The sequence below is a fragment of the Balaenoptera musculus genome, chromosome 5 (assembly GCF_009873245.2).
Source record: "Balaenoptera musculus isolate JJ_BM4_2016_0621 chromosome 5, mBalMus1.pri.v3, whole genome shotgun sequence".
Classification (NCBI taxonomy): Eukaryota; Metazoa; Chordata; class Mammalia; order Artiodactyla; family Balaenopteridae; genus Balaenoptera; species Balaenoptera musculus.
In genome coordinates, this window is record NC_045789.1 from 55,392,909 (window position 1) to 55,464,997 (window position 72,089).

Below are 72,089 nucleotides of genomic sequence, written 5' to 3' on the forward strand. Positions count from 1 at the left end.
TCTATTCAGGTCTTCTGCTCATTTTTAAAATTGGGTTGTTTCTCTTTTTGATACTGAGTTATATGAGCTCCTTATATATTTTGGATATAAGCCCATTATCAGACATACTATTTGTAAACATTTTTTCCCATTCAGTAGGTTGTCTTTTCATTTTGTTGATGATTTCCTTCCCTGTGCAAAATATTTTAAGTTTAATTAGTTCTCATTTGTTTATTTTTGTTTTCTTTCCCTTGCCTAGGAAGACATATCCAAAAAAATATTGCCACAACTTAGGTCAAAGAACATACTGCCTATGTTATCTTCTAATTTCATTGATTTACATGTAGCTGTCCAGTTTTCCCAACTCCTATTGAAAAGAGTCTCATCCTCATTTTATATTTTTGCCTTCTTTGTTGTAGATTAATTGACCATGGGTTCATGGATTTATTTCTGGTCTCTTTATTCTGTTCCATTGTTCTATATACCTGTTTTTGTACTAATACCACACTGTTTTGATTACTGTAGCTTTGTAGGATAGTCTGAAGTCTGGAAGGATTATGCCTCTAGCTTTGTTCTTTTTCCTCAGGATTGTTTTAGCACTTTGGGTCTCTTGTGGTTCCATATGAATTTTAGGTTTATTTGTTCTAGTTCTGTGAAAAATGTCATGGGTACTTTAATAGGGATTGCATTAACTCTGTACATTGCTTTGGGTGGTATGACCATTTTAACAATTTTAATTCTTCTAGTAAAAGAACATGGGATGTCTTTTAATTTCTTTGTATCATTGTCAACTTCCCTCATCATTGTTTTATATTTTTCAGAGTATAGGTCTTTCACTTCCTTGGTTAAGTTGATTTCTAGGTATTTTATTCTTTTTGATCCTATTTTAAATAAGATTGTTTTGGTTTTTTTACATTTTATTTTTCTGATAGTTCATTATTAGTATATAGAAAGTCAGCAGATTTCTGTATATTAATCTTATATCCTGGAACTTTGCTGAATTCATTCATTAGTTCTAATATTTTTTGTGTAGAGACTTTAGGGTTTTCTATATAAAGCATCATGTCATCTGCAAAGAGTGACAGTTTTACTTCTTCCCTTCCAATCTGGATGCCTTTTATTTCTTTTTCTTGTCTGATTGTTGTGCTAGGAATTCCAATACTATTTTAAATTAAAATGGTGAGAGTCGGCATCCTTGTCTTGTTGCTGATTTTAGATGAAAAGCCAAACTTTTCACCATTGAGTATGATGTTAGCTGTGGGTTTGTGATAAATGGCTGTTGTTTTGTTGAGATATAGTCCTTCTATAACAACTATGATGAGAGTTTTTAACATGAATGGATGTTGAATTTTTTCAAATGCTTTTTATGCATCTGTTGTTAAGATCATGTGACATTTATTCTTCTTTTGATGTAAGTGGTATGTTAAAGTCCCCAACTATTGTATTATTATCAGTTTCTCCATTTATGTCTGTTAATATTTGCTTTATATATTTAGCAAAAACTATTACCTGTATTGGGTGCATATATGTTAACTAGTGTAATATCCTCCACTAAGTTGTTGAATATTTTGGTCATCTTAAAGTTATTTATATCATTCCCCATTTATCCTTCTGTGTCCTGTAATTCCATCCATCACATCCATCTTTATAATGAAAAAAATTTTTGGTCATTTTTGCTAAGTATAATATCTGATTCATCAATGAGTATGCTTCCATTAATTTATCTGTCCTTTGGTTATGTATTACATTTTCTGGTTATTTCTAAGATTCATATTCTTATTTTATTTCATATTATAAATGTATGAAATAAAAATAATACACATATGGCACATATTGTTTATATAATATACAAATAACACATATAAATTATGAAAATATAATATATGTATATAAAATCTCAGTGGAAAGTAAACTACATTTTGCTTTGCTTTGTTTTTATTTTCCTGAAGAATGCACATCTTTCCTTTTGTGTAGAAGTTTGAGGTGAGGGATTTAAGGATTTAATGAAGTCGAAATCACTTTTAGATAATTCAGCTCCCAATTTTTGTACTACCGTTACAAAAAGCTGAGGTTCTTACCCATCTACTTGTTGAGCAAGGAAGGAATTTAGTTTCAGATATCATCATCTGTTCTTGCAGAATCAGAAACAATCACTGTAAGAATGTTCAAAATATCAAGAATTCTCTACTCTTAACAACTCATTTCTGTTTACTCAGTAAAATTCTGGTGTGGGGAAAGGCTGTTTTATAAAACTAAGTAATTTTGTATTTCAGACTATTCTTAATTCTAGTCTGTCCTTTCACTTACAATTTCTAATCAAAGGTTTTCCAATTTCTTCCTGACCCTGTAAAGTCTATGTCAGGCCATCTAACTCCTCTGTTTCAACAGACTCTAGCTATGGATGTTACTTTGGCTTCATGCTCAATTTTGAAGTGCTTCTTCTGTTTGGAATCTGCTTCCTTAGTGGTTTCTTTGTATCTATTGCTTTTCAGACTTTTATTTTCCTGTTTATTGAACAATCCACAACAAGTCATTAGGAAGTACCCTATATTCTCTACCTTCTAAATGTATCCCAGCTGTGTACCATCACATCACTTCATCATCCTAGAAAAGAAACTATACTATTTGTGTAACAACCACAGTAGACTGTAAACAACTATCCCTGTATTCAGCACTATCCCCCGTTTTCTATTTCTCACAAATAAATATAGGATCACATTATTTCTTTATCTAAATGTCCCAGTAGCTTCCATCACATTCAGAAAACAAAAACACCCAAATCCAAAGTTGTTACCATGGTATACCTGAATGATTTAGTGCCTAGCCACCTTTTCAAATTCATGACTAATCTTCACTATCTTTAATCTTTCTCCAAAAATAAAAATAAATTTAAAAGATGTAGAGGGAGTGTCATTTTCTCTGCTCAGGGAATTAATTTATATTTGCATTTCCTTAGGCTTGGAAAGTCCTTCTTTGAAATATTCACATGATTCATCCTTCACTTCATTTATATAATTTTATCAAAATTTATATAGAGTGATCAGGAAGCCTTTTCTGATCACTCTATATAAAATAGCAGGTCATACCCTCTCACCACATCATTAGCTAACAAATCATCCACTTTTAAAAAATTTTCCTTCATTGTGCTTTTTATTATCTAGCTTACATTTTATTTTCAATCTGTTTATTCACTTGTGCTCTTACAACGACACTTTCACACTGTCTTGTAGTACTTCATGTTTTACTTTAAATAGAAATTAAACTCCTTGTATGCTTGGCAGTGTCTCATTTCTTTTGCAATTTCCATGGCATAATCACCTCCATGTTACCAAAACTCCTTATAGGGGTGAATTTTGTCTCCCTTGTTCTTTGCTTAAATTCTGACAATTGAAAAGTATGTTCTACTTACAAACCTTCAATTAATATTTTCTTAATTAATACTTTGAACCTAATAGGAATTCAGTGAGTACTTGCTGAATTAAAGTGCATTGAATTTTTCCAATATTAATCATGCCATCAAGTTTTTATCACACTATATGTTTTCAGACGGTAGTTCTGTTACTTCTGGCCATCTGTATTTTTTTTTTGTAGGAAAGTTTCACAATAGTATTAAGGAACATTGATTCTCGTTCATTAGTATAGCAGTTATTTTCATTCTTAGTTGATAGCCTAAGAAAATGACTTGTGTAATTTAAGCAATTACACAATATAGAATACAGTAGGCACTAGCCACAAGTGGCTATTGAGCACTTAAAATGTGGCTAGTCCTAACTGAGATGTTCAGTAAGTGTGAAATACATACTAAATTTTGAAAGCTTATTAAGAAAATAATGTAAAATACTTCATTCATTTTATATTGATTACATATTGAAAATATAAAATGTTGGATAATTGAGTTAAATAGAACATATGGTTATATTTTATTTTATCTGTTTCTTTTTACTTTTTTAAAAATGTGGCTACTAGAAAGTTTAAAATTATGTACAAGACTCCCATCTGTGGCTTGCATTGTGTTTCTTTCAGATAACATGGGACTAAATAGATATGAAACAGGAGGGCAGGTGGGAGGATTGGTTAACATTTTCGTAAGGAAATTTGCTCACATGCTACTTTTTTCTTAGGATTTCAAACTTCCTATAATACATAATAGGCATATATACTATTTATATGATCATTGGCTCCATTTTTTTTGAACTTTCTGGTATGTCTGCCTGGAATGATTTTACATAGAAATTGTATTCTATCAAGAACTTTGGTGAGAAAATCTATATCCATTATTAGAGACTCCTACCTCAGTCTTTAAACACGAGCCATCAACAAACAAAATTAATGTGCATTGTCAAGTGCTGAAACTAAAACATTGGTTTGTGGCATCAATAATTGTTGAGTAATTTGAAACTTTCTTTCTTCCAGTCAGATTAATAAACTCATGTGGTGGATAGTGTTGCAAGGATGGATAATTATACATGAGATGCAAAACTTCATGGTTGTTTAGATGATAAGTAAAGAAATGATAGATATATTATTATCAAAGATTATGCCATATGTGGACCTATCAAGTGGAGAGGTTTACCTAAAATTACATTCAATGATGCCGCTACTATTTTCATAACATCTTTCAAAGAGGGGAGATATGCTGTAGTTACAGGGTCCAAAGAAAGGCTTTGGAAGTTATGACTTTCTGATGTGGATGTGACCATGTTATTACATAAATACTACTAAGGTGTGGTATCTCTTTCTGTGTGCATAGAAGTCAAATAATTTATGTTAATATTGATGCTAAACTTATGGGATATAAAAATTTCTTCAACATCTGAATTTCATGATTATATATAAGAACAATCAACTTGATGTGGTCATAAAGGGTTTAGAAAGGGCTGAAAATTCTGAGACCTGTTGCCTGTAATATCTTGTTAATCCTAGAAATTTTCTTAACTGATGGCTCTGTAACAGTTTTTGTTAACTTTAATTCTTTCACCATATAATGCTCAAACTTTTGCTAAGAAATCATGTCCTGAGATGGAGTACTGGTCTTTGGTAAAACTAGGTATTTTCCATAGAAGCTTGAGAAGAGGGGGTTAAACTAATTTGCATGAGATCCATTTACCACTTTTACCTGTAGAAAACACCACCCCCAAGTGGGAAAACAAGAAGTCAAGTTATCAAGTTTAATTTCCTCATCAATTGGACCTTGGGATTAATAAACTAGTGATATTATCTAGGAGGAAGAGACTTTATTTTTAAAATGTCCTCAGCAGGATGTCCGTGGCTAGTATTACTTATAGTGCTGCCCCTGACTAAGAATTGCTTATAGAAAATAGAATCCTACAAGGCTTGGCTGTGTGAAGAATGTCACATAAGTTCTACAACTCATTAGTTTATTAAATGGAGCTGTTTCATACTTTCAATGCTCATATTCTGTGAAGAACCCCACAAACATAACATAAAGACCTCACCTATTCTAAGCTGGGAAGTACGTGTCCAATATGGAAAGTAAGGACCTAGAGAGCTCCTTCAATACCATAGATCTCTCTCTACTTCATCTGAAACTTTTGATTGCCTATATTTTTGAATTAATTTTTAGAGTTTGATACTGAGTAAAATGCCTGATCCATGTGAGTTTAATTTGACAGCAAGATCCTGTGTGTTAAGTAAAATTCTTATGAACCTGTTTAGCTAAGAATCATAATAAGGTACATACGTTTGTGAGTGCTTTTAGGCCAGGAGAAAAAAATTTCTCATATATACCATATCGAAGTGCATCGTATGAGAATTCTATGGGAATTTTTTTATGTTGTTGTTGACTAACCATGCCATAAAACAATAATTTTTTTCTAAATGGCAGTATCTTAGTAAATCTCTGAAACATTATAGTCCAAGTATACTGTTGACTTTCCCAAGTGAATGCAAGCAAATCTCTACTATCTAAAACAATGAGCAGAGTTCTATTATAACATAAAATTTACTGTAAAGAAATATGGTGGAGAGAATAATATTTTTGGTGAGTACTACTGAAAATTGTATGAATACTAATATTTAAAATGTCCTTAAATCCTATTCAAATCTGTATCCTCTACTTTTGGCTTTTTTTAAATGACAGAAATATAGGTGTTATAGGGGCATGGTATGAAGGGTGTTGCTAAGCCCTTACTAATTAATATTTCAAGTAATACTTCAATTATTCAGTCTTGGCTTATAGTTTTAGTATGTAATGTAAGCTATTAAAGAAAGACAGTTTTCAATTTGGACTGTAACTGGATCTGTCTCCTTTAGTCATTGTATTATACATTGAATTTTTGTTCCAGAGAGTATTTGGGACTTCTACATCTGTTTTCAGTAGATCCTGATCAAGTTGGGCAGCTTTAACAAGACCAGATCTAATTAAGTTATGCATGGGGGATCAATAAATATTTTCAAAAATAATATATTTTCTAAACAACTTGGTTGGCAATAGCTTTTACATAAAAAGTATCTTCAATTCAGTTTGCAAGTAGTATCATATAAAAAATAATGTTTTTGAGTAAAGGGGCCCAAAGGAAATATATTGGTTGAAACGGAGAGAATGATTGGTATTTGTTAGTATTTACAACTATATTGGTAAAACGATTTTATATATTTTGATGGGTATACAATATAAAATTGTGGGACTTAGACTTTAGACAGTAACACCTAACTCAAACGATATTTATATTTATATCCACCTATGACTATTGTCAACTCCCTTGTACTAGTCCAAAGGTAAAATGGAGAGCTGTGAGGATCCCTAGATGTCCTCAAAACACCATCAGTGTGTTTTATCTATAGCGTTTCTGCTTGAAATACATCCTGTAGGGCTTGATAGTGTTTTTCTCCAATATCCTTTCATTTTCCATTATCTACAAACATATTTGTCAATCTACTAGCTTTAGGACAAAGAAAGGGCTTAACTTTTGTAATTTAGTTCTTTTGAACATGTCCCAGCTGTTGACTTTAAGGTAAGGGAATTCTTTTGGGTTTTGGTATGTCTATTCATTATAGCTCCGTGAATGTAAAGGTCTGCTAAGTCAGATCACCTTGTTTATGTTTAACCAATGACAGATAGAGTTGAGGCTCCCTCACTTTTGCAGCTGGGTTGACATCCAAGCATCACTTAAAGCTATGATGTAATCTGGTTTGAAATTACCTCATAATTTCATTCATAATTTCTTATCATGCTGTTTACAGTTTGAATTTTGTTCAATATCCCATAAGGAAAGACAGCCTTGAATAGGGCTTTTTCTCCTCATTTTTGGCTATTACAAGATGTTTTTATGTATTAGACAGCTTAGTCTATTTACAACTTTTAATTACATGTTTTGTCTATATGTCTCCGTTTGTTTAATCCAGTAAGTAGATCAATTATCAGAGATCTGGCAAACCTGACATTGGTATCCAATATAATTCTGAACGCTTGCCTAAATTTTTTCTATCTTCTTCAATTTTCGAAAGTTCTTGAATGTAGCTCTTCAATAAACCAGAAGTTAGTTTTCACTATAAATTAAGCAACTCACCTCCCAGTAACTTGGGCAGTATTTAGAGTAAATTAAAGACTCTGAATTATAATCATGAAGAAATAATAATTCAAGCGGTTCATTCTCAGTATAATCTGTGGATGGGTTCTTATAATAAAAAATAAAAGGAGTTCCTTGAGCTAAGCAAACCAATGTATACGCTCAAAGACCATAAGGGAAGTAAGGACAACTTTATTGAGGGCTTTTTATTCAATGATTTAGGGAAACCACTCAATTACCTTAATCAAAAATTGTATTTAGGATCTGTTTGCACAGAGCGAGACAAATGACTTGCAGCTCCCATACCTGCTTGTTCTAGGTTGTACTTGGACAGAAATTTATGGCATTTGATCAAGGTCCATTCTCTGTGAACAAAACTCAAGACAGTAGAGCTGCTGGTGGTAAAAGACAAGTTGAAAGTACAGGGAGTCACAGAGCAGTTTCCTGGTTTAAACAGGGTCTGGTCTTAAAATCTGGTTTGAATTGGCCTCTGTAACTTAATGTGTGTAAAATAAGGAGAAGACACAGACTGTCTTTGCTTAACAGAAAGTAAAAAGACAAAAGCACAATGGGCCAAAATCATACAGTATAAAATTTCAAATGAATAAAACAAACCATTAAAGAGTAATATAAGACCACTAAAGAAGCTTATTTAAAACTGAATATGTTAGCTGGCCAGGTGAGAGAGCACCGCACCACTCAAACACAAGTGCAGTGAATTTTCTGAGTGAAGAATGAAAGGACTAGTATAAGGGTGTGATGGGGAAACCTTAAGGACAATTTATTGGTCAAAAAGAAAATGATGTCTCTTTTGGGACTGGTAATTATTCCAGTGTGTGACCATCAATCAGTCTTAAGAACATACATATTTTCAATAAGGTCTGGAAGGAGTTGAATAAAATTTTTTGATCATTGTGTCTGCCTATCATCTATCTATGTATCTATCTATGTATGTATGTATCTATCTGTCACGTATATGGATATATATCTATGTCCATGTATCTGTCATCTATCTCTTTGTCTAAGTATCTATCCATGTATCTATGTTTCTATGTATCTATTTAATGTATGCATCTGCATATCTGTCTGTCATCTATCTAAGTATCTAACAATCTGTGTGTCTGTCTGTCTATCTTATCTGGAAATTAGAAGCATTAAAGATGTAGTGAGAAAGTTCATATGCACATCCCCAAAGCTCAGAAGAAAACTCCCTCTATCAAATTCAGATGCCAGTCCTTTTATCAACAGATATTGATACTCACCACTTATTTGTTGTACACCTAGTATGTATAGGTTGTATTTTGGATACAAAACTATGTAGAACTTTCTTGATCTTCAGACCAGATCTAAGTTGTGAGTTGTATGTAAAAGACATCATGCAGCAACTACTTTTAATAATTAGTCCCCCTTTTTGGATCTGAGGAAAAACCCAGACATTCTTTTTATGTGTCTCTAAAACTCCCTTTTAAATTTGAGAGCCTGGTTCAAATAAAGATGTACCCACTTGGATCCATTGGAAAATAAGCACAGATTCACATAGATTTTAAATTGCTTTCAGGGTCACTTAAGAAGCTTTTGGAATAATTGCATGAAGACTGTAGTTGCATTTGGAGTCTGTCTGGTATACCCATTATATCTCCACTTGAAGTCAGAATCCCACATAGAGTGTTGCAGTTGTATTGGCAGTTAGGAAAAACTCATATTTCTGTTTAACAGCATCATTGTGAATCATGGTAAAGGGTAACATTTATTTCTTATAAAACTTTCCACAGATGCACATCTCCCTAAGCTTTGTGAGTCTGTTTCTAACTCATATGCCAGAAACAGAGCTTGTTATTGTTTACTATGATCTTGTTTTCAATATAAGAACTCAATCTCCCATTGCAAGCTGCCAGAATATTTATTCTGTTTATTATATTTAAGCAAAGTACAAATAAAATGATTCTGGGAGGAAAATGGAACAAACTCTTGAATAAACTAATCCTTATTTACCAAGAAGCTTATAATGAATGTGATATCCAATGGAAATATAACCAAGAATTTTGCCATTTTTGAGGAGGCAGAGGAAAACTTTGTAGCAAAACTTGAATTAAATTTATCTCTGACAGTTAACCCACTGCCTTAATCTTTTCTCTCTATTTTATTTCCTAAATCAGTGAAAGGCTTTTTCAAACATCCTGAAAAAACCATACAGACATGTATGACATTGGGATGTTGAGATCGAAATGGTAATGAACATGAAAGCTCTGCTCATCCTCTGAGTGAAGGCACAACACACTGGGTTTTGGTCTTGTGCCTTGCACTGTTAGAATGTATGAAAAATGCACAGAGTCCAGGAACTGCTGAAAATGGTCTTTAGCATTACTTACAAGAATCGGGAGATCATTATGTAAGGGAGTATGTGGTGTCAATTCTGTAGGTTTTCCATCTAGTAATATCAAATTTAAATAGATATGAGAAAGACAAACAGTTGCAGGTATCTTCTGCTGTCCCAATGAACAGAGATTACTGTAATCTCTCACTACTTTCCTCTGGAGTATCCCAGAGGAGAGAAGCAATGCTTCATAAAAAGCAATATGATGATGGTAAAAATAAAAATGACACAATAGCACCATCATCTCCTTGTGTTTATTCTATGGGGAAATAAAAACCATGTTTACAAAACAATAAGGTTGTTACCTATGGATTTAGAACAGGAGCCATAATATTAGTACTGTCCAATTCCACATCTTCTCTATCTTTGCATACTCTAAGAATCATAGTTCAATTTTTAGCCAGAAACAACTTTATTTTTCTGATTAATCTTGATATTTTTCTCCCCTTTCCCATTAGTGCTATCATACTTACTTTTGTGTGTCACACTTACCTATTTGTTTCCAATCACACACAATAAATTGCTTTACTTTGATTTTATTCCTACTGTATCTCCAATCAAATATCCACTAATCTGTTTTGAGTATATCCATGCCCCCTATTCCCTGAAACATGGCTCTTGGCAAAGGAAAAAAAAAGTAAGAAGAAGAAGGAATAAAAACTCAACAAAGTAAAAGAGCCTAAGCATAAAATCCACAAAAGCTATAGGTATGGTTTTGTGTCACATTTGCATAAAAATATCGGGAAGAACTGGTCTTTGTTAGCATGATCCTTATCACACTATTTTCACATGACCTATGAGTGCCAAACGTCCTGTGAATTAAATAAACGTGAAATAACAACACAACAACACACTTGTAGAATTTAAATTCCTGTTTATTTTCAATGCAAAGCTATTGTCACTCTTGGCTTCATCCCAGGTTTTGATCTAGCAAGCCAAGAATGCAAGGAGACCATCAGCAGCCCCAAACGGGTGGAAGAAAAAGGGCAAGGAGGGTAACTGACCTTTTTTTGCTTTTTGTTTTTTGGCTCTCCAGAGAATAAAGTACACATGGAATTATTGGCTCAGCTTTACAGTTTCAACTAATGATGGAAATAAACCCAGAGAACCCTTAAGGTGATAAGAGAAAGGAGCTACTTTTTTCAGAGTTCTTTGAAATTATTTCTTATAGTGTTAAAAGAGAAAGCTTTAGGAGTATAGTCAGCCACTGCCTGTCCATGGCAGGGAGGTAATCTCAAGTCAGAGTTGCTCTCTTCTTACAGAAATTATCCTTACAGAATACCTATCCCCATCCTCATGCTTTACCTACTTCCTCACAAGGTCAAGAGAGCCTAGGGGGCCTGGTTTACTTTTAACCAGCTCTCTGCAGCTTTGCCCAAACAAGTAGCCCAAGATTCAGACATTTGGTTTATTTCTGAAGCCCAGAATCTGGCAATAATGTACAGTGTAGCTGCTTCTCTTTTTTCTTTGACCGTCTCAAAATGGTTTCTTTTTATTTGCTCTGGTTATGTTTATGACACACTGAAAGTCTCTGAGCAGCACTTCTGATGTGTATGTATGTGTGTTTAAACTACTTAGTTTTCTTTACTTTGCTTTGAAATTGTCACAGGTTAAAAAGAAAAGACTAGGGAGACAAAATGTTAAAAGATAGAAACATCTGATTCCAAGCAAATTCTTCTTGATGTGGCGGGCCCTCCTATATAACCACATTTAAGTTATCCAGAGGCAAGAACTACATGAAGATCTAATACATCCTAAATTAAGGGTAAATGGCCTATCCTGGGCCACTAAAGACTTTTCCATCTTTCTGTCAAGAAGAGGAGTGAGATTTAAATTGGAACCGAGAACTGGGATAGCTTCTAGGATACTCAGTGTCCAGGTCTGCAGTTTTTAAACTTCTCTCTGTCCTCAGCAACTCAGCAGCTGTCAGGGGAACTGTTGAGCTAGGACTGACTTGGAATGATGGTGAGGGTGTTTGGTGGGGAGTGGCACAAGGTCAATGAGCACCGGAGGGCACTGTGAAGTACAACCAGGTTGGCAAGAAATTGATTAGGGGGCTCTTAATATTCAACTTAATCTTCTGAATTCATTGATCCTCAACTTCCTTCTTATCCAATATCACGCTCATCCTCTTTGAACATTAAAAGAGAAAACATATGTAAATGTACCTAGATTGGAATTCTAGCTAGAATCAGAGTTAAAGAAGCAGAGCAAGTTAAGTAGCTGATATTCTCATCAAGCACTCATAAACTTTAGACCTTAGTTATATATTTACTATTTTGATTACATTATCTGTGTCAATCATAGCAGTCGACATCTTCCATTCTTGATTTTATATGTTCATAGATCAAGTTAGAAGGCAATTACCTTGTATCTTCATTTTATGTAAGAGGAAACTAAACTCAAAGGTAGGTGAGTGCCTGGTAGAAGTCTCAGGTAGCTAGTTTATGGGATAGAAGTGATTCACCCTCAGATTTTTAGAACTCTGACGTTTGTGCTCTCACCACACTCATGCTCCATTAATCTAGGGTCCATCTCTAAATCTGAATGGATGGGGAAAGCAAGTAAGGCAGATGTGAGACATCTGTTCCAAGGGAGGAATCCCAGTATTGGAATGTGATTTTCGTGTTATGAATCAATCCCAGATGCGTAGTTCAGTTTGAACAAATATTTGAGAGAAGTCTATGTGTAGAGTCAATCAGCAGCTGCTAGTATTCAGCATATCAATTTTTGTATCAATTATGAGCCTGGGTTTTGTTATAGGAACCAAGCCTCTTCCACTTACTAGTTATCTTATCCTAAATAACTTAATTTAGCAAGAGCAATAAAATCTATAAATTTAAAACAATGATATTACCTACTTTATAGGAGGCTTATAAAAGTTAATAATAAAATATATATCAAATATTTATCATCGTGCCTGATACAGTATAGGGAGACATTAATGAATGCTAGTTGTTGTTATATTATTGTAATTGTTAACATTTTCCTCATGTCACAAATGACTTTTCAAAATAGTTTTGTTAAAGTATTATTGATATACAATAAAACTGGACATATTTAATGTACATAACTTGAGATATGCATATACCTATGAAAGTATCACCACAATCAAGGTAATAAACAAATCCATCACCTCCTAAAGTCCTGCCTTCTCCACTTTGTGTGTGCGCTAAGAATATGTAACATGAGATCTAACCCTCTTAACAAATTTTTAAGTGTACAATACTGAACTGTTAACTATAAGCACGATGTTATGAAACAGATCTCTATCACTTGTGCCACATGCTTAACCTAAATTTTATACCCATTGACCAACAACTCCTCAATTTCCTATACCCCAGCCCCTGGCAACCACCATTCTACTCTCTGTTTCTATGAGTTTGACTACTTAAAATACCTCAAGTAAGTGGACTCGTACAGTATTTGTCCATCTGTGACTGGCTTATATTGTTGAGCATAATGTCCTCCAGGTGAGTCCATGTTGTTGCGTATGGCAGGGAAAAGGACTTGAATAGATATTCCTCCGAAGAAGACATGCAAATTACCAACAGGTACATGAAAAGGTGTTCAACATCACTAATCATCAGGGAAATGTAAATCAAAACCACAATGAGATAATATCTCACACCTGTTAGGATGGCTATACTCAAAAAACAAAAGAGAAACAACTGTTAGCAAGGATGTGGAGAAACTGGCACCCTTGTATGCTCTTGGTGGGAATGTAAAATGGTAAAGCCATTGTGGAAAGCAGTATGTAGATTCCTCAAAAAATTACAAATAGAACTATCATATGATCCAGCAATCCCACTTCTGGGTATATATTCAAAAGAATTGAAACTAGAGTCCCTAAGAGATATGTGCACTCCTATGTTCATTGCAACATTATTTACAATAGCCAAGATATAGAAAAAACTTAGATGTCCATGGACAGATGAATGGATTTTAAAAATGTGATGCATATATACAATGAAATATTCAGTCTTAAAAAAGAAGGAAATTTAAATGACTTTTATGGTATGAGGGTGGAAAGGGAATTGGAGAGGATTTCCATCTCTTCCCTGGATTGTTGGTAAATCCTGTGTTGATTCTGTATAGTGCCCCCGCCTTTGGAAATTTGAAGGTTTGGAGCATCTTCGCTTTTACATCACCAAGATCTGCTTGGGCATCCTAGCCCTCTCTTTCATTTGGGGATTTTGAATGACTTAAACCTTGGAAAGGGGTCAGTAGAGAATTGAATAGGGTTTCAGGCTGAATAAGTGGTCTTTTCCTGTTGCCCCTATTTCTATTCTGAGTTCTTACTGCTTTCATGCTTCTTCCAGCCCAAGATATGGAATCACACTTGAATATGGATTGGAGAATAGAAAGGAGGAGGAAAAACTAGATTATTTCTCCAAATATAACCTGTCTTGCCCCAGATCTGAGCCTTTTGAGACATTAAAGAAAGAACTAGAAATGAGATTGGGAAAGAAGACCCCAGTCTGACAATCTTAGGTTTTAAAAGTTGCTTAGGAATCAATAAAAAAGACTGGTTGTGGTTCCACGCTGAAGGAAGGGGGAAGGGGGAAGGAGGGGCGGGGGAGAGAGAGAGAGAGAGAGAGACAGAGACAGATACACAGAGACAAAGAGAGAAACACACAGAACTATGAGAAGGAAATACTTTGGACTTAATTTTCCAAATGGGAATGGGTGGTGAAATCATCTGGAGAGAGAAAGGCTGAACTATGGTAAACATTTTCATAAAATAGAAAAATCAACACTTAAGATTATATTTTACTATTTTTTTATGCATTACACTAGCACTTCAAATCTTCAGCATATTCTGTAGGATTAAAATAAAGCTATACTCACTGAACAAATCTATATTCCTTTTTTTATGCTGTTTATATAATATTTAAATCAATGATATGGTACAACTTTTTTAATATTTGGGTCTACGAGTGTCAATTAATAAAACAGAATCTTAAATTACAAATTCTGATAACTGAATTTTTGACTAATACCAATAGAATAATTTTATAATCATATCTAAATTTTTGGAATGACCAGCTAATTTAAAAATTATAAATTTCTTTATGTTCCCAATATCTTCAGAAACATGGAGTAAGTAGGGAACACAGCTTGTGACAAAAATCTTTTTTGCAGCATTATCTTTCTTCAAAGATCCATAAGAACATGTGCCTCTCTCTCTCCTTCTCTCTCTCTCTTTCTCTCCTTCTCTCTCTCTCTCTCTCACACACACACACACACACACACACATTCACAGATGATAAACCCATAAAACACCACCAAATCAAAAAAAACAAAATGAAGTGACATTTAGGCTATGAAGTCTTAATTTAGGTACCACAATGATTAGAGTGTTTTAATATCCTAATAACTGATAAATAGACTACATGTCAGACATTTCATTCCTTTTTAATCAAAACTCCTAGTCTGCTAAATTAATCACCCCCTTGGGGTACAGTAGCAGATTTCCAATTTAGTCATAGAACATTAATAATGAAAAGTTCTGGGGGTGCATTTCTTTATTTATGTTCTTCTTCTTTTTAGTTAATTATCAAGGAGTTTAAAGAGACGAAGCAGAAAAGGGGCTGTTACCTTGACAGTTGCAAGCAAAACAGATAAATGCAGAGTGATTCAAGTCATAGATTTGTATATAAAACATACAACAAATATACTCCTTGCCATTTTTCTCCCTCTCATGTAAAATATTTCATCTGGCCCTCACTTATCTGGGACTATACAGGGAAAAGAAGAGGCCCACCAATTCAGAAGTAGGGGGGCACAATTGACCTGTAAGAGCCTTGTCACTTGAATGAGAGCAGAGAAAACTTATGATGTTGATGACTTTGATATCATGTTTATTTGAAATCCCTTTGCCTCTTTCACATAAATTGTATTAAATCAGTGTTACCTATCCTATTTTTTACGTGACTCAAATTGTATCTAAATTACATAAATTACTTTTGTTGTTACTTTTTAAGAAATTGTTGTTATTACCCACCACACTCCAGACTAGCTAATTTTTTCCCCAAATATTGGCTCTTTAAATCAACACAGTTTTACTAAATAGTTTCACATGTTCGGCTCAAGCTACTCAACAGATTAGACTATCTCTTCCTCTTAGAATTCTATGATTTATTTCTATTTTGAATCTGTTATATCCAAAATCAGATGATTGAGGGCCTTCAGAGATAGTTCATAGATCCTTTGATCCAGAACCTTATATGTATCAATATATAACCCAAGCTAGTTTCCTGTACCTTGTGTACTATGATAATTTTTACACAATGTTTGCTATAAAGGCATGAAATATCATATATACATTCTTCTAAACTAACAGGAAAGCTCTAGCATACTTATTCTTATTGAACCCATGCTAGCATAAAAGGTCAGCTGTTTCTTTTCTCAAATGACTTTAATGTCATCAATCACATTGGTTTAAAATAAATACCACTTATCAGCATATCATCTACTGATTTACATTTTCTAAAACTCATCTTTGCACCCTTTTTGAGTTGTTTATTTTCATCTAAAGACAACTTCCATCTTCTGACCTGGCCTCCTTATTCTTTTCTCTACATATGCATGTAATTATTTTAAGCCTGGAGACAGAATCATTTAACAGAATAAGAACTGTCTGATTGCTTCTTCCAAAGAAAAACAACAAATTGTAGCCCTAATAAACTGGTTTTGTTATTGAATCACAGACATTAAATCTAAAAGTAACTGAGTATAAGTAGAGCTCTGAAAACTTTGCACAGACTTATTTAATAAACCAGCTTAAAGATATTGTCAAAGCAGACATTCTTCAATTTGACAATTCTGTGACATAAAGTAGAATCAGGAGGACATCTTGTGTGGGCTTCCCAGGTACAAGAAAAAAATGAGAATTTTTTGTAGCATGTGTTTGTTGTATGACCTAGGGAAATTTCTGTGACTCCTCTAATCCTTGATTTCTCCCATCTGTAAGAAGACATTAGTAATGTCTATATTAGCAGTGGCTTAACTATTAAATTAGGTAAGAATTACTTAAAAGAATAGCCTAATATCTTTCTCTTCCCTTTACTTAATCTAAGCTTGCATTGCTACAATAGTGTCACAGTCAACAAAATATCTCTTTTCTCATTTATTCCTACTTAGATTTGTCCTTCCTCTTCTTCATAACATATCAGAAATTCCCTATAATTGTGAATGGATTGAAATCCTGTGGCAGGTAAATCACAATGTGGCTAAAGCAATTAATAAAAGATACCACTGTTATTTACTCTATCGTCTTATGGTAATTGACTTGAACCATCTACTCCAGACACTTAAACAATTAAAACGAAAAATATATGTTCACTGAGTATACCAAAACAAGGCAAAACAAAATAAACATTAATAAAAGAAGATGTATCAACTTCCTTATATCCAATTTCCCATAATTTTTCCTGGTGCCAGAAAAGGGCATTCTTATGTTCTTAATATTATCCCATTCAGGATGGACATGGCTGAGGGTGGCTGCCATTCTAGTAAATCTATTTGACTGTGATTTCACTGCCCTGGGTCTCTGCCACGTTCACTGTTAAAAGTATCCATCAGGAGGACGTGCGCAGAAAAGGAGAGGCAACACATGGAAAGGAAGGTCTCTGGAGTGTGGAGTTCTGGAGTTTGGAGCCTGCGAGATCTTGGTTCCCAGGCCAGAGGTTCAGCCTGAGCTCCTGTGGTGGGAGTCCAAACCACTGGACTAACAGAGAACCTCAGACCCCAGGGAATATTAATCAGAGTGAGGCCTCCCGAAGGTCCTAAACTCAGCACCAAACCTGGTTCTAGCCAACTGCCTGCAACTCCAGTATTGGATGCCTCAGGCCAAGCAACCAGTAAGACAGGAATACAGCCCCATGCATCAAAAAAAAAAAAAAAAAAAAAAATTAAAGGACAAAAAAGTATGTTACAGACAAAGGAGCAAGGTAAAAACTTAAAAGACAAAATAAATGAAGAAGAAATAGGCAAGCTACCTGAAAAAGAATTCATAGTAATGATAGTAAAGATGATCCAAAATCTTGGAAACAGAATGGAGAAAATACAAGAAACATTTAACAAGGATGTAGAACTAAAGAGCAAACAGACAGTGATGAAAAACACAATAACCAAAATTAAAAATACTCTAGAAGGAATCAATAGCAGGATAACTGAGGCTGAAGAATGGATGAGTGAGCTAGAAGATAAAATGGTGGAACTAACTGCCAAGGAGCAGAATAAAGAAAAAAAATGAAAAGAATTGAGGACAGTCTCAGAGACCTCTGGGACAATATTAAAGACACGAACATTGAAATTATAGGAGTCCCAGAAGAAAAAGAGAAAAAGAAAGTGTCTGAGAAAATATCTGAAGAGATTATAGTCAAAAACTTCCCTAACATGGGAAAAGAAATAGTCAATCAAGTCCAGGAAGCACAGAGATTCCCATACAGGATAAACCCAAAGAGAAAAACGCCCAGACACATATTAATTAAAATAAGAAAAATAAAATACAAAGAAAGAATATTAAAAGCAACAAGGGAAAAGTAACAAATAACATACAAGGGAATCCCCATAAGGTTAACAGCTGATCTTGCAGCAGAAACTCTGCAAACCAGAAGGGAGTGGCAGGACATATTTAAAGTAATGAAAGGGAAAAACTTACAACCAAGATTAAACTACCCAGCAAGGATCTCTATCAAATTTGATGAAGAAATTAAAATCTTTAGAGACAAGCGAAAGTAAAGAGAATTCACACCACAAAACCATCTCTACAACAAATGCTAAAGGAATTTCTCTAGGCAGGAAACAAAAGAGAAGGAAAAGACCTACAAAAACAAAACAATTCAGAAAATGGTAATAGGAACATACATATCAATAACTACCTTAAATGTAAATAGATTAAATGCACCAACCAAAAGACATAGACTGGCTGAATGGACACAACAAAAAGACCTGTATATATGCTGTCTACAAGAGACACACTTCAGACCTAAGTGCACATACAGACTGAAAGTGAGGGGATGGAAAAAGATATTCCATGCAAATGGAAATCAAAAGAAAGCTGTAGTAGCAATTCTCATATCAGACAAAATAGACTTTAAAATAAAGACTATTACAACAGACAAAGAAGGACACTACAGAATGAGCAAGGGATCAATCCAAGAAGAAGATATAACAATTGTAAATATTTATGCACCCAACATAAGAGCACCTCAATACATAAGGCAAATGCTAACAGCCATAAAAGGGGAAATTGACCATAACACAATAATAGTAGGGGACATTAACACCCCAATCTCACCCATGGACAGATGATCCAAATTGAAAATAAATAAGGAAACACAAGCTTTAAATGATACATTAAACAAGATGGACTTAATTGATACTTAGAGGATATTCCACCCAAAAACAAGAGAATACACTTTCTTCTGAACTGCTCATGGAACATTGTCCAGGATAGATTATATCTTGGGTCACAAATCAAGCCTCAGGTAAATTTAAGAAAACTGAAATCGTATCAAGTATCTTTTCTGACCACAACACTATGAGACTAGATATCAATTACAGGAAAAAATCTGTAAAAAAATACAAACATATGGAGGCTAAACAATACACTACTAAATAACCAAGAAATCACTGAAGAAATCAAAGAGGAAATCAAAAAATACCTAGAAACAAATGACAATGAAAACATGATGACCCAAAATATGGGATGCAGCAAAAGCAGTTCTAAGAGGGAAGTATATAGCAATAAATTCCTACCTCAAGAAACAAGAAACATCTCAAATAAACAACCTAACTTACACCTAAAGCAATTAGAGAAAGAAGAACAAAAAAACCCTAAAGTTAGCAGAAGGAAAGAAATCATAAGGATCAGATCAGAAACGAATGAAAAAGAAATGAAGGAAACAATAGCAAAGATCAATAAAATGAAAAGCTGGTTCTTTGAGAAGATAAACAAAATTCATAAACTATTAGACTCATAAGGAAAAAAGGGAGAAGACTCAAATCAACAGAATTAGAAATGAAACATAAGTAACAACTGACACTGAAGAACTACAAAGGATCATGAGAGATTACTACAAGCAACTATATGCCAATAGAATGAATAACCTGGAAGAAATGGACAAATTCTTAGAAAAGTACAACCTTCCAAGACTGAACCAGGAAGAAATAGAAAATATAAACAGACCAATCACAAGCACTGAAATTGAAACTGTGATTAAAAATCTTCCAACAAACAAAAGCCCAGAACCAGATGGCTTCACAGGAGAATTCTATCAAACATTAAGAGAAGAGTTCACACCTATCCTTTTCAAATTCTTACAAAATATAGCAGAGGTTGGAAAACTCTCAAACTCATTCTACAAGTCTACCATCATCCTGATACCAAAACCAGAAAAAGATGTCACGAAAAAAGAAAACTACAGGCCAATATCACTGATAAACATAGATGCAAAACTCCTCAACAAAATTCTAGTAAACAGAATCCAACAGCACATTAAAAGGATCATAAACCATGATCAAGTGGGGTTTATCCAACAAATGCAAGGTTTCTTCAATATATGCAAATCAAGCAATGTGATACACCATATCAACCAATTGAAGGATAAAAACCATCTGATCATCTCAATAGATGCAGAAAAATTTTTTGACAAAATTCAACACCCATTTACGATAAAAAGTCTCCAGGAAGTAGGCATAGAGGGAACTTTCCTCAACATAATAAAGGCCATATATGACAAACCCACAGCGAACATCATTCTCAATAGTGAAAATCCGAAACCATTTCCTCTAAGATCAGGAACAAGACAAGGTTGCCCATTCTCACCACTATTATTCAACATAGTTTTGGAAGTTTTAGCCACAACAATCAGAGAAGAAAAAGAAATAAAAGGAATACAAATCACAAAAGAAGAATAAAACTGTCACTGTTTGCAGATGACATGATGGTATATATAGAGAATCCTAAAGATGCTACCAGAAAACTACTAGAGCTAATCAATGAATTTGGTAGAGAAGCATGATTCAAAATTAATGTACAGGCATCTCTTGCATTCCTATACACTAATGATGAAAAATCTGAAAGAGAAATTAAGGAAACACTCCCATTTACCATTGCAACAAATAGAATAAAATACCTAGGAATCAACCTACCTAAGGAGACAAAAGACCTCTATGCAGAAAACTATAAGACACTGATGAAAGAAATTAAATATGATACCAGCAGATGGAGAGATATACCATGTTCCTGGATTGGAAGAATCAACATTGTGAAAATGACCATACTATGCAAAGCAATCTACAGATCCAGTGCAACCCCTATCAAATTACCAATACATTTTTCACAGAACTAGAATAAAAAATTTCACAATTTGTATGGAAACACAAAAGATGCTGAATAGCCAAAGCAATCTTGAGAAAGGAAAATGGAGCTGGAGGAATCAGGCTCCCTGACTTCAGACTATACTACAAAGCTATGGTAAACAAGACAGTATGGTACTGGCACAAAAACAGAAATATAGAGCAATGCAACAGGATAGAAAGCCCAGAGATAAACCCACACACATATGGTCACCTTATCTTTGATAAAGGAAGCAAGCATATACAATGGAGAAAAGATAGCCTCTTCAATAAGTGGTGCTGGGAAAACTGGACAGCTGAATGCCAAACAGTGAAACTAGAACACTCCCTAACACCATACACAAAAATAAGCTCCAAATGGATTAAAGACCTAATATAAGGCCAGACACTATAAAACTCTTAGAGAAAAACATAGGCAGAACACTCTATGACGTAAATCACAGCGACGTCCTTTTTGACCTACCTCCTAACGAAATGGAAATAAAAACAAAAATAAACAAGTGGGACCTAATGAAACTTAAAAGCTTTTGCTGGTAGGAGAATTTCAGGCTCATGACGGCTTAGTTATATCACTTCAGAATCTGGAGGTGGTTGTACAGTAGTTCAAGAGTCAGGATGCTAAGTTGGCTTGTCTTTCCATTCAGGGACCCTAGATGGCTGCAGCAGCTTCTAACACGATATCCTCGCAAGGTGAAGTCCTAAGCAGTAAAGAAGGATGTCTGGGGTTAGAAGAGGTTTCTCTTTACATGTTTTTTATCAGGGAGAAAAATCTTGCCAAGAAACCCCAAGCATGTTTGTCACAGGGACAGTTTGGACCTCAGGATTATCTTTCCAAAGGGAGGATACGCCAACCTCAGCAGTCTCACACCTGGATTAAGTCTCAGCCCTTTAATTGTGATTCTCCTCCCTGTTCCTTTCTGTCAGAACAAGAGCTTTTACCCTCTGGTCCATTTCCACCGTGGCTGTTTTAACAGAAACATTTGTTACATAATCAGTGGTTTATTTAGTCCTAAGACCCATTGAAAGAAGCAGAGAATTTCATAATTATTAGCTCAACTACTTTATCTTGCATTAAAAAAAAAACAAAACAAGGATTTATAATGCTTAAGAATATAAAAGTGTTCATGGCCCAGTAATGTTGAAAAATAAAAAAGTTAACAAATTTATGTATAGTCTATAAAAAACTATAGTATCAAAACTAGAATATTTAGCATACTTTTTTCTTCTAAGGAACATGACAATAATTCTATAAACATTCATGACATTCTAATTCTAGATTACCTACATCTCCCATTTCTTAAATCCCTAGGTGTCTGTGAATATGTGATCACAGTAAGTATTAGGTTATCCACAATTAGAATCCCCAGTAGAATGAGTTTCCCCTAGTTTCCCTGTGGTAGACTATTACGGATGTTCTTTTTTTGCTAATGTATTAGGAAGAGAAGAAAAATATGACAGCATTTTAAAAATTCTCATAATATGGTTATACACCCCCAAAATTAAAAATATATATGTTAAATTATAAACTATTAGAAGGAATAAGATATATTTTGGTTGAATGGCTATATACAAGGAAAAATATAAATATCAAAACTCAGGTTTTGATAAAGGAAAAAAATCCATTTTCAAAGGCATCAACAACTAAATACTAGAAAATAATTTTGTAAGATATGAGCAGAATTTCTTTCTGGAAAACTATAAACCTTTACTCAGTGACAAAGAAATATATATATATTTTTTTAACATCTTTATTGGAGTATAATTGCTTTACAATGTTGTGTTAATTTCTGCTGTATAACAAAGTGAATCGGCTATACGTATACATATATCCCCATATCCCCTCCCTCTTGCATCTTCCTCCCACCTTCCCCATCCCACCCCTCTAGGTGGTCACAAAGCACCAAGCTGATCTCCCTGTGCTATGTGGCTGCTTCCCACTAGCTATCTATTTTACATTTGGTAGTGTATGTATGTCAATGCCACTCTCTCACTTTGTCCCAGCTTCCCCTTCCCCCATCCCTCCATGTCCTCAAGTCCATTTTCTACATCTGCATCTTTATTCCTGTGCTGCCCCTAGGTTCATCAGAACTATCTTTGTTTTAGATTCCATATATATGTGTTAGCATATGGTATTTGTTTTTCTCTTTCTGACTTACTTCACTCTGTGTGACAGACTCTAGGTCCATCCACTTCACTATAAATAACTCAATTTCATTTCTTTTTATGTCTGAGTAATATTCCATTGTATATATGTGCCACATCTTCTTTATCCATTCATTTGTTGATGGACACTTAGGTTGCTTCCATGTCCTGGCTATTGTAAATAGTGCTGAAATGAACATTGTGGTACATGACTCTTTTTGAATTATGGTAGAAATATATTTTTTAAAAAGGAAAAAAAGGCAGTAGACTGTTACTACATTTGAAGGTTCAATGTTGCAAATATGTATTTAATTCATAAAAGAATAAAATATTTGAAGAAAGTTTTTCTACCTATTTCATTTCAAACTTCAGAGAAGTTTCAAGCATACTACATAGCACTTTTACAAGCCCTTTGTTTTTTCTTTACAGATTCAACCATTTAAAATAATTTGCCCCATTTGATTTATTCTCTCTCTGTTTATTTTAAAGAACTGTTAACCATTTGAGAGTAAGTTGCAAACATCATGCCTTTTATCTTAAATACTTCAGTTTGTATTTCCTAAGGACAGTGACATTCTTTGACAGTATAACAAAATCGTAAAATCGGGAAATTCAGCATTGCATTTCCTTGCCAGGTTACTTTAGTCTCCTTTGTTGTTTTTGGGGGTTTGTTTTTTTGGTTTTTTTGTCTTTCATGGTTTTGATCTTCAGAGTACAGGGCTGTTAGTTTGTAGAATTCCTCTCAATGTTTTCTCAGATTCAGGTTTTCCACTTGGGTCACAAATTGCATGCAAGTGATGCTGTGAACTTACCAATGCACAGTAGAGGGAGATACATACTGTAAGTTTGTCCTCTTGTTGGTGATGTTGTTGATCCCTGGTTTAAGACTGTGCCTTCAGGTTTCTCATGGTAAAGTTACTACTTTCCCCTTTACAATTAGTGAGTAATTGGTGGGGAAATATTTTGAGGTTCTGTAAACATCCTGTTCCTCATCAAACTTTCACTTACTATTTTTAGCATCTGTTCATGATTCCTGATTGAATCATTTATAATTCTGATGGTTGCCAAATGTGATTAATTAATTACATCCTGTTTTTATTTGTTGGAAGTCTACTGTAAAGAAATGCCTTTTCCTTTTGCTACATTAACATATTAATTAATTTTATGTTTATATTATTATGCACTAATAGAATAATGTTTTTTTCTATGGGTTATAATGCAATACTATGATTATTTATTCTGATGTTTAAATCAGTTTGGTAAGTAGGAGCCTCTTCAACATGTTCCCGTATGTCTTTCAACATTTCCTTGTATTGCCCAGCCCTGGAATCATTTCTCTTCAGAGCTTTTGTTCCTTTTAATTCAGACTGATGTTTAACATGGACACCAGGCACAAGGGGTGCTCATTGCTACTGAGATATCATTGTTCTTATGTCCTTTCAGAGGAGAAAAAGAAACCAAAAACTAGGAAATATGTGTGTGGGGTATGTGTGTTTGTTTGTACGTTTATATGTATTCATATCGCTTTTTGAGTTTATACTGATACATCCAATTCCAATCCAAAACCATAAGGTTTATTCTCGGCCTCCTCCCTTTTATTTGTAACACTCTTCTCCCAAAATGAGAAACTTGGCTCCTATTATATTATCTTCAACATAATTACTTACTACATTTTTTTCTAGGATACATAGAATGTGAGATCAGAATCCTGAATTCAAATCATTGCAGAAAATATACTGCTAAACCTAGTAACTAAAGTTTCATCACTGTAAGCTCTTTTTGTCATTAGTCTCAGAGGATGTTATAAAAATCCCATGTTTAAAAGTTAACCTGGATTAGTCCTTTTTTTCCTCTCCCCCCCCTTCCCTCTCTCCTCTTTCTTCTCCTATTTCAGTGTGATTGTTACACATTTGAAGTAGCTTTATGCTTATCTGTCTGTCTCCCATTTTAAGTTTTCTATTCTCTCAACTTCTGTTACCATCCTAGTCTGTGCTATCATTCTATCTCCCCTGAGTAATGAAATAATTCTTGACTGATCTTTATCTTTCCAAAAAGCAGCCAAAGTGCTTTCAGTAGTACTTTCAAATAGCCCTGACTATGTCATTCTTTGGCTCTCAATCCTCCACCAATGGCTTCCTATTTCACTCAGAATAAATAAAGCAAAAAGTTTACAATAATGTGCAAGTCTCTATGTAAGCTACCTTCTCTTCCAATGTCTCTCTAACGTTATTTGCATACCCACACTGATCTATGTCACAAAGCACCGAGCTGATCTCCCTGTGCTATGTGGCTGCTTCCCACTAGCTATCTATTTTACATTTGGTAGTGTATATATGTCCATGACACTCTCTTACCCTGTCACATCTCACCCCACCCCCTCCCCCATATCCTCAAGTCCACTCTCCAGTAGGTCTGTGTCTTTCTTCCCGTCTTGCCACTAGGTTCTTCATGGCTTTTTTTTTTTTTCCTTAGATTCCGTATATATGTGTTAGCATACTGTATTTGTTTTTCTCTTTCTGACTTACTTCACTCTGTATGACAGACTCTAACTCCATCCACCTCATTACAAATACCTCCATTTCATTTCTTTTTATGGCTGAGTAATATTCCATTGTATATATGTGCCACATCTTCTTTATCCATTCATCTGTCGATGGACATTTAGGTTGCTTCCATGTCCTGGCTATTGTAAATAGAGCTGCAATGAACATTTTGGTACATGACTCTTTTTGAACTATGGTTTTCTCAGGGTTATTGTTTTTTCTCAAATATTCTAGGCACTCTCCTGCCGGTTTCCCTTTTTTTCCTGGTGTTTGAAAGGCCCTTTTCCCTAATCGTGGAATGGCTTTCTTCCTTGATTCCTTACTTCCTTGGGAACTGTTCTCAAGTCTTCTTAGTGCGATTTTCCTTGACCAACTTATTTATAATAAAAACCTTCACTCTACTCTTTCGATTCCTCTCTCCACTTTATTCTTCTCCATAGCACTTACTACAAACATGTTGCATACTTTCCTAATTTATTCCCTGTATTGTCTGAATTAGAAAGTAAATTCCAGTAAAGCAGAGGTCTTTGTGTTTTGCTCACTCTGTATCCCCAGTGAGTACTGTGAATGATATAATACATTTTAATAAATAGTTGTCTAATTAATGAATGAATCTTCTTACCATAACGCTCTTTTATAACTTTCAAAAGGAGTCAAGATAAAAGTTGCTTAAAATATTTAATGGAAATGAGTTTTAACTTACATTATTTTCAGAGTACTTTTCCTGGATAGGTTGTTTTCTCACTCTGTGTGTGTGTGTGTGTGTGTGTGCATATGCATTGGGTTAAGGACATTGGAGCTTAATTGTATAAGTGGTGGTATCTGTATAGTTACAAAAAATCTTGCTTACAATAGGAGGTTATATAATTCTTCATTTTCACAAATTCTCCAACAAATCTAATTTCTCAGTTTCTCTGATAAACTGCAAGTTTTGGCTCTGCTATGGACTTTCCATTCTCTGGAGTTACAAAACATTTTGGAGAAAATAGCAAGCAGTGAATGCAAAGGAGGGCTTGTATTCTCTGCACAGAGTGGGCAGAGATTTCTCATTTCATACATCATTACAACTTTCTCCAATGATTGGGCACCAATTTCATCTCACTCCATCACAAAAAGCTACCTGCTCACAAATTCAACTCCCAGGCCAAGCTGAAACAATCTCCACCACACACTATCTGTAAAACCTTGTAATTTCAATTGTTCATGCTAAAATGTTATGTTATGCATTTCAGTGCAATCTCATCATACTAGCACATTGCAATAGGCTAATGAACTGTAACAAAACTCAGTTTCAAAAGTGTCAAACATAATGAAAAAAGGAAAAAAAAATAACAGAAACACATGCGTCCTCAATTGGATTTATAAATTCTTTGTATTTAGACTTATATAGGTTTCACACACTATTACTGATTTGTTTTAAATGGCGTTAGTATTTTAGCATTATTCAGCTAGTCTATCTAAATCAACATACTGAACTGGCATCAAGAGGTACTGACTCAACTGAATATTCATTCTCAAGTTTGCCACTCTCAATTAGGTAACATTTCCCCTTTATTATAGATCACTATTTTAGGGAGGAATCCAAGGTACCTTGTCTTCATTCATCCATTCCTTTTTGTTTGTTTTTTTCCCTGGTTTTATTTTGAGCATCTACTGTGTACAAGGTTCCAGGGAAACCATGGTGATCATAGCAGAAATGATGTCCATTCTCACAGAGCATACAACCTAGTGGAGAAGACAGAAATTAATAAAAATAATCCCTCAAATATATATATTTACAAGCTGAGGTAAAGACTAGGAAAGAAAAGTTTAGAGATCTGTATAATATTACAAACCAAAGTTCTAGGAGTTAGAAGGAAAGGCTTCCCTGAAAAGGTAATTGACCCAAGAGCAAAGAATGGATGAGGGTGGAGTGGATGTGAGCATATACTCTAGAAGTAGGCTTGTTATGTGTAAAACTCTAGAGAAAAAAATTGTTTGATCAACTGGAAAAGGGCAGTATGACCCTGATATCAGGTAAGATTGGCAATGGCATAACATGAGACTGGAGATGTTGGCACAGCCAAGTTCTGTTGGATTTGGGACTTTAAGAATCAAGGACTCAGACTTCCCTGGTGGCTCAGTGGTTGAGAATCCTCCTGCCAATGCAGGGGACAAGGGTTCGAGCCCTGGTCCGGGAAGATCCCACATGCTGCGGAGCAGCTATGCCCCTGCACCACAACTACTGAGCCTGTGCTCTAGAGCCCGTGAGCCACAACTACCAAAGCCCACGCGCCTAGAGCCCATGCTCCACAACAAGAGAAGCCACCGCAATGAGAAGCCCGCGCACTGCAACAAAGAGTAACCCCCGCTCGCCGCAACTAGAGAGAAGCCCGTGTGCAGCAATGAAGACCCAATGCAGCCAAAAACAAATAAATAAATAAATAAATATATTTTTTTAAAAAAAGAACCAAGGACTCTATTGAGGAATTTCTAAAATGAAAATGAGTTTATCAGATATTCATTTTAGCATGTTCCTTCTAGCAAAAGTGAAGAGAATGGATTTGAAAAGGCCATAGGTGGAAACTGAGAAAAGTAGGAGATGGAGCAATGGACATGAGGCAGTCTTGATGCCAGTAGAATTGGAGTGATGTATGCAGATTAAAGAGATATTTGGGAGAAAAAATAAAGGAGATATAATAATTGATTGGGTATAAAAAGTGAAGGGAATGAATGTGTCAAAGATGATAGCTAGATTAATTAGATATATATTCAATAAAGATTTGTTGGGTACCTATTAAATCCAAATGCCATTCAAGGGCCAGAGCAATAGCAGTGAAAACAAAACAAAACAAAACAAATTCCTGCCTTCATAGAATTTATATGCTAGTTGGAGGAGGCAGATAATAACTTAATTAGTAAAAAAATATAGATTTGTTCATATGGTGAAAAATGGAGAAAAATAAAATCAAGAAAATGTACGGGGAGGTGGAGTTAATGGTTAAATGAGTGGAGAATCATAATTTCAAATAAGAGAAACCCACATGGAAACGCATACTGAGAAGGTGAAATTTGAGCAAAGATTGGAAGGATAGAAATCTGAAAATAATACCAAGAAAGTGACATTTGTGGAAATATCTGAAGGGGAGATAAAGAAGGAAGGCTTAAGCATAGCCAGAACAAGAATATTCATGTCAAGTTCCTTTTGTAGAAATTTTCAAGATATTTTAAAAATCTTCCTCAAATAACATTCACAATTTTGCTGTCTTCTCATACATCCATCAGCTTCAACCTGTGCTCCCTTTTCCCCTTCTTTTCTTCCTTTTTCCTCAAACATTTATCATCTTTGAATAAACTGTATAATCTGTTACTCTCAACTAGAAGATAAGTTCCTTAGTGATATTTTTCTCTGTTTTTCCTAGAACATTGCCTGTCATAGAGCATGTATTCTATACATATTTGTTAAATGAATAAATGAATGTCCATCTTCAGAAGTATCTCCTTTATATGCATACACTAGATATATTCAATTTTCTTATTATAATTCAGTGTCAAAGAGTTGAGTATGCTAAATCAATTTTCTATCCTTAGTTTCTTCCTTTACACAATAGAAGACTGCAGAAATCTTAGATCCTGAGTTAACTAATAAATAATCTTACTGCTCTACTCTATGAATATATGCATAGATCATGTATATACACAATTCTGTACTTTTTCTCTTAATTTTACCTGTACAATACAAGTTTAAGGTAAATTTTATACCACATATGCTATACAGAAAATGAGTAGATAATCTTAAGATAATTATTTTGCTTCACTTCTCAATATAATAACAAAGCAAGCAAGAAAGCAGATATTGCTTTTGAGCTGAAATGTGATAGGTGAATAAATTAACTAAAAAATGCCAAAGGATTGAAATATGTTGAAAAATACTTAGTCTACCTTGCTAAAGGGAAAGATAATGAATGACTATGCCTTTTACATCTATATTTTTATAGTACTTTCTGTAAAACAAATGATGCATTACTGATACAGCTATTGCCAAAATGATATTAGAGCAGTGCCATTTTGCCAATTTTTCTTCCTAACTAATGAAATCTTATTTTCTACAAGAAGTCATTTGTAAAATATAGGAAGTGTTTTAAGATACTTCTTACTGAATAAAAGTTTCTCTTTTGGACTTAAATATATGCACTTGGTACATTGTGTTTAGACATAAATATCAGAACACTAAGACTAGCAATATTATCTATCTACACACACACACACACACACACACACATCAGTGATAGTGTGACAATACTATAGAGCTACCTTTCTCTCAGTTTGATTTTATTATAGAGCCCATGTGCACTAAACTGTCTCATCATGCTTTATCATGAGTGAAATTAACATAAATTAATACTAAATTATATGCCTTTGGTGCTCTTACTTAGGGGGCCTATGACATTAATAGGCATCACTAAGACAGAATGTTTATACCAAATCAAGGCACCAGGTGGAGGTCAGGAAATGTATTGTGTGTTAGAAATAAAAATGCATTGCTCTCGTCTGATGAAAGCAGAAAATTGACAGATTTTTGCTCTTTAACATGGAAATTTTCCTGTATTCATGTTTGCCCTTTCATACCTAATGCCTACTTTGTTGATTAGATCAATTATTTTAATATTTTTCAGAAACATAAAATTAAAAACAAAATTTAAAAATTCCAGAACCTACTATTTTCTCTGAAAGGTATACTTTAATTAGCTTCAACCTTAAAAAATGAAAAATTCAATATACTAGGTATATGATTTAGAAGATTTATTAAATAACACCATGCAGACCTAAAGCCAAACTTTAACACTTATTTGTATATATTTAACATATTTTAGTTAGTACCATTTTAGTTCAAAGAGAAATCTACAATGGATGTAATGATTCTTGACATTTAAAGTGTCTGGTCCATTGTTCTGCTCATACTTTATGAAAGACTTTCTACAAATGTGTCAATATAGTTTTTATTGAAGGAAATTAATGAATTAGGTCAATATTACAAAAATGGAGAAAAATAAAAATTAGCAGTTACTGTGAATTTTTTTATTCAAGTATAGTTGACTCACAATATTGTATTAGTTTCAGGTGTACAACATACTTATTCATATTTTTATAGATTATATTTTATATAAAGTCATTATAAAATATTGGATATATACCCTGTGCTGTACATTACATCCTTGTAACTTATTTATTTTATACCTAGTAATTTGTACCTCTTTATTCCCTTCATTTCTTTTGCCCCTCTACTCACTCATTTCCCTCTAGTAACCACTAGTTTGTTCTCTGTATCTCTGAGTCCATTTCTTTTTTGTTGTATTCATTCATTTTCTTTATTTTTTAGATTCCACATGTAAGTGAAAACATACAGTATATGTCTTTTTCTATCTGACTTATTTCACTGAGTGTTATACTGTCTGGGTTCATCCATGTTGTCACAAATGCCAAATTTTAATTCTTTTTTTTATGGCTGAGTACCATTCCCCAGTGTGTGTTTGCATGTGTGTGTACATACATACACATATCATTGTGTATATATACACATCACAATGTGTGTGTTTATACACACACACACACACACACACATACACAGTGGAATGCTACTCACCCAGAAAAATATATACATATGCCACATTTTCTTTATCCATTCATCTGTTGATGGACACTTAGGTTACTTCCATATCTTGGCAATTGTAAAAAATATTGCTGTGAACACTGGGGTGTATGTATCTTTTCAAATTAGTGATTTCATTTTCTTCAGGTAAATACCCAGGAGTGGAATTGCTGGATCATGATAGTTCTATTTTTAATTTCTTGAGGAACCTCCATACTGTTTTCCAGGATAGTTGTACCAATTTATATCCCCACCAACAGTGTACTAGAGTTTCACTGTGAGCTTTTTTGATTTGCATATTCCTGCCTTTCAAATCTATGATTTTTTCCTAACATTTATTTATTCATTTTCTATCTACTTCACTCTTCTTTTTTTCTGATATTAAACATAGCTTTAGAATAGGATCTTTATGCTTATTAAATTTTGTCTTATTTTGATATTTTATTCAATAATCTACAAATTTTCCCATTTTTGTCTTCAAAGTCTTCTATTAAATTTTTCATTTTCCATACATTTATAATTTTAGAAATGTTTTCTTCATTCTCTCAATTCAATTTTCCTATAATACCCTAGGTTGATTTATTGAAGCAATATTTCTTATATTCTCCAAAGTTGCTAGTTAGATTATTTTAAGATGCCCTTGTGATCCTTGAATTATCTCTTTCCTCTGGTGTAATTTGTCTATTTTTAATGTGATGCTTCCCTCCTATGCAGTTGTTTTCCCTAAATATAACTTAACCACTGGGTTTTTATTTTTTATTAATATTTGTGTACAGTATGGTTTGTATAAGGATTTACTTTTTATATGTGTTTTCTTGAACTAATTATGAGCTTTAAATATATTAGCATGCCCACTGACACTTTTCATTTTAGAATTAGTGGTCAAAATATTAGCAGACAAACTGAGGGAAGTTAAGGGCCCTATTCTGGTGTGCCAATCCTGACACCCAAACTTCAGTAACTCACTGGCAAATTACACATATTTCTTATGGATTCAGTGGTTATGATGGTAAATATCTCCACTGACAAGTGTTCTCTATATGAGTGTGGGTATGAATGAGTAGCCATTGATGATCATTAAATTAAAAACCTAGAGCATTTCTTTATATTCCAATCTGAGTTTGGATATTCCACTCTGAGTTTGGAGTTTGGTAGAAAACTCCAAATTTTATTACAGCCTTGCCTGTACCTGTTTTGCCTATGTCTTTCTCTACTTCATCAATCACTTGCATTCCATATGCTCTTGGTATTCCAACATTTTGTCAAAGGTTCTAATGGGTGCACTGCTTGTTTTCTTATGGTTTTACTCTATTTAGTACTTATTTGTTTTTCATTTATATGAAATTGGGAGGGCAGGGAGATAGGTTATGTATACTTAATCCACAGTCTTGTTCCAGAAACCATATACTTTCCACTTCCTAATATTTTTACTCTTCATTTTATTTCAGTCTTTTCACAGTGTAAGCAAATGGTTGGCTTTCCATAGTTAGCTCTTTCCCATCTTAAGAGATTACTTGGACTAATCTCCTAAAATAATTAAGTCAAATTTCTTCATCACGGACAGTATGGCTCAGTATAAGTATGTGGGCAATGAAGTAGAACTGGCTAAATTCCTATCATAGCTCTACCACTTCTGTTACCTTGAGCAACTTTGTTAACCTCTTTGTGTATCAGTTACCTAAAGCATATAATAGACATAAAATTGTACCTGCTCCTTAGAAGATACATCATTGAGAAGTTTGAATGAGTTAATATATGCAAGACACTTAGAGTAGTTCCAGGTAAGAATTTTTTTTCCAGTTAAGAATATTAGACTACCATTATTAATTTTTATCTTTCATATCAGAGCTCTCTTTTCCTCCATCTAAATCCTAGCTTTGCTTTCACTTCATAAGTCCTATTTTCACTTAATTCTATTCAGCAACAATATTCTTTTCAGTCTTGGCTAATAGTAGACATAAAAATTAGTGAAAAACAAATTAAATTTAAAAAAGAAAACAAATGGCAAGCAGACTTCAATATTATTTATTTTAATCCTGTCCTCTATACTTTTTTATGAAAGTTATTTTTATTGAATAGCTAAATGCTGTTCTTTAGTAAATCTATCAAATTTTCACTCACCTCAAACTCATTAAAGAGATTGCCATTATTTATTTCAGGAGAGTTCAAACGTATTCAAAAAAATTGAGCTCTTTTAGTCAAATATTTACATAGAAGTGTCTTTTAACTATATAATTCTTATGGAAGAGAGGAAACCCTTTTATCAAAATAATGACTTTAAAAAATAGAAAAGTTTGATTACAGATTTTATATGAAGAATGAAGGACAGTGAAATGAAAATGGCTATCAATAGTTTGCTTACATCAACTTTGTTTTTGATATGATGAAATTTATCTTGAGTTTTGAAAGAACAATTTATTTTGATACTTTTCTTTAGTCTTAGGCACAACAATGATATGGACTAGATGCTCAAGTATATATATACAGCTTTATTTTGAAATTGTGTGTCTCACAAGAAGAATATATGTGTTAAAAGTGCCATTGCACTTACTGGTAGAAACAAATTTTTAATTTTAAATACATAATATGTTAAATATACTATATTTTGTATAATTTTGTATATGTTACATATAACATATATTTATATGTTAAATATACAATATTTATGTATATATACTTTTCTATATACTATATAAATATATATGATTATATAATTATATGGGAAGGAAGGAGGGAAGGAGAGAGAAAAAGAGAGAGAGAAATTTACCAGTTATTCAAGGGAACAAAAGTGCTTATAGGAGCTAAATTATAAAATATTTCAGTTGTAAGTCATTGAATAGTTGATATTTATCACAAGGGAAATGTCTTCCTTGAAATAAGTGAAAAAATGGCCTTCTTTGGCCATTTATCTGTATCAACTTTCTGTCAAAAATAATTACGTCTTTGAAGATTCTAAGCTCAGTAGCCATAAAGTAAGAAATTCTACTGATTTTTATGATACTATCTAGTAGAAATGGACAGGAAAATAGAGAATTATCCATATTTCTTCAGAAATAAAATATAGCAAATAAATCTCTCTTAATAAGTCCAGAGTGAAAAGACTCAAAATCAAAGTTAAAGAAAACAAGACTTTTATCTTTTCTCTGCATGTTCTGTTTCAAATTCAAAGATTCGAGTAACATAAATTCTGAAAATTAAACATATCCTGAAATGGGACTTTCAAATTAAAGAGAACAATAAAAATTATCTGATACATGAAGTGCGGTAATATAATAGAAACAGTTCCTCTTAGAGTGAATTATTTTGTTAATACTTAATTGTACACATAATGAAGGATCTTTACATATCATAGAATGGACAATGGTAGGGAATGATACAATTTATGATAATATAGACATGGTCTCTCCTGAATTTCCTTATAGTGTCAACTCTTTCTAATGGAACAAATGAATTAATCAAACATAACTCATTAAAAAAGCATTTGACCATTATAAAGTTGTAATTTTTATATTTTCTTTTACCTTTTTCTTTTAAATATGCAAAAAGTTATTATGGTGATTACTTGAGTATAATTTCTCAAACTGCATTATAACACACCTAAAAAGAATGAAATTAAACTTGGCATATTTGAAAAATGACCAAATATTCCAAAGAAAACATAATAATAAGAGTAATTTTGTAGCAATCAAAGAGCTAGTTATCTCATATTTTAGGAGATGTATGAAAATATTTGTTTTCTATACAGTCTAAAGTATTCAGGCAATAACTACTTGTTAAAATAAGTAATTTTTAAAAATACTGTTTTGCACCAGACGGGAGCATATTTCTGGACTTTGGAGTCCATTTAAACTAATTGACCTAGAGTTAAGTTTTGAAGATTACTGGCACAATAGTGACTCAAAATACTGAAGTTCTAATCCCACGACAAAGCCACAATTGAGAAATTATAGATAGCTAATGAACTTCAAGAAGTTATGCGAAGAAAATTTTTGTAATTATTTATAGGATGGATAAAGCAAAGCGAACAATAATTTCTTTCAATTTTTGTTTTGTCAGGATTTATTTCAGTGAGGTGATTGGGGGATAAGAAAAAGGCATGGCTGTGCTGATTTCTACTTCTTTGAGTTTGGTCTCCTTAACAGAGGAATTTTTAAAAATTATGATTGGATTACACTATAGGGAAAGGATCTAAAAATAAAAGCCAAATCTCAATAATCTTTGTTTTGTATAATCATTCTGACATTTAAATTGTTTTCATACTAACATATTCATAAGAGCACTTACCCATTTATACATATTATGATGATTCACATTGTCCTAAATATATACTAGTGTCCTGTGCCTCTTATAGTTCATCTAGCAAATTAAACAAAAACAACAAAACAATCTGTTACAATCTTTTTTGGATGAATTTGCCAATTGTGTCTAGAAATGTTCTGTTATTTTCATTATAAATAGGCAAAAAGTCCAGAAACTGTGAGAACAACATACTAATAGTAAATAGTTATTTATTGCAAAGTCCCTTTCATGTAAAGTGCTTTGTTTCTTTTTGTTTGGTTTTGCTTCTTAGTAGAGAAGAAGCATCAGGGCTAGTTCTTGAATACATATTTCTATTCAAAGGAATAGGTCAAATAATGGTTATGTCTTTTTACATATAAACTGTGGATTTACTTATTCTGTGGTTATATCAATAGGGCAACAAAACAGTTCAGTTAGAAATTGTATTATAATGTTTTATCCCTACCTTTTACGCAAATTATTGTGATTTTTTTTTGCTAATTTTATGTCATAGTTTAAGATCATTAAACAAGTCTCTTCTAATGTGACTTGTCTACCACAAATAATCTGGGGGGAAAAAAACCCTTTTGAATGAGATAATGTGCATTATTCCATTTTATTATATATTAATATGTTTCAATAAAAATATGGGAATCAATCCTTACAACAATCGTTTTAACAATTACTTCTTTTACAAGTCTTGTTTATTTAAATATATTTCCTTAGATCAAGTCTTGTTGAACAGTTGTAGAAGCTGACATATTAAGTCTAGGAATTTAATTCAATCTCCCTACCTCAAAGGCAAAACACCTATGTCAGCCCACTTCTTTTTTCTTTTTTTTATTTTTTGTTGGAGTATAGTTGATTTACAATGTTGTGTTAGTTTTAGGTATACAGCAAAGTGAATCAGTTATACATATACATATATCCCTTCTTTTTTAGATTCTTTTCCCATATAGGTTATTACAGAGTGTTGAGTAGAGTTCCCTGTGCTATACAGTAGGTCCTTATTAGTTATCTATTTTATACATAGTAGTGTGTACATGTTAACCCCAATCTCATAATTCATCCCTCCCCCGACCCCTTCACCTTTGGTAACCATAAATTTGTTTTCTACCTCTGTGACTCTATTTCTGTTTTACTTCCTTTCAGTATACGCTAGTCACTCTGGTATATATCATATTCTGTGTTTTCAGGTTCATCTCCATTTTTAGTGTGGCAGGAAAATTACTTTTTCTTTACTTTCTTGGGAAAGCTATCTTTGTCAAGAGCAAAATAGAAGTTATAATTCTAAAGTAGGACTTGTAAGTGATTTCTTTTGCAAATGTTCATTCATTTATAATGTTTGTGTTTTTATGACCACTCCAATTTCTAGGGTGGGAGACTCCTAAGCTTCACGACTTTTTCCTACATTTATTCTTTCTTTTTCTCTGCCTAGTGCCAGATAATTCCTTCCATTCCTGCACATCATTCATTTTGTTATGTCTTTCTTAACTTGTAGACTGTAAATTACTCAAAGGTAGTATTAGTTATTATACTATTCAGTCTAGTTGAGCAACCTTTATTATAGTTGTTGGTTTTATACATTGCAATAGTCTAAATATCTTTCTTTAATGAAATTATATAAACACTGGTGTTAATTTAACTAAGGGGAAGGAAAGTAAAATTATTCTCGTAGTTTTACTTTATGGATTCAATTCTTAGCATTGGTATATTTGATATCTGTTTTTTCTTTCCTCTTTCTGCATATGTGAGTGTGTGTGTTTTTGCCTGTCCAGAATAAAGCAAACAGATAAAGCATTTTTTTTATAATTTATGGCTTAATTATGTCATAATGCATTTTATTTGTCTTTTTTGGAAAATGTATATAAAACAAAAATTCTAATTCACTGAATATTTGGCTGGTTTCAAAAAAGTAGAAATCCAATTCCATTTAAATGAATTTCCATACCTTCTGAAATTCGGATTAGTCAAGTAATGTTTCTGGTTTTCATGTGACACACATTGTAGTGACTTTTTCTAATGATTATTAAGATTTATTTATTAGATGAATATCCTGTTATAATATTTCTTTATTATAATAACTCTCCTAGTTGATTATTATTTAAAAGCTATGAAAAAATGGTACCACATATGTTGAAATATATTTACTCTCACAGATCTAGATATTAAAAATCTCATGCTACTCCTCTTGAAATAAAAATGTGATTTGATATACAAATCTCATTAGTGTAGACATAAAGTTTCCAGTAGACATTGCAGAATCACTGCTAAACAACTTGAATTTAGGTTGCATATAGTCTTAATGGTTTCCAGATTAAGAACATCTGAAAGATAAAATATCGTCGTACCTTGATGACATATTCATCATGAGCTTATCAATTGAAAAGTAAACCTTTTGAAATTAATGTATTACATTTAGTAAATAATTATTCTCCCATCCACGAACTCTTGTCAACTCCTAATGCGCATGAGAGAGGCCTCATAACTAAATAATAAAATCTACGGTATTAGAGTAAGTCAATTTGTGGTCACATTTCTGGGAACAGAACTCTCATTGACTTCAAGGGCAGAAAATTTAGTTGTTATGCAACTGTCATAGTAAAAGGTTATCTGTACAAGTAGCATTTAAGAAGTAGCTATCATCCCAAATTTCAAAAACTAAATTCTATCCTTGAATGGACATATGCAAACTCTATCGATTTTAGGCTATCAACTGACTGGGTTTTTTTAAAGAAGATTTGACATTTCTGTCGTTACCAGCTAGAAAATAGAATGTTTGAATGAAATAAGCAGAATAAGCTTAATTGCCTATGTGAGTATTATAAACGTCCATTAGTTTTCTTTTCTCTACATTTTAGTAACTTAGGAATAGAGGTCTTTGTTATAAACAAACACGACATTGAGATACACATATTTAAGTCTGAAAAGCAATTCTCATTATATAGGTATGAAATGTTATATCTCCTTTGGGGCCTTTTCAAAGATTATCCAAATTTTATTTGGTAACAGATAATTATTTTAAACTCAATTTTGTGGTAATATACCTAGATAACTCACTTTGAAAGAGAAATGCCAAGATACAGAATTTCTGACTTTGTGTTAATAATAGTTTCTACATTTTAATTTTTCTTATTTGAATTGATAAGAGCAAGTGTTTCCAAACAATTGGACTCCTTCCAAAGTCAACTGATGTTTTTAAAATTTTTACTTGAACTTTTAGGTCAAACATATCTTCTTCTTTACCTGTTATGTTCATGATGTGAATTATATTACACTGGATAAAGTCATGAACGACCAGTATAGCATAGTGGATGACTTAAGCCCATAGTCTAAAATCTCTAACAAAAAGACAGGAAATACGATAAATCAAGTGCTATTCAGGATACCACTTCCACTACTAACCTGTGGACAGATTGCAGTCTTAAACTTCTCTCTCCTACCCCCATGATAACAGGTATAGGCCTAAACAGTAGCTTTGAGAAAGCTATAAATATAAGAAATGGACCTTGATGTTTTTTCTCATATGTGTTTAATAATAAAATTCCCTTTGCCAATTTTGATATTATTGTTCCACCTGCATCAATAGATACTGTGTCTTTTTTTTTTTTTTTTTTTTTTTTTTTTTTACTGATAAGTTCAACTATAGAAATAGTGTGATGATAGACTCCCAGGAAGTAAACATTGAGCTTTGGAATTTCACAATTAAAGAGAGCTGATGGGAAATGGAGAAGTCACCATCAAAATACGAAGGTGCATAATATTTACAGGAAGTATCCCATTCTGTCTCCCTTAATGTACGCAATTTGTAGAAAGCCCTATGGCTTACATCAGCAGAAAAATGGTCACTACGCCTAGGATAAGACTTAACTGAATACATAAATATCATATCTACTGAATTCAACCTGGTTAAAAAGATTAATTTAAAAATCTGAGAATTGAATGTTCCTGATTTTAGCCAGAAATATTGATTTACACAGAGTAAATACTTAAATAGCTAGTCCATTGTTAAATAGCTTCGTGGATTACTATATGATCCAAGTGATAAAAATAACTTTCAGTTGTCTTAGGCTTAAATGATTTCTTATTTAGATCAATCTACTCTAAATATGTAAAGCCTTACATTTCCATTCAATAATAATGAAAGCATCAAGTACATATGCAAATGTACACCGATATGTGAGACACAGTTCATAGATGCACCTTTCTCAAACATATAGCCCTTTTCTTCGGTGAATGTTTAGCACTTTTCATAAGTCCACTTTGTGTACAGCTAAGTGGTAGTAAAACGTGCAGGAGCAGGAGGCTTGACACTTTCTATCTCTGAATACAATGGCTCTTTCCTCACAAATTAATTTTAATATCTATGGATAGTTTGTCATGAATTGAAAAGTTTTGCATGAATACACACAATTAGATTTATATGCAAATCTTGGACTTCTTCTGGAATACTAAGAGGTGTCCTTTGAGATACGGGAAAAGAGAAGAATAAGAAATGAAACAGCAAAAATTCACGTTATTATTTAACTGGGAAGTGGCTGTGATTATTATTATTTTTTTTTTTTTGCTTTTTCTGCCTTTAGCAGAATATATATGAATTAGCATTCATTTTTTAAAACTTGATGTGATAGATATGAAGTGGGAAAAAATTCCCCAGGAAAACAAGAAAAATGCATTTCAGAGGATGCTTCCAAAAGCTGGTTAAAGTTTAGGAATCCTAGTTTAAATACTGAAGATTGTGTTGTTGTTTTCTTCCCTCCCTGCTTCTTTCCAGAAACTCTCTCCTGCCATTGTAGGAAAAAGCTTAAGAAAATTTGTGTAAACTAATGACTCTCTCTATAATTTTCTGTAGTGGGTATGTTTGAAAATAAAGAGAATAAATTGTTAAAGTCCCCTTCTCTACCCCTGTTCTGGTGGAACTACTATTCTTGTCACAAAATACCCTTAGACTATGATAGATCCTAGAAAGGCAGTATTTTCTGCAGCATTGGACAATCTTAAGCCTCTGCAGTACATTTGTGTATGTGTTCATGTGTGTTGAGGAGAAATGAAAGGGAAGGGAAAGGAGCATTTCTTTGAAGCCTTTGTGTTCTGTGTTATGAGGGTTAACTATGAGCAGTTAAAGAGAGAACTTCAAGGGCATTGCTTTTACTTATTTATTAAATTAGGTTCAAGCTTCTGTATTTTTGTAAATGTATTCATGTGGTAATAAGAATCATATAGTACACAGAAATGCTGGACTTTATAAATAAATTCAATAACATTTTAAGGAGGGGGAAAAAAGCAAATCTAGTGCATGATAATCTGTTGAAAGAAAAGAAAAAATATGCTCTATATTATCTTCAGTCATAGGAAAGGGAAGATAAATTAGCCACACATACAGATCAGTAGAATGTCCATGAACAGTACTGCTAAATCTTCTATAAATGACTAACTGGAGGATCTGAAACACAATTAATTGCTTATTGTAGATATTTCCTCATAGGAGTAATAGATGCCTGATCATCTGAGATTACATCTTCTTCATGCATACAAAGTACATGAGGCAATGAGGCTGCAAAGGCTCCCAACATCATCAGTCACACTCAAAGCAGATGGAAGCAGCAAAGGGAAAGGGGATCAAAATTAAAAAGTAAACTCTCAGAATATGATTTTATAAGTGTACCTGCAATTATTAGATAATGAGCAGTAAGTTACCATAGAAATGGAAAAGAGAACCTCCTAAGATAATGTAAAAAGCTAAATCTTTTAAATATTCTTTTTTTTTTTTTTTTTTTACAGCTAAGTGAAATGTTTGGTATCTCCTTTATAGCAATGATATCATCTCCCACTTCTAATAACTGCATTTCTCCATTCTTCTATGTTATTATCTCCTTTTCTAAATGTAGAGTCTGGCTTTACCTGATGAAAATCAGCCTAAAAGTTGATGATACAAAATTATTTTTCCAGTTTTAGTTTTAGCATCTACCATGAAACTGAATCAAGTTTCTGAATTGAGGATTCCAGAAAATTAGACCTTTTCAATGAGAACAGTGCTAGAAAACCAGATATTATTTGTTTTGTTTCTTTTATTCAATAAACATTTTTACAGACCCAAACATGCAGGGCAGTTTATGTGTTATGAAAATACAAAAATGAATTTGTCGAGATGATTATGCCCTTAAGGTACTCCCACTTCAGTAGGGAAGACAGAACAATTCATAAAACTTATTAAAAAGTGTTGATTCTAATAAGTGAGCCTCAAGATTTAGAGATTTATCATGATTATTAATGATTTTTCTATCTAATTTTTGATAAAAATAGTGTGGGTCAAAAATGGCAGACGAAAACCAATTAGGAGGTCTGAACTAAAAATGCCTATATCTGTAAAATGAATTTATATAAAGGCAGGAAATGTCAATATTTTAAAGAGACACATCTTCTTTCATTAGAGATCTGGGAAGAATAATAGATGCAAGAAAATTCAATTCTCTCATTCTGAAGAAAGGAAAATTGATAACCAGAGTATGTAATTAATACATTCATGAATGAATAACTAAGCCAGGACTAGAAATTAAAGATCATAGACTCTAGTCCAGTGTTCCATGCATTATGGAAATGTTACAATCTTGACTTACCAAAAACTATACTTTCTACTTGAGTATATAAGACAAATATGTGAAAAGTGGAGAACATTAAAGAACAAGTTATAATTATATTTTAAAGAGTATTTATAACTCTATTATAAAGAGACCACAGTATTTTAAAATTGTGCTTTCTGGAAGCTAAAGTGGTTTGTATATCTATATATACATTTATGTATATATTTATTTTATATTTACTCCATGGTAATAAAGAAAAACAGATGCGAAAAATAATAAAAATTGAGAAGAGAGGGTAAGGAAAATAATTATAAAATATGTTCTAAAAAGAGTGAATTAGGTTACCTGGATTAGAGGAGAGGTATTAAAGAGATTTTGTAAATCAGGAAACTATATTAATCAGTAACCCTATTTTATGACAGTATTTTCTAATTTATAGTTAGTTATTCACATTAATACTGTCTATGATTTTGACATATCCTTATATTACCTGTGTTATATATTTATTTATATATTTTTATCAGCTGACTTAAACATATTGCATACTGCACCTTTAACACTTGCCATAAATATGTCGCTTTTAAAGAAAATAAACTAGTTAAATTAAAATGAATATTAAAATAAATACAATGCAAGTAATATGTTCATTATTCCAACACCAGTAATCTCTGTTTATATGTATCTGTCATTAGAAAGCACAAAACTTGTTAATGTACCTTTGATAGGCTTGGGTACTAATCTAAATCTAAATGAAATTTTGTGTCTCTCTTAAAAATAAGAAACAATGTGAAGAAAATTCTAAAATATCTATGTTTCCAAATATATGAAGTAGTTTGTCTGAAGAGTGTTCTCTAAAATATAGGAAAAGGGGTCTTTCTCTAAACTACCACTACCTGGTTTGTGAAAATACTTACATAAATCTTTTCTAATAACTTTTAAGTGCTTCTTTGCCGTGCTTTCAATATTTTCAGAAATCATTAGAGAGGAATACATAAGTTGTTCAGACAAGAAACATTTTTAATTGTCACTCAGTTAGGGAGAATAAATAAATGTGTTTCTCCTAGACTCTAGTTATATTATTGGTCATATATGTAATTAGGTCATTTAATGAGAGTTTACTGTGTACCAAAAACATTTAAAGTTTCTAACAATCCTACAAATTTGATAGTATCCACTTGAAAGCTGAGGAAATTGAGGTTCAAAAGGTGAAATAAAAAGTTCAGCGTTCAAGGTATTTTCCCTTGAACGCTGAACTTTGGGGCCTCAATAGGAGCTGGTCCAGAACCAGAGCTTGAAGCCCAGCTTCTGAGATCACAGAGCATTTGATCTGGGCTCCCTGCACAGAGTGGTTGCAGATCTTTGTTCTAGCATGAATGTGAAGTTGAAGGTCCTACCTGAAACATGCTGGCTTCACATTGAAGGGGAAAGTGCTATGGTAGAACCATGCAATGGCTTTAAAGTTTCTACTAGAAAGTAGCACACATCACCTCCACTCACATTTCATTGCCCAAAACAAGTCGGGTACCTTATGTTGGTAGATTAGAAAGCCTAATTTTCCTATACAAAAGGAACTGATAGAAGGGGGCCAGTCAGAATGGGACAAAGGAAGAGGCAGTAAATGTTTTGAACAAGAAATGCATATATACACTTCTGGCTTCTACCAAGGACAAAAAGCAAAGTTGAAAACTGTACAGTAAAAGTGCTTTATTTTCATTAAGCAACTTAATCTTTAGGAAATGAATATTATATATATATCTTTAAATAGACATTTACTTATGTACATAGTAAAAGCATCATTGGCTGGAAATATTGGGTTGGCCAAAAAGTGCCTTCAGCTTTTAAGTAAAAATAAAAGACATATTTTTCATTTTCACCAAGAACTTTATTGAACCATGTATTCACCCTTTTGTTCCACTACCTTCTGCCATTTTTCAGGCAACTTCATAATTCCATCTTCCCAAAACTTTTTATCTTTTTGAGCAAAGAACTGTTCCGGGTGCCTTTTACAGTCTTCCAGGGAATTGAAATTTTTTCCATTAAGAGAATTTTGTAAAGACCTAAATAAATGGAAATCCCAAGGTACAATGTCTGGCAAACACAGTGGATGAATCAGAACTTCCAAGCCAAGCTGTAACAGTTTTTGCCTGGTCATCAAAGAAACATGTGGTCTTGTGTTATCCTGATGGAAGACTATGCATTTTCTGTTGACTAATTCTGGATGCTTTTCGTCGAGTGCTGCTTTCAGTTGGTCTAACTGGGAGCAGTACTTACTGGAATTAATCGTTTGGTTTTCTGGAAGGAGCTTATAATAGAGGACTCCCTTCCAATCCCACCAAATACACATCATCACATTCTTTGTATGAAGACCAGCCTTTGATGTGGTTGATGGTTGTTCATTTCACTTGTCCAACAATCTCTTCTGTTCCACATTATTGTACAGTATCCACTTTTCATCACTCATCACAATTTGTTTAAAAAATGGAATGTTTTCTTTACATTTAAGTGGAGGATCACATGTGGAAATACAGTCAAGAAGGTTTTTTCACTTATGTGGAACCCAAACATCAAAGTGATTAATATAATCAAGCTGGAGCAAATGACTTTCAACGCTTGATTTGGATATTTTGAATATGTCAGCTATCTCCCGCATGGTATAATGTTGATTGTTCTATATTAATGTCTCAATTTGATCGCTATCAACTTAAACTGGTCTAGCCAACCGTGGAGCATCATACAGCGAGAAATCTCTAGCACGAAACTTCGCAAACCACTTTTGACACGTTTGATCTGTTGCAGCACCTTCTTCATACACTGCACAATTTTTTTTGCATTTCAGTTGTGTTTTTACCTTTCTTGAAATAATAAAGCGTAATATACTGAAATGTTGCTTTTCCTTCCATCTTCAATATTAAAATGGCTACACAAAAATTCACCAATTTTGGTAAGTCTTTTTTTAAATGGACGATGATATGACAGCTGTAACATACAATCTGACAAAATTGTTTCGAATGAAGTTCAAGACAACTAAGTGTTACTAGAGCCATCTTATGGAAAAAACAAACAAACCTTTTGGCCAACCCAATATTTATTTATGAAATAATCAGTTTTCATGTGATGATAGTGGAAAAGTTTTGTGGAAAAAACAATGTGGTGTTTCTACTTGCAATCCATTCTGAAAATAATAGTTAAAAGTTGAAATCAGCCAGAAGTAGAGCCACTGTAGCAGGATTACGTATCAATACAACTTTTGAAGATACTCCCAGCTTGAATATGAGAGATTTAACCAGAATACATTTTAATAATAATTTTAGTTTGTAAATTAGCATCTGAATGAATGTATTAATCTTGTTCCCTCAGTACACACATTTTTAAAAAGCATCATATTTTCTTTGCATTTGTTAAATCACTCTGTATACAGTGTATCAATTTATCTTCTTAAGTAAAGAGTGCTTTCTTCTTTTTCTGTTGTATTTTAATTTTACTTTTGAAATAGCCTTAACTGATTTATGGAGCTTTTATGCTATTTAATAAGGGTAATTAGTGTTTTTCCTTAGAGTTAAAATTAGAATATTTGAGAAACCAAGTCACTATCCACACAAAACTTAACTCAAAATGGGTTAAAGGCTTGAATGTAAGATCTGAAACCATAAAATTTCGAGAAGAAAATATAGGCAGTGAGCTCCCTGACATTAGTCTTAGTGATTTTTTTGTGGTTCTGACTCCAAAGGCAAGAGAAACAAAAACAAAACAAATGGGACTACATCAAACTAAAAAGCTTCTGCACAGTGAAGAAAACCATCATCAAAACAAAAAGGCAACCTACTAAAAGAGATAAGATATTTGCAAATCATATATCTGGTAAGGGGTTAATATCCAAAATATATAAGGAATTCAACAACAAAAACTAAACAACCTGATTAAAAAATTGGCAGAGAATCTAAATAAACATTTTTCCAAAGAAGACATACAGATGACCAACAGGCGCATGAAAAGGTGTTCAACATCACTAATTATTAGGAAAAGGCAAACAAAACCACAATGATATATCACCTCACACCTGTCAGAATGGCAATTATTAAAAAGACAAAAAAATAACAAATGTTGGAGAAGATATGGAGAAAAGGGAACCATTGTACACTGTACATTGGAACTGTAAATTGATACAGCCACTATGAAAAACAATATGAAGATTCATCAAGCAATTAAGAATATAACTTACCATATGATCCAGCTATTTTACCTCTGGGTATATATAGAAAAAACATGAAAACACTAATACAAAAAATATATGCACCCCTATGTTCACTCTAGCATTATTTACAATATCCAAGATATAAAAACAAAGTAAGTATCCAGACATAGATGAATGGATAAAGAAGATGTGACATATATATATATACAATGAAATATTACTCAGCCAAGAAAAAGAATGAAATACTGCCATTTGCAGCAACATGGATGGACCTTGAGGTTATTATGCTAGGTGAAATAAGTCAGATGTAGAAAGACAAATACCACATAATTTTTCATATATGGAATCAAAAAAAAAAAGTCATAGATACAGAGAACAGAGGGGAAGGGGGTTCAGAGGTGGGTCAAATAGGTGAAAGGGCTTAACTATATGGTGATGGATGACAACTAGACTTGTGGTGATCACTTTATAATATATATAGATGTTGAATTATAATGCTGTACACCCTCAATTTATAATAAAAATATTCTGAGGTATCTAGTCTGGATGAAGGGCTAAATCATCACAGCATTATCAGATAGAAGTAAATCAATAAATAGGTAAATATGTAGGAAGAGGGATATTGTTTGTGGGCTTTTCAACATCCTTACGAAGACCATTACTTCATATATTTTGTATGTTTGCTTGGGGGGAAAAGTCAGGGCCTATGCCTTATCTCTTGTTTTCACTATTATATGCCCAGTTCCTGGAACAGTGCATGGGACAGAATAAATGCTTTATATGCTTGCGTTATGCTTGAATGTATGAATAAATATAATGTAAAAGTTAAAAGAGGAATATTTGATTCTCATGTAAAGACAGGATAGTCAATTATCTTTATTTTAAAAACATAAAAGGTAAAATCTTTTGATATTAAAAATACATACACATTCTTCAATTAGTCTCAGTACGTACAATGAATCCTTTTTACTTGTTTTAGGAAATGTTTTCTCCTCTAACGTCAATAAATACTATAATTCAGAGGGAAAATTATACCATTTTTGATATAATTTCACAGGAGCTTTCAACATTCCATTTCTGTGGGTAAATTTAGGGAATTGTCACATTTTAGAATTTCTGGTCAAAGACTTTGTCTAGGTATTCTTGCCAATTATATAACTTAATTTAAAATATGATAAATGAGTTGATAAACATTAATGTTGGAGCAATTGAAGTATAGACTAGGGATGATTAACCAAATGAAATGGAACAGAGGAGGGATAAACATCAGATGTGTAAGAACAGAAGATTCCAGAATTAAGAAATAAGGTGTTAGGTGTCAGAAATGGGGTTTTCAGCAAAGGAAACTGCCCGTGCAATGGTGTGGTGAACAAGCTGGCTCACTTCTGGTGGTGCACAGGGTCTAAAAGAGGCTGAGGTGATGAGGGGCCAATCCAGCAGGAACTTTGTCACAAGCCTCGGGAATTGGGATATTATTTTGAGGCTGAAAGCAAGCCATTGAAGAGTTTTGAGTATGGGGTTACTTTTTGGAAATATCATTCTGGCAGTAACCTTGAAAATGCTACAAGGAATAGGGAAACTGGTTAGGAGATTCTTGTACTAATCTGGGCACGAGATCTGAATAGCCAAACCTAAGGCATTGATAGTGGAGAGAGGGTGTGAGAGAACAACAAAAGTTAATAAAAACTCATGTGTAGCTCAAAAAGTTACTTAGGAGACCATACTTATGCAAGAGAGGACTTCCATATCATGGAACAAGGAGCATAAAGAATATGACCATAATTATAAGAAGTCATGAAATAATTGAAACATGAAAGGAATAGCCTTGCTAGTAAAAGCCATTTCAAGTGATCTTCAAGAGGAAATGGTTTTCAAATGATCATTTGATATATTAAAAGCAAAGCAGTCAATATAACAGTAAATGAATTTTACAAAATATCTTTTGACAAAGATTAAATCTATTCACTCATGGAAATTCTTTCATGTTTATTCCAGTGATGTGCCAACTTTTTGGATTATGTGCTCTGTTAGTGAAAAGACTTTAAGTATTCTATCCTAATATATGTTTATTAACTTCAATAAACTATATACACATACAACCAAACTAAGAGAATGTTTATATCATAAAATACATTAAACATAGTAAGTTAATGAGGTGAGACATATGTATATAAAATATTTAATTATAGTCTTATTAATAGTACAAAACATTTGGTTTCACTAAAATTAATGCTGATATTTCTGTTGTGAGCAGATGATTATTTCATGATTTTTGAAAATGTGGGTTTACCAATTTAGGCATCTTTTGCAAAGTCCAGTGTTTTTCTTTTGTTTTTAAATAGTAGTTTTATGGGCTATCATAGGTTGAGAAAGAGAAAAATACTGTACAAAAATCCACATGTGAAAAATGGGAAAAAGACATTATTAAATGCACTTATCAAACCATTATGATGATTTTTCAATTTACTTTTCCAATTATATACAGATTTTTGCTGAAATACAGATAGAAAATTTGTATTTTCCATGTTCCTAGAAAGTTCTTCCAAACTAAGATACTGCATTATTTTTATATTTTTACCAAATAAATTAAAAACAACTGAAAATTTTAATTTAGAAGCCTTTTAGTGTTTTGAAATTACCACATATAGATGGCACATAATCATTTTTGGCAACTAAAACACATAAAGATGAAAAAATTTGCAAGCACCTCTCTTAAACTAGTCTCTCCATAGGAAAACTTTCCTTTGAACAGCAGTTACTTTCTCCATTAATATTAAAATGCCACCTTTATATTGAAATGACAGATTATGTGTCTTTATTATTTTTGATTATAACTGCTTGGTAGCAAACTACTGACTTACTACAGAAAAGGTCAGCAAATTTGAAACATTTACTTATCTCTGTAAAGTGAAAAAAAATGAGTGGGAGAATGAGTGCTCCCACTCATTCTCACACAGGAAGTTGTGTGACTCCTTCTTAAACTCAATCCATTACATTACAAATGACTAGAATCTACTATTAAAAGTATTTTTCCAAAAAAAAAAAATACCTTTATTAGGGGCATTTTATAGCATATAAAGTACAATATATTGTAAAGTTCTGCTATTGAAAGACTAATGAGTCCATCATTATCAACTCTTTATAATTATACCCCCTTCCTTTAGGAATCCTTCCACATAAGTGACAAGTGACTTGACAGATATGTGGACCTGGTGAGGGCATGGGCATCAGTGTCACTCCATCCATTGACTGTTAGTAAAGAACAATTGCTTCTTGTTTTTGGTCAAATATAAGTAAGCATTACATTGTTTCTTTTTCTTGTTTAATCATATTTCTATACAAGAAGATTTCAAATCAAGGATCAGAAAACATCAATTCACTAACTAAAAGCCCTCATAATTCTGCTAGTGACATGGGTGATATAGAAATATATCTGGCTCTATCAGAAACTACAGTCACATGTGGGGTTCCTAAACTTTTGCGTGTGTGCCATGTATCTCTTTGGCCATCGGGTAAAGATTATGTACCCATTCCTTTTTTTGTTTTTAATTGAAGTATAGTTGAATTACAATGTTGTATTAATTACTGCCGTACAGCAAACCGACTCAGTTATATATATATATATATATATATATATATATATATATACACACACACACACACACACATACACACATATATGTATATATATATTCTTTTTCATATTCTTTTCCATTATGGTTTATCACAGGATATTGAATATAGTTCCCTGTGCTGTACAGTAGAGGACCTTGTTGTTTATGCATTCTATATATACCAGTGTGCATCTACTAACCCCAAACTCCCAGTCCATCCCTCCCCCATCTCCCCTCCACCTTGGCAACCACCAATGTATTCTCTATGCCCACGAATCTGTTTCTGTTTCATAGATAGGTTCATTTGTGTCATATTTTAGATTCCACATATAAGTGATATCATATGGTATTTGTCTTTCTCTTTCTGACTTACTTCATTTAGTATGATAATCTCTAGTTCCATCCATGTTGCTGCAAATGACATTATTTCATTCTTTTTTATGGCTGAGTAGTCTTCCATTGTATATATGTACCACATCTTCTTTATCCATTCATCTGTCGTTGGACATTTAAGTAGTTTCCATGTCTTGGTTATTGTGAATAGTGCTGCTATGAACATAGGGGTACATGTATCTTTTTGAGTTAGAGCTTTGTCTGGATATATGCCCAGGAGTGTGATTGCTGGATCATATGGCAATTCTGTTTTTAGTTTTCTGAAGAACTTCCATACTGTTTTCCACCGTGGCTGTACCAACTTACATTCCCACCAACAGTGTAGGAGGGTCCCCTTTTCTCCACACCCTCTCTAGCATTTGTTATTTGTAGACTTTTTAATGATGGGCATTCTGACCAGTGTGAGGTTATATACCATTCTTTAAATAATGTTTCTAATTGTAAATAACGAAATGCATGCAATTATAAAAGAAATTAGTTATACTGAAATTTAGCTATAAAAAAATTAAAATCAAAATAGAGATAGACTAATATACCTACTTCTTTATTAATGTATTAAATAACAAGATCTAGTTGTGGTTTCAATAAATACTGAAATTTTATAATGCTAAATGCAAATACATTTTAAGGATTTGCATAAGCTGTACTATTACATGAATATATCTGTAATTTATATTGATTGCCAATTCACAGATATTAATACTACCATAGTTTATTATCTATATGTAATTTTCAGTTAAAGGTTAGTGAGAACATAGATGTAGCTAATATTTTCCCACCCTGATTCATGGACTGCCTGCTTTGTATTCATAGATTCCAGGTTAAACCCCTCTAACAGAAAATTGGTAAGGTGAGAATATCAAAGAAATAACATTCTGGGTTTAGTGACAACTAGCTTTGTCACAAAAATTAGGTAGAAGAGAATAAGGACTGTAAATAGGGAAAGTATTTCATTTTTACAAAATAAGTAGGCATTGTACCAACTTCACTCAATTTTAATAGCTTTAGCTCAAATTGTAAGTGGATATATGGATAGACAGACATGGAAAGACATTTTTAAACATCAACTATTTTCCCTTTCTCTTGGTTCTTACTCTTTTTTCTCCCATAGCGATCCACCTTTAAGTCAAGGAATAAGAATTTCTGTACAAATTGTCTTCAGAAAAAAATGTAAGAGGTTTATAAATAGCTAAGCATTTAGAGAATCAAAGGCAATTCAGGATATAACCAAAAGTTATGGGAGAAATGGTATTTTAAGAATGAGAGACCATCCTATTCCAAAGTAACAAATAATCCCCTGTTTTGAAATAGGTGATGGGATGAAAGAAAAATATGACTGCAGAAAGTGATTTGAGTCTGTTGCTTCTTAGACAAGTGTCTTAGACAAGGTTCTTCTAAACGTACTTTTGTGCATGTGATTCAAGGAAACAGAGCTTTAGAAAGCCTTGAATATTCTCATGTCCCAGTATGTCCTGAAATTAAGTCTTAATGGGTAGCAAATAAATACCTAGGAGATTACCTGACAAGAAAGACTTGTTCAAAGCATGGCAGTGGCAATCTGTGGGGGACAGATAAAACTATGAATGTCTCAATGGATAGCCAAGGACAAGTTGGGTCCCACATCCCCCTCTGCAAAACAAACATATCTGGATCCTGCTCTGTATCACTGCCACTGTTCCCCACAGAGTTATAAACTTAAAAGAGTATCTCAAAAGGAAGCAAAGCCAAATCCTCCAATGTAGAAACCTCTGGAAGTTTGGAGGATGTGACCTATCTCTCCCCACTAAGAGAAATTCTGAATCTTGTCCCACTGCACCTGAACATGTCCTAAGACAGGGGTCTCCAGAGTTGGCTGCAGCCACCGATGCCTGCTCCTACCTGGGAATGTGAGCCGATCAGTGTCCAGGAAGCTGATTATTCCTTCTTATTGTCTAACTGGTGTGAGTAGAAGAGAGTGAGACAGAAGAAAGTTTAGGGAGAAAAGTTGAATGCCTTTTCTCATCCTGAGGTACATAAGGAATAAGGTCTAGAATTCACATTTCCGTTTATAATTTTTAGAATCTATGAATTAATACATTGATGTTATCTGTGTGTAACTTTGCAGAATATAGCAGGTTTCGATTTCTGAGGCTCCAACCCTTCTTAGGTTATCACCATTTGATAAAAGAAAATCTTTAAAGTAATAAGCACTTGAAAGTACTAAATTTAAAAAAATGCATAATAATTTTTTCTTTGAAGCCTTCTATTGTGATTACAGATTTGGCAGAAATACTTCATGGAATAGAGGGGGAGAATACACTTAAAATCTTATTTGGTGAAATAATCAGAAAGAAAAGAATATGAAAGAATAAATGAAAAGCTACTTAGTGGAGGCCTTACCACCTGTTTTACTTTTATCCTATATACATATTTTTTTTGTTTGTTTTTCGTTTTGTAAGAGAATTTTCCTTGTTGAAAGTATGTTGCTCTATTCTTTGGACTCCTAAACCATTGCTGAGGTCAGAAGACAACACATTTGCAGTTCCTGGCACCCCAATCCCCTGCTGTCAGGATTGTAAATGATGCTACTTTTCAACAAAGCAGTGATCCAGTGAGGGGATAAGAGGCATGAATTTTAACTGACAAAATATGAGTTTAAAGTTAACATGAGTCTTTTTCAGTGACTATGTTCTGTGAATAATGTTGCTAGCAAGATTAGAAGTGAAGCTGCTTCTTTTATTTGCCACTGCAAGTGGAAATTACCAAATACCTCATCAGCTAGTTTTAAAGACCTAATGAGAGAGAGTGGTTCCAAGATGGTAGAGTAGAAGGATGTGCACTCACACCCTCTTGCGAGAGGACCAGAATCACAACTAACTGCTGAATAATCATTGAAAGGAAGACATTAGAACTCACCAAAAATGATACCCCACATCCAAAGACAAAGGAGAAGCTGCAATGAGACGGTAGGAGGGGTGCAATCACAATAAAATCAAATCCCATAACCCCTGGGTGGGTTACTCACAAACTGGGGAACATTTATACCACAGAAGTCTACCCACTGGAGTGAAGGTTCTGAGCACCACATCAGGTTCCCAACCTTGGGGTCCAACAAGGAGAGGAGGAATTCCCAGAGAATCAGACTTTGAAGCCTAGCAGGATTTGATTGCAGGACCTCTACAGGTCTGGGGGAAACAGAGGCTCCACTCGTGGAGGACACATGCAAATTACTGCACTCATCAGGACCCAGGGGGAATGAGCAGTGACCCCATAGGAGACTGACCAGACCTACCTGCTAGTATTGGAGGGTTTCCTGCAGAGGCAGGGGGTGGCTGTGGCTCACCGAGGGGACAAGGACACTGGCAGCACAAGTTCTGGGAAGTACTCCTTGGTGTTAGTCTCTCCAGAGTCCACCATTAGCCCCACCACAGGGCCTATGGGCTCCAGTGCTGGGTCACCTCAGGCCAAACAACCAACAGGGAGGGAACTCAGCCCAACCCATCAGCAGACAAGCAGATTAAAGTTTTACAGAGCTCTGCCCACCAAAGCAACAGCCAGCTCTACCCACCACCAGTCCCTCCCATCAGTAAACTTGCAAAAGTCTCTTAAATAGCCTCATCCACCAGAGGGCAGACAGCAGAAGCAAGAAGAATACAATCCTGCAGCCTGTGGAACAAAAACCACATTCACAGAAAGATAGACAAGATGGAAAGGCAGAGGGCTATGTACCAGATAAAACCCCAGAAAAACAACTAAATGAAGTGGAGATAGGTAACCTTCCAGGAAAAGAATCCAGAATAATGATAGTGAAGATAATCTAGGACCTTGGAAAAAGAATGGAGGCAAAGATCGAGAAGATGCAAGAAATGTTTAACAAAGATCTAGAAGAATTAAAGAACAAACAAACAGGTGAACAACACAATAACTGAAATGAAAAATACACTAGAAGGAATCAGTAGCAGAATAACTGAGGCAGAAGAACGGATAAGTGACCTGGAAGACAGAATGGTGGAAATCACTGCCATGGAAAAAAAAAAAAAAAAAAAAAAAAATGTAAAAAAAAGGAAGACAACATACAAGACCTCTGGGACAACATCAAACACACCAACGTTCGCATTATAGGGGTCCCAGAAGGAGAAGAGAGAGAGAAAGAACCCAAGAAAATATTTGAAGAGATTATAGTTGAAAATTTCCCTAACGTGGGAAAGGAAATTGTCACCCAAGTCCGGGAACTGCAGAGAGTCCCAGGCAGGATATACCCAAGGAGAAACAAGCCGAGACACACAGTAATCAAATTGAAAAAAAAATAAAGACAAAGAAAAATATTAAAAGCAAAAAGGGAAAAATGACAAATAATATGCAAGGGAACTCCCATAAGGTTAATAGCTGATTTCTCAGCAGAAACTCTACAAGCCAGAAGGGAGTGGCATGATGTATTTAAAGTGATGAAAGGGAAGAACCTACAACCAAGATTACTCTACCTGGCAAGGATTTCATTCAGATTCAATGGAGAAATCAAAAGCTTTACAGACAAGTACAAGCTAGGAGAATTCAGCACCAGCAAACCAGCTCTACAACAAATGCTAAAGGAAGTTCTCTAAGTGAGAAACACAAGAGAGGAAAAGGACCTACAAAAACAAACCCAAAACAATTAAGAAAATGGTAATAGGAACATACATATCGATAATTACCATAAATGTGAATGGATTAAATGCTCCAACCAAAATACACAGGCTGGCTGAATGGATACAAAAACAAAACCCATATATATGCTGTCTACAAGAGACCCACTTCAGACCTAGGGACACATACACACTGAAAGTGAGGGGATGGAAAAAGTTATTGCATGCAAATGGAAATCAAAAGAAAGCTGGAGTAGCAATACTCAGATAAAATAGACTTTAAAATAAAGAATGTTACAAGAGACAAGGAAGGACACTACATAACAATCAAGTGATCAATCCAAGACAAAGATGTAACAATTGTAAATATATATGCACCCAACATAGGAGCACCTCAATACATCAGGCAACTGCTAACAACTATAATAGAGGAAATTGACAGTAAGACAATAATAGTGGGAGACTTTAACACCTCACTTACACCAATGGACAGATGATCCAGACAAAAAATTAATAAGGAAACACAAGCTTTAAATGACACAATAGACCATATACATTTAATTGCTATTTATAGGACATTCTATCCAAAAACAGCAGAGTACACTTTCTTCTCAAGTGCACATGGAATATTCTCCATGATAGATCACACTTTGGTTCACAAATCAAGCCTCAGTAAATTTAAGAAAATTGAAATCATATCAAGCATCTTTTCCAACCACAATGCTATGAGATTAGAAATCATTACGGGGAAAAAAAAAGTAAAAAACACAAACACATGGAGGCTAAACAATACATTACTAAATAACCAAGAGATCACAGATCACATCTTCTTTATCCATTAAAAATGCAAAATAGATAGCTAGAGGGAAGCAGCAGCATAGCAGCAGGGAGATCAGCTTGGTGCTTTGTGACCACCTAGAGGGGTGGGATAAGGAGGATGGGAGGGAGAAGCAAGAGGGAGGAGATATGGGGATATATGTATATGTATAGATGATTCAGTTTGTTATTCAGCAAAAACTAACACACCATTGTAAAGCAATTATATTCCAATAAAGATGTTAATTAAAAAATACCTAGAGATAAATGACAATGAAAACACGATGATCCAAAACCTATGGGATGCAGCAAAAGGAGTTCTAAGAGGGAAGATCATAGCAACACAATCTTACCTCAAGAAACAAGAAAAATCTCAAATAAAAAATCTAACCTTACACCTGAAGGAACTACAGAAAGAACAAACAAAACCCAAAGTTAGTAGAAGGAAAGAAATCATAAATATCAGAGCAGGAATAAATGAAATAGAAACAAAGAAAACAGTAACAAAGATCAATAAAGCTAAAAGCTGGTTCTTTGAGAAGATAAACAAAATTGGTAAATCTTTAGCCAGACTCTGCAAGAAAAAGAGGTAGAGGACTGAAATCAATAAAATTAGAAATGAAAAAGGCGAAGTTACAACAGACACCACAGAAATAAAAAGCATCATAAGAGACTACTACAAGCAACTCTATGCCAATAAAATGGACAACCTGGTAGAAATGGACAAATTCTTAGAAAGGTATAACCTCCTAAGACTGAACCAGGAAGAAATAGAAAGTATGAACAGACCAATCACAAGTAATGAAATTGAAACTGTGATTAAAAACTTTCCAAAAAAAAAAAAGTGCAGGACCAGATGTCTTTACAGGTGAATTCTGTCAAACATTTAGAGAAGAGCGAACACCCATCCTTCCCAAACTCTTCCAATAAATTGTAGAGGAATGAACACTCCCAAACTCATTCTGTGAAGCCACCATCGCCCTGATACCAAAACCAGACAGAGATACTACAAAAAAAGAAAATTACAGACCAATATCACTTATGAATATAGATGCAAAAATCCTCAACAAAATACTAGCAAACAGAATCCAATAACACATTAAAAGGATCATATACCATGATCAAGTGGAAGTTATCCCAGGGACACAAGGATTCTTCAATATATGCAAGTCAATCAATGTGATACACCATATTAACAAATTGAAGAATAAAAATCATATGATCATCTCAATAGATGCAGCAAAAGCTTTTGACAAAATTCAACACCCATTTATGATAAAAACTCTCCAGAAATTGGGCATAGAGGTAACATACCTCAACATAATAAAGGCCATATATGAAAAACCCACAGCAAACATCATTCTCAATGGTGAAAAACTAAAAGCATATCCTCTAAGATCAGGAACAAGATAAGGATGTCCACTCTTACCACTGTTATTCAACATAGTTTTGGAAATCCTAGCCATGGCAATCAGAGAAGAAAAAGAAATAAAAGGAATCCAAATTGGAAAAGAAGAAGTAAAACTGTCACTGTTTGCAGGTGGCATGATACTATACATAGAGAATTCTAAAGATACCACCAGAAAACTACTAAAGCTAATCAATGAATTTGGTAAAGTTGCAGGATACAAAATTAATGCACAGAAATCACTTGCATTCCTATACACTAACAACAAAAAATAAAAAGGAGTAATTAAGGAAACAATTCCATTCACCATTGAAAGGAAAAGAATAAAATACCTAGGAATAAACCTACCTAAGGAGGTAAAAGACCTGTACTCAGAAAACTGTAAGACACTGATGAAAGAAATCAAAGATGACACATACAGATGGAGAGATATACCACGTTCTTGGATTGGAGGAGTCAATATTGTGAAAATGACTATACTACCCAAAGCAATCTACAGATACAATGCAATCCCTATTAAATTACCATTGACATTTTTTACAGAACTAGAACAAAAAATCTTAAAATTCGTATGGAGACACAAAGACCCTGAATAGCCAAAGCAATCTTGAGGGAAAAAAACAGAGCTGGAGGAATCAGATTCCCTGACTTCAGACTATACTACACAGCTACAGTAATCAAGACAATATGGTTCCGGCACATAACAGAAATATAGATCAATGGAACAAGATAGAAAGCCCAGAGATAAATCCATGCACCTATGGTCAACTAATCTATGAAAAAGGAGGCAAGGGCATACAATGGAGAAAAGACAGTCTCTTCAATAAGTGGTGCTGGGAAAACTGGACAGCTACATGTATAAGAATGAAGTTAGAACACTCCTTAGCACCATACACAAAAATAAACTCAAAATGGATTGAAGTCCAGACACTATAAAACTCTTAGAGGAAAACATAGGAAGAACACTCTTTGACATAAATCACAGCAAGGTCTTTTTTGACGCACCTCCTAGAGTAATGGAAATAAAAACAAAAATAAATGGGACCTAATGAAACTTACAAGCTTTTGCACAGCAAGGGAAACTATAAACAAGATGAAAAGACAATGCTCAGAATGGAGAAAATATTTGCAAAACAATCAATGGACAAAGGATTAATCTCCAAAATATATAAACAGCTAATACAGCTCAATATCAAAAAAGCAAAAAACCAATCCAAAAATGTGCGTAAGAGCTAAATAGACATTTCTCCAAAGAAGATATACAGATGGCCAAGAGTCACATGAAAAGCTTCTCAGCATCACTAATTATTAGAGAAATGCAAATCTGAACTACAATGTGTTATCACTTCACACCAGTTAGAATGGACATCCTCAGAAAATCTACAAACAACAAATGCTGGAGAGGGTGTGGAGAAAACAGAACCCTCTTGCACTGTTGGTGGGAATGTAAATTGATACAGCCACTATGGAGAACAGTATGGAAGTTCCTTAAAAAACTAAAAATAGATCTACCATATGACACAGCGATCCCATTGCTGGGCACATACCCAGAGAAAACCATAATTCAAAAAGACACATGCACCCCAATGTTCATTGCAGCACTGTTTACAGTAGCCAGGTCATGGAAGCAACCTAAATGCCCATCAATGGACGAGTGGATAGAGAAGTTGGGGTACATATATACAATGGAATATTACTCAGCCATAAAAAGGAATGAAATTGGGTCATTTGTAGAGACGTGGATGGACTTAGAGACTGTCATACAGAGTGAAGTAAGTCAGAAAGAGAAAAACAATACCGTATATTAAGGCATATATGTTGAATCTAGAAAAATGGTTCAGATGAACTGGTTTGCAAGGCAGAAATAGAGACGCAGATGTAGAGAACAAATGTATGGAAAACAAGCGAGGAAAGCAGGGGTGGGGGGTGGTGGGGGGATGACTTGGGAGACTGGGATTGACATATATACCCTAATATGTATAAAATAGATAAGTAATAAGAACCTGCTGTATAAAAAATAAATATAATTCAAAAAAAAATAGACCTAATGTGATAGTAAATTCTGAATGAGCTTGTTCTTTCTATATTGGCTTCTACCTTATCAGAACTTGCTTTTCCTTTCTGAATAATAACTGAATAATTTTTGTTGGGAGGGAAATGGGAAGGGCTACCACTATAACTAATTAATAGAGAGGCTTTATATCATCTAAATAGGATCTGCTGTGACAATCCATTATTCACCATACCACCGTATTTATGCTGAGCTTAGCATAAAGTTAATGTATGGTCGTAAACAGCAAGCTCTCTCCCTCTCTCTTATATTTTACTTCATGCAGATGCAGATGTGTCTTCAATTTTTTGATGAAATCAAATATATATGTATTCTTATCAAATCATTTAACATTCTTTTGAGATTTAATTTGATTCCTCTACGTAGTCTCTTTTCCAAGGAGGGAAGTTTTCTCCTGCCAAAGCTCACTGGTCTCTTCACTCTGGGAACTGTGTAAGCCCAGCAGCCAAGTGAGAGAAGACACGGGCTTTATATCAGTGTAAGGAATGGTGCTAGCTGGGCCTTACCTATGGCTTGGAGATAATCAACAAAGAAACAATTATGCACCAGAAATGGAAGGCTGTACAGGGTTCCAGCTTTATTTGGCCCCCTTTATTTTAGTTAAAGAAATGATATTTCTTTCAAAATATACTCTTATTTTTATTAATGCATGCAATTATTTAGTGTTTATTAAATTGTTTGTTAAGGATTTTGTGATTCTTTTTGTAACTATTTGAATTACTTAACATGGGTGCTCCATGGAAAAGGCAGTATTTATTAATTTATATGGTACACTGACTAAGAACTAGGTGCTTAATAATTATTTTTGCATGATGTAATGACATAATTTATATTATATCTTTAGTGTTGCAAATAAGCCACAAAGAACCGTAGACTTCTATGTGATTTTCCAAACAAATACTAAATTGTCATCCATAGTACCTCTTATTATTACCTATTATATATGTCCCATTAAATCCTACTCATTCTTAAGATCTTAGTTCAATCATATTTTTATATCTAAACCTTATGCACCTTTGGTCATTTCCACTGCCTAGAAATTTGATAGGTAATTGCTTACATGAGTAAATATAAAATTAACATCAGTTTACACCTTTGTCCTATTGAATGAGGAAGTCATTTCTTCTGTTCCTCCATCCTTTTAGTAGAATGCATGACACATGATATGGGTTTAATAAATATATGGATTTATTAAGTGAAATAGTAAGTGAATTTATTAACATTGCTTCTGAGGGTGATTATAACATAGTGGAGAAAAAGGTAAAACACTAACATAAATATAACCCAACATATGATAAAAAATAAGCATATGGTGATGTGGGAGAAAAGGAGTGAAGTTTAGAATTCATCGTGGTGGCTTCTAGAAAAGCCTTTGAATAGAAAACCTGTCTGTTGAATGTATTCCATCTTTTCCAGCTACCTCATACTTCCTTGCTGTATCAATAAGATTCTCTCTGGTGCATAAACATATTCAGTTTTTGTCCATCTTAATACAATTATCCTAAGCACCACTCCAGAAACTTATTTACTTTGGATATAAAAGTGAGATCTCTTCCACTGTGATGGGAAGATAGATGAAAGGAATGATCTTGGATAAATGTAAACTGTGTGGGAAGGAAGTGAGTTGAGGCAGTTTCTACATCATTATCTTTTCTTCTCTGATAGAATATAGTGAAGTTTATCCTTGAAAGTGACAAGAGGGAGGTTCAGGGGAACACTAAATATTTGCAGCATCTTCTGAGCAGAATGTGACAAAAGATTATTGGGTTATATGGAGAATTTTTCAAGATGAATTGAAGACCAAGCTGGATTCAAGTACAATGTGCTTTCTGTGAAGACTAATTCAAATGCCTATATGATTTCTTCTCCAGAAGTGCTATTCAATTTTTTATATTTTATATAAAAAATTTTATAATTTTTATATATTTTATATTTTATATAAAAATTTTATAATTTTTTAAAATTATATTGCATTGGATAAAAACTTCCAAACAATTTAGTTGGAGAAATTTGTTTTATTTATTTATTTATTTTTAAGATTTATTTTATTGATTAATTGATTGATTGATTGATTGATTGATTGCTATGTTGGGTCTTCGTTTCTGTGCTAGGGCTTTCTCTAGCTGTGGCAAGCGAGGGCCAGTCTTCATCGCGGCGCGCGGGCCTCTCACCACCGCGGCCCGTCCCGTTGCGGAGCACAGGCTCCAGACGCGCAGGCTCAGCAATTGTGGCTCACAGGCCTAGCCGCTCCGCGGCATGTGGGATCCTCCCAGACCAGGGCTCGAACCCGTGTCCCCCACACCAGCAGGCAGACTCCCAACCACTGCACTGCCAGGGAAGCCCCTGTTTTATTTTTAATAAAATAAATTCTTCACTGAGAATTGGGTGGAGTTGTTTAATATGGCATTTGCAGTTTGTATAGAAATTATATCTAATTTTGATATAGTTAATCCATTCTAGGTGTCATTTAACAAGTTTGTCTTTTTTTCAAAGCATAAAAGACTATAATAGATAATTATGCATTATTTAATGCATGCTAGTATTTACTGATATTATACTTTTCCCATAATACCTGAATAGACCGAGCTATGTAAATAAAACCTAAATTTCTAGGTTGAAGCCTAATTGTCCATGGTCTATGTTTATTACTCTGTTTGATTTCATTAACAATGATCTTTTGTGGAATTTCTCCATTTGTATTTATAATATGGGTCTATATTTTGTTTGTTTTTTATTGTTTTCTCTTAGTATTTGTCAATTTGGTTGATTTAGCCTAGTTTAAACTTATTTCTAACCCAATGAATTGTATGCTGACCTCATTAATTACATTTAGAATTATTTTGTGTTTTTATATCCTATAAATACCTTTTTGAATTTTGCTATGTTTTATCTGTAAGACCACTAGGCTTCTCTGATGTTTATTATTGATAAAGTTTTTCATTTCTTCAGAGCAATTAGTCTGTATTCCTACCTCTTGATGAGAATATTATACCAACTTCTATCTGTTTCCAAGGGGGAAAAAGCTATTTTATGACTATTATCAGAAGCATTTATCCAAAGTTATAATAACCTGCTTTAGATGATGTATTCCTTTGAATTTGTGATTTATTACATTTATTATTTGCAGTGTCACCTATGTATGTTTTCTCTTGATGTTCTTCATCAGCCAAAACAGGATTGTGGGGTTTTCTCTATATTTTCAAAAGAAATATATGAATCTGATATCTGATAATTCTAATGATATTTTTCTAAGCTAGTTATTTTTCCTAAGATCATTATATTTTTTCTTTGATTTTTTTTTCAAAATACTTGAGTTGAAGGTTTAATTTACTTGTATCCAGTATAACTGAAGGCTATGAAAGCTTCTCAGAATACAGCTTATTCTGCATTAAAAAAATTTTGTTTAAGTCTGTTAATAACCAGTAACTGATGCTTCCATTTCTTCCTTGATCTAAAGGTTATTTAGTTCTTTACAGGAATCTGTTCATTGAATTCTGTTTTTTTTTTTTTTTTTTTTTTTTTTTTGGCTGTGTTGGGTCTTCGTCTCTGTGCGAGGTCTTCCTCCAGCCGCAGCAAGCGGGGCCACTCCTCATCGCGGTGCGCGGGCCTCTCACCATCACGGCCTCTCTTGTTGTGGAGCACAGGCTCCAGACGCGCAGGCTCAGTAGTTGTGGCTCACAGGCCCAGCTGCTCCGCAGCATATGGGATCCCCCCAGACCAGGGCGCGAACCTGCATCCCCCGCACTGGCAGGCAGACTCCCAACCACTGCGCCACCAGGGAAGCCCTCAATTTTGTTTTGCTAGTATTAAGTTTGATTACATTGGTGTCAGATGAAGAAATCAATTAGATTTGTACTTTGATAAGTAAAGGTGTGTGTGCACATGGGGGAGGGGGAGGCAGTTAATGAATTCTGATAATATTTTACATGTGTTTGAGAGAAATATTCCTCTTTAAGGGTGAATATGCGTTTGAATTCATATCATATTTCTTGTTGCCTTTCTGTCTATTGAACTGGAAGTTTTATTTATTTTTATTCCCCTAGTGGTTATAAGAATGAACAACATTTCTATTTCAATATCAAAATATAAAGATTAAACTATAAATGTGCTTACATCCTCTCCTATACAAAAATAAAACATCTTTAGCATATTTTAACTGTTCTGTTACCATACTAAAAGTGATTTCTGGTATTCTTGTTAACATTGTTCCATATCGAGTTTGATTTAAGAATTACATTGTATATTACAAATCACCATATCAAACATTACAGAGGTATAAAAATATTGTCAAAAGCTTTAGTATTTATTATGATAGAATACTGATTAGAATAGTATTTAAGCCATTGCCTGCTTATAATACAATAACTTACTTAACCCTCATGATAATCCTATAAGCCGAATACTATTGACTCCTTACTTTAAATATAAGGAAATAAGGAAAGGAGAAGTATAGTAAAGAACCAGGGTAACAGTTGGTATTAGGCAGAACTGGAATTTGAATGGATGGGTATATTTCTTCATCAAATGTGCTGTTAATCATCTTGCTACAATATACCACAGTATAGTATTTTAATACAGATTCTAAAGGCCTTATTGGTCATTTATTTCTCCTGTATATTAAATCTCTGTATCAAGAAACACCTATTTGGCCATGGCTCCTAAAAAGGTATAAACTAAAAGTTTTTATATTGAGCCACAGATGCAGATAAGGAGAGATCCCTAAGCACTTACAAATTCAAGTCCAAAATCTAAATGTTGGCCTGTGTGACATGGCCTGCTGAAAGGCAGACTTATTGCTTTAGTGCCATTATAAGCTGTCTTTGTATGCTAATTGAGAGATAAAAATTAGCAAGGCTCAGTTTAGTAGTCTTTCTCTGAACTGGTAGGTATTGCCCTCCAAAATATGCCTAAAATACCATATTAAACTTGGGTGTGTCTCAAGGAGGCAGTGAGGAGATAGATTTACCCACTTGTATCCTTATCTAGTTAGTATAAGGTAAATCAGGGGTCCCCAACCCTGGGCAGCAGACTGGTACTGGTCCAAGGCCTGTTAGGAACCAGGCCACACAGCTGGAGGTGAGCGGCGGGCGGGCGAGCGAGCTAAGCTTCATCTACCGCTCGCCATGGCTGGCATTACTGCCTGAATCATCCCCCCAACCCCGCCCACTGCGTGGAAAAATTTTCTTCCACAAAACTAGTCCCTGGTGCCAAAAATGTTGGGGACCGCTGAGGTAAATGACTATTAACTACTTTGAAGTAAACTACATTTAATGCAGCATGTTACCAAACATAAATTTACATCATAGTAATCCTCAAACTGAATCCAGTCTTGTGGCTGCCTATCTCAACTTTATTCTGGTTCAGTTTTCTTTAGGCTGGAATGTGCCCTAGAGTAGTCTGCTTTAGAGAAGTTGTATGGCTGGCATACAGTTGAAGACTTGGAAAGTTTGAAAATGTCTTTCTTTCATCTTTACACATGAAACATATCGACAGGGTTTATCACATTTAGGTTTTGGTCCTCTACCCAAGAATATATATAACAGAATCACTTTGCTGTACACTTGAAACTAACACATTATAAATTATACCTTAATAACAAAGTTTATTCTGTTCATGACATGTTGAAATGATAATATTTTAGATATATCATGTTCAATAAAATATATTGTTAAAATGAAAAAAAAAATGCCATCTCAAAAAAAAATAAAAAGAATCCTATGACTCTGGCCTGAAGGTGGGGCCCTTTTTTGATTTCCAATAATATAATTCTGTTTTACCGTGAAAAAGTTGATTTTACAAAAGATGTATCCTCCATATATGCCTCATTTCATGTAGCATGTGTGCCCTCTTTCTAATATAACTTAAAAATTAAGTCCTTCTTTAAATTGAAACATATAATGAAGAGTTTTAGTTACAAATGAGGCAGCATGTGTTTCAGTGTAAACTGAGCAGGTAAATGTTACCAAAGATTCCATGCTGGGGAAAACATGATGTAAGGGCCACATGTACATATCAGACCAAGTATAATCAGAAAAGAAAAGAAAGATATTAAGTATTTTTAAAAGAAAATTATTTAATAGAGGACACTGTTTACACAGATAGTAGAAAGTCCAAAGGGCATACAGGGGATGCTGAAGTTATTCAGAGATTAATAACTCCAGGAAGAGGCTACTACCCTTAGGACTGGGAAACCAGTGGGAAGAGCGGGCTTGCCAGAACCTAGTGGCTGAGACGATGGATCCTGTAGGTCAAGTGCTTGGACCTATGGACACGAATAGCATGGGTTTGACATCCTGACCTATGAGGAGGGGGGCATCCACAGCTGTAACTCCAGCTGCCAAGGCCAAGATGCTACCGGCACCTGTGAGGGGCCTCCTTGTGGTTGGTGGCAGGAGACCCAAAAGACTGGAGCTGGAGTTGTCTGCTCTCTTTTTATGAGGCACACTGTCTGAAACTAAATGCAGGGAGGGAGTCATTTGTTCCAATTTCCCTGGCTTCCCTTGGCAGAAATTAACAGTAAACCAGCTGACAAAGATGTCTAAGAAATATAGTCTCTAGAATTCTAGACCCAGCAACTCTGTGCAGAGTGTAGAAGGGCAGAGTCGGAGCTAAAATCCAATAATGTCACCAGGTACATAGTCAAGTTAGTGAGAAGAAAGTGAAGAAAGTTCAGAGATCCCTACAGGTAAAATTGAAGAGGCACAGAGGATATTTGTATGTTATAAGATATAATCAACAGCCACAATGAAAGTCTATCCATTGAAACCCTCACAAGGTTACTGCCTCTCTAAACCAGGCCAGTTTCCTTACTTTATTAATATTAATTCTATTTAATATTTCTTATGAACCTGCCTTGCTAGGCCTGCTTACTCTTAGGAAGCAAGGTAAGCCACACTTTATAAAGTAAAAGTGAGGCTAGAATAATCCGGAAGAAATAAGCCTTACAAGAGATGTGTGTGTTTCAAGGGTAACTTTAATTCTCCAAGTCCAATTTCTAGCACTAATGTTGGCATCTTTCACAGTTAAAATATAATGGACACCATTATTCAATTCTTCCTATTAAATACAAAAAAAAAAAAAGGAAATAAACTATTGAATCTTTAGAAATATCAAGGATAAACTTGGAGGGAATTTGAGAGCTTCAGTAACTGGTTCAAAAACCTTTATTTCTCGACACCAGGTCACAAAACAGCATTTAGTATGCGGGACTTCTAGGTAAGCATTCACTCAAGAATAGAACTCTTATTTCCTAAATTGTGAGCAATATGTACTAAGGTATGGAAAAAATCAGTTTTTTTTGTTGTTTTTGCTTGTTTTTTTTTTTTTTAGTTTGGTTTTGGGGTTTTTTTGTATGTTTTTCTTTCATACTGAAAAAAGTTGTTGGTATAATTGCTGATTAAAAAACAAAAACTTTATTCAATGGTTGAAGAAACTTGAAGATAAAATTATCCATGGAGCAAGAAGGCATGGTCTTTTCTGCATTTAATAAAGAAGTGTCTGTTTTATTTAATGGATGGTGTGAGCTCCTAAATTCAGTAGAATACCCTGTGCCTTTTTGCTCACTCTCTGACCCCAGTTTATTTCCTTAATAATCCTTAATAGTATTGATTTTTTTTTTCTGTCTCCCCCACTGACCTGTTTCATCTGACCTGTTTAAAACAGTCTCCCCTCAGCCTCCAGCAGAATGTCTAACATACTGGACAGTAAATATGTATTTGTTGAAATAAATAGACTATCTACTTGTGCCATACTTAGTATTTCTAAAATATAGAAGTTATTATTATTATTAGCATATATTCAGGGACATTCCAACTCAATGGGAAAATTTTCATAAAAAACTGAAATTTGCACACAGTTCTATCAAAATTTATATAAGAAGGAAAAAACAATTATGGAAATTTAAAATTGTAGAGATGAACATTACCACTAAGGACATCAGAAAAAAGAAATCAGAGGATGTGACAGGTACTGACAGGATTATAAATGAAAATTTATGGATAATTTTACAAAATAGAAATGTTTTTGTCAATGTAATATAATTTCTTATTGATTTGGAGGAAGGGCACCACAAAAGGAGCATCTAAAGATTAAAATTTAGTGAATTGCTGTTGAGAGCACAAGTTCAATTCAATAATTTAAAAACTCTAACAGATCATCGCTATTAAAAACTCAGAGAGCTGAGTCAAACAATCAATAGTCATTTGTTTCAGTTTTCTGCTGCTTGTTATTATGGGTCCAAGCAATAGGACCAAAAAATCTGTAATCTACAGTGATAGGAAACCTGAAATCTGGGAAACACCAGCAGTTCCAATAAATCCATCTGGACATCAATGTATTTCTGCAATATATAAATGAGTCAATGAAAATCATGTAGAAAAAATTGAAACTATATTAACTCCTTCAGGCCACTGTGATGTAATTTAAGGTTTTCAACTTCAGTGAACTAAGTAGTATAGTGATGGTACCTATTTCACAAAATACACCTTCTTGCCAGACATTTTTGAGGCAAGCAAATACTTCCAACCATGTTATACTGTTTGTTCCAAAGTATTCCTTTGCTTCTAAAAACAGTTTGTCAAAAGACCACACAGATTGTTCTCTGAAACAGAAAATTTAGGTTTAGAGATATTGAAGTAATGGAAGGAATGGAGACTGTGGAGTCAAAAACCCATCATGATGTTTCCAATTATCAGCTGTGTGAAATTATGCCAGTTACTTAACATTTCTGAACTTCTATTTGTTAAATTTGGACAATAATATCTTGCTTGTAGAGTTATTGTGAGAATTAGGTAATACACATATATACAGTGCCTAGCACATAGTAGGCACTTAATAAATGGTTTAACTATATAAAGAAACTTTTACTTAAGTTTTAACATTCTTTTAAAAATTAGTTCTTGTCCTAATTTTGAGAGTTTGATTTTCCTTATAATTTGATAATGAATCATTGATTGCTCAGCAATGAAGAAACGTACTAAAATGCAGAGGCACCTTGATTAGGTATTGCTTGCTGATGAACTCCACTAGAGACTACTAAAATATAGAAATTTGCACTTACGGAAACGGCACTTCTAAAATCTAATGATTCACCGCCATATCAAAAGGAGAATTTGGGTTTTACCATAAAGATCAGAAAACACTAAACCTCAACTCCTTCAGGGAAGTCACTGAGGCTTATTTACTTTAATATAACAGTGCCTGAAGTACAATATTTGGTACAAAAAAAATGAAGATAAGCTAATGCCTATTTGTTTAAAAGCTATCTTCCAATAGGTGTCATGTGAATGCTGAGCGCATTTTTGGACAGGCTACCACACAGATGAGTTAGATGTCATCACTAAAAGTTTATTTTAATTTTTTTTATTGAAGTATAGTTGATTTACAATGTTGCATTAATTTCCATTGTACAGCAAAGTGATTCAATCGTACATATATATATATATACATTCTTTTTTTTATAATCTTTTCCATTATGGTTTATCATAGGATACTGACTATAGTTCTCTGTGTTATACAGTAGGACCTTGTTATTTATCCATTCCATATATAATAGCTTACATCTGCTAACCCCAACCTCCCACACTCTTCCTCCCCCAACCCCCTCCCCCTTGGCAACCACAAATCTGTTTTCTATGTCCATGAATCTGTTTCTCTTTTGTAGATAGGTTCATTTGTGTCATGTTTTAGATTCCACATATAAGTGATATCATATAGTATTTGTCTTTCTCTTTCTGACTTACTTTACTTAGTTTGATAATCTCTAGTTGAATCCATGTTGCTGCAAATGGCATTATTTCATTCTTTTTTTATGGCTGAGTCATATTTCATTGTATATATATACCACATCTTCTTTATCCATCCGTTGATGGAAATTTATGTTGTTTTCATGTCTTGGCCTTTGTAAATAGTGCTGCTATGAACATAGAGGTGCATGTACAGTGAGTCCCCTACATATGAATGAGTTCCATTCTGAGTGCATGTTTGTAAATCCAATTTGTTTGTAAGTACAACAAAATTAGCCTAGGTACCCAACTAACACAATCGGCTATATAGTACTCTACTGTAATAGGTTTATAATACTTTTCACACAAATAACACATGAAAAACAAAAAAACACAAAAAATAAAAAAAACATTTTTAATATTACAGTATAGTACCTTGAAAAGTACAGTAGTGCCAGCTACATCACTGCTGCTTTTATGCTTGCTTTTGGACATCCTGGGCTTGAAATAAAGATACTGTACTATTGTACTCTATACAGTACTGTAAAGTACACAAAAGCACAACCACTCGTAGAGGATGCATGCACGTGAGATTAGACGTGTCACCACGTGTCACCAGACATGTGAACTAACTTACGTGATTGGATATGCGAACAGAAGTTCACCTCTTTGAAAGTTCTCAACTTGAGGTTCATATGTAGGGGACTTACTGTATCTTTTTGGATTAGAGTTTTGTTTGGCTATACGTCCAAGAGTGGGATTAATGGATCATATGGTAATTCTGTTTTTAGTTTTCTGAGGAATCTCTATACTGTTTTCCATAGTGGGTCTACTAACTTACATTCCACCAACAGTGTAGGAGGGTTCCCTTTTCTCCACATCCCCTCCAGCATTTATTTGTAGAGTTTTTAATGATGGCCATTCTGACTGGTACCTCATTGTAGTTTTGATTTGCATTTCTCTAATAATTAGCGATGTTAAGCATGATTTCATGTGCCTCTTCACCATCTGTATGTCTTTTTTGGAGAAATGTCTCTTTAGGTCTTCTGTCCATTTTTCCATTGGGTTGTTCATTTTCTTGTTGTTGAGTTGTATGTGCTGTTTGAATATTTTGGAAATTAATCCTTTGTCGGTAGCATCACTTACAAATATTCTCTCCAAGAAAAACCAAAAAGATAACTAAAATCTGTTTTAAGTTCAATAAAAGTAACACAACCCAAGCAAATTTTACTCTTCTTCATGTATATTTTCCAGACTCAGAGATTATGGTAATTATATAGCATTTCTGTGATGATTTCATCAGGCATGTTTTATAAATTTTTCATGGCAGTCTTACAGACAAAACATGCTATGTACATTTATAATTAAGTAAATATATAACTTTATCAATAACTTTGCTTAGAGAATGTTCACTTACAGATTAGTGTCAATTTGAAGGAAATTTCAGGAGTGTTTTCAACTGATAATATTCAGCATTTATATGAATCACACTAATAAAGAAATATTTATTGAATTATTCGCTCTCCCAGAACTGGTAGAAGTATAGAATTCATTGAATAAAAAAAGCTATGATTTGTCTTTATTGTGTTAGGTTAGGGAAATGATTCAATTACAACCAAATAATTTAATAGATGTTAAGTTAGATCCTCAGAAAATTCTTCAATGATCATCATACTAGGTTAGGTGGTCTTCTAATATGTTTCATGGTACATTGTATGCCTTTTTAAAAAGATATAATGTTTAAGTATTGGTTATTATTTTAATATATTTTAAGGATGTGTTTTTAAGAACAAGAAGTATTTTACTTTTGTTCAAATCTGAATCTGCCTGCCTAAACCAACAACACACACGGTAGGTATTTAATAAATGCTTATTGATTAATCAACTTGATATAATTCTAGACATAAACCCTTTACATCTTATTATGTCTACTCTAATATTAATCATCTCTCTCTAGTAGAACCAATGACTAGGTTTGTATTATTAAAAATACATAAATTTCTGTTTGTTTTTAAGGCTTTACTGTCTTTCACTGATCATACACAGGTCTTCCCTGAAGACCATGTCTCAACCCAATAAAAAATACATGATATTCACATTTCAGTGATCTCTCCTTTTAATCCCATATTTACTGACAAAATAATATGTAGACACTAGTCTCATACATTATACAAATGAAAACAAAATCTATTAGCTAACAATATTTTATAATCATTGGCTATATATTTGAGAACAACAGTAACTTAGAGGCATTTTTATTCTTTCAAACTAGGGCAGTCAATTTACTGTAAATTTGGCCTGATATTTTACTAATAATTTTTTCTTGTAATGAGAAATTTTAAGATCTACTGTCTTAGCAGCTTTCAAATATGCAGTATGGTATTATTACCTATAGTCACAATATTGTGTTGGTTTCTGCTGCACAACAATGTGAATCAGTTTACATGTACATATATCCACTTTTTTTAAGATTTCCTTTCCATTTAGGTCACCACAGATCATAGAGTAGGGGTCCCTATGCTAAACAGTAGGTTCTCATTAGTTATCTATTTTATACATAGTAGTGTATACATGTCAATCCCAATCTCCGAATTTGTCACACCCATCTTTGTCAGATGGAGCTGTTACATGATTTTCATATAGAGTGAATTTCCATTCTGATTTTGGATTATGTTGACATTCTTGGTGTTAGATTTCATGTGTTTTTTTTTTTTTTAACATCTTTATTGAAGTATAATTGCTTTACAATGGTGTGTTAGTTTCTGCTTTATAACAAAGTGAATCAGTTATACATATACTTATGTTCCCATATCTCTTCCCTCCTGCATCTCCCTCCCTCCCACCCTC